Raw genomic sequence first — 70430 nt, forward strand, 5'->3', positions numbered from 1 at the left:
TTTTGATTTTCCGTTAGAGGAGCTGCATGAAAGATATTTGTATATTATGCAATAGGATATTCAGCACCTTATTTAAAAGGTGAGTATAGCTAAAAAATATCTGCAAATCGATCGACAAACCGACATTTATGTGAAAGATATGGATGCATTTTTTTTAAAGAAATATAAAAGCCTAGCACAGTAATATTTAGGTACAAGCTGTAGTAATATTTAGTTACAGTGATACAAGCTTTATTTATTTGATCCACATAAATGATAGTTATTTAAGCAGCTCGACCCAATATTTCACAATCATTTACAGTTTATCTTTCTCTTTTGATCGCAAAACTGGAATTGAATCAGATCTAGCCATATGTGGAGACAAATGGTGCATAATGCACTATTTTATTGCTGACCTTTCATGGCACGTACGGTGTAAGCATACATGTTCCTTGAGTTGCCGAAGCCATTTCTAGTGGCATGTGTTAAGTCAACGCTTGCAGTGTGCTGATGGTAACGCAGTAAACAGACCGAAACCAGTAATATGTAGGATGTATGCTTTGCACGACACTGTCGAATTATGTTGAACGTGGGCAGCGGAAGAACGGAAAAAGGCTGAAACGCACAAGTTAATATGATGGTAGGGTCCATTTGTTGACGATCATTGATGAATCGTGATGAAAAATCATGTTTTTAGCATCAATTGGCTACAAATCACTATTTTGGCTACATATCATATTTTTGATGTCAAATGCTAGTAGTTCTAGGTCGATAATAATGTATGTCGATAATAATGTAGGCGAAAACAATAGACTTCTTGTACGCGCCAGTATCAAAATGACGGCGTTTGTAGTTAAGTGGATGACAAAAGCCGTCTTTACAGTGTGGAACGCCATTTTTTATGAAATTATCAATAATGGTTTTGAATTCACAGAAGAATCGCAACAGTTCTCATGTGTTTATTGTTATTGAAATAAGTTTCCATTATATGAGAGTTTACCACTCATCAGAATCCCCCAGTGTACCAGGTCTGTGTGCAATGCACGTTGGGCATTTACCGGGATAAAAGTCTGAAAACCAAAATCGGATTTTCGATAAACTTTAAATGGTTTCTCAATCTACAGGATTGAACTAAGAAAAATGTGTAATTTTATATTTGTAAGTCTTTTAGTTTTCGAAATACAAGCCCGCAAAATTAGATTTTGCACAAAATGAAGCACAAAATAACAAAAAAACTAACATTTTAAAACTACAATAACTTGATAAATAATTGGTCGATTGTAAAAGTTAATAGCATTTTGGAAAGAAAAAAAGTTATGTTTTACTCAAAACATTTTACATTGAGTTTTTAATGCTCAAAACTTATTAAAAAAATAATTATTTTCGAAATGACAGTGAAAAACCATACAAATTCTGTATTTGACATAGTGCCAAAAAAAGTCCTGCTAGATTCTAAGGTTTCATCTTTCACAAACTGTTCTGTAACGTTAAATAGTTTCAATTTTATGAATGATTTAGGTGCGATCACCCGCGACGAAGAAAAATATTCAAACTTGCATTGCTCTGATGTCAATGACTGGGCGACTCCACAGGTGATTCAATTAAAGCTGTAGTATTGCTGCCTCGACAGTTACTGATCTAAGATATTGCTGCCACGCAATTTACTAATGGAACATTATGGTACTGATCGCTTCACAAATTCCTATATTTAATCTTTTGGTAACTGAAACTTAGCAGATGAACACGAAGGAAGAATAACCATTACTTGATTTGCATCTGTCATATCTACCTTAATGCATTATTGGGCATACAGTTTTTGTTTGATTAGGTTTTACTATAATTAGTTATGCGTATTTTAATTCATCAATCAATAAGAAACCTACTGTTAAGATCTTACATGTTGAGCTGTTCGATCTTATATAAAGCTCAATTTCCGAGGGGCTGATGAATATTCCTAAAATGATGTATTTCATGTCCTTTGTACTCTTTATTCCAAAATAATTTAAAATCTATATGATACAATAATAATTTTGTAATATTGAAACAATGCTTTATATTTCTGCTTAACTCATAATAGCAGAAAACGATAGAAACGCGAAAAGGAAAGAAACAGAATCACGAAAGGGCTTTCCAAAATCCTTAAAAAATGTTTAGTATTAAAAATATATTAGCCACTTTGTTATGTATTATTACAAGACTATAACAATGTAGGTATTACTATATGCAATACAAATTACTCTGCTTCAAAAATTATTCCAATTTCGAAATACATTACAATTGCATATATTCAGGCTGAAATTTACATATAAAACAAAATTATGCAGATTAAGTGTAAAATAGAGAAGTTATTAACGTAAATTTATCAAATTTAAGCTTCTAGAACATCATGCTGTACATTTCAAATGAAAATCTCAGAAAATTCAGGCGCTAGACTTTTATCCCGGTGTTTGTATGGGAGCAAATTACCCGGTTTTATCCCGGTGTTAAATTACCCGTGGCATGTGTATCCCCAGAAACCTTATAAAAAGACAAACAAATTTTAACTTCTCTTTATATTATTACTAAGTCCCATAAAATACATATTTCTACAAGAAGAAGCAGCTGTTGTCCAAGTAGTACAACATAATTCGGTTGCGCGTACATTTAGGTCATTCCGTATCTGAGCTTAAAATTTACTTATTTACTTATCCATCTACTGAGGTATGGGATTGTCAATCAGCACCTTTTGATTGGAATCATTGGCATTATCTGTCCCATATACAACAAGGGAAATAGGCTATGAAGTAACTACTGGGGTATTACGATGTTGAAAACCGTCTGTTTAGTATTCTCCTTGTCTTGCAAGAATGATTTGTCCCCTTCGTAGAAGAACTAGTTGGAAACTATCAGAAAGTATTTTGAAACGAAAAACAAACTGCTGGGCAGATTTTGGAGAAGATGGCCGAGCAACATCTCCACTCTTTCCATCTCTTCATAGACTACAAAGCCGTATACAATAGCATAGCATAGCAGCCTAGCTTACCAGGCCTGGAAAAATCATCACGATCAGCGCCACATGCCAAGTGATGATGGAACACTATCAAGGTCCTTTGCTGCCAACAAGTGACTGCGCCAAATCGATGGAGATATCTGCCTGCCTTTCAACTTGGCTCTAGAGAGGGCTCCAGACTTAGAAGTGAAAACCTCGGGGATCATCTTCAACATATCAATCCAGATCCTGAAATACGCTGAAGTAAAAGACATCTTTGTTTTGCGGCTCTCCTATGTAGCAGAACATAACACAACATAAAATATTGAGCATGTAGCAGAGAACCTGTGATTGGAAATAAACGAAGCAAGACACAAAAATGATGGTGGTACCTTCAGCGGCCCAGCGAATAAATGCGTATCTACACAGGAATGATGTACAGATAGGTGAGTGCACTTTCGAAGTCGTCCAAAACTTCACCTATCTTTGGTCGAAATTCAGCACTAACAATAGCTTTGGAGTAGAATTACGTACAAGGGTGCTGGTAGTCAATCACTCATACTGCAGCCTGAAGAAACTCCTCAAGGAAACGCAAATGCTGAAGCTATACAAAAACAATTAAAGTTCCAATGCTCACAAACGCCTCTGAGACAGGGACTCTGTTCTAAACTGACGAAACCCAGTTAGTCGCGATCGAGAGGAAGATGTCCAAAAAGAGTTCCTGAATGTGTGGAAGGACAATGAAGGAGTCTATACAATGACGAACTCTATGAACTGTACGATAGCTTTACTCTGGTGCAACGAAATAGACTCGCGTCCAGCAATTTGCGATTGAAAGACGATGGAGCTCGACCGCAAGCGATTCCGGCTTTCCTTATAGCAGGCTAAACGGCTGTAGTGGCTGATAAGGAAGTAAGTAGATACTGATCTACCACTTAGGGATCTTTGCTGCAGAAATTGAAGTCACTAGCTTCCAAATGACATCGCCGGCTAGTCCCGGGCTATATGGCAGGCGCATCAGGACTATCCTTCTATTTCAATTTAGAATTTAAAATTTAGAAACAGAGCTTTAAGGGTTGATCCGTTCAGTGTCTCTACAATCATCAGTCCATTTGGAATTAGACCTGTTTGAGTCTTATTTGCATCAGGACAGCACAACTTTCGTACAACGTGTACATTGTGCGACTCCTTTATTGTCAAATCCGGGAAAAAGACGTATCTCAGAGACGGATTGAGGTACTGCAACTACAAATGTGTTCAGTGCTTGTGGCTGGTAGTTTGAGTGGAGAAATAATTTCAGACTCTAGTATGATCGATTAGCAGCTGGCGCCCCAGTGAGTATCTCAATCTCCGCACTACAGGTGACTTTTGAACAAAACTTTAATTAAAGCATTGGACGACTTCAAAGAAATGGTATCCTATCTGTACATGTGTTCTAAATCCAGTTTTGTGTTTTTTAAGTTCGTGAACCTTAACCACAGAGGTAAGGACAGAGGGAGCGGTAAACATTGGTAGAGTATTTATTATCAATTCTGGAAATGCTGTTTTCAGGAAGGAGAATTGTTATTAAGAAATGAGGCAAGCTAATTAACAGTTACGAAGAATTGAATGAAAACGGGAAGCTGCGAACTTATGATTGAACAGATCATTCAAGGTGTTAAATACTTTTTAACTGCTTAATACGTGAACTGTCGCGGTTTTTTTTTGGTCGTGCTTCCCAGCAGACCATGCCGTTTTGTCATACAATTTTGATACCTGCCAAGAAGTCTGTATAAAGAAAATTTGGTAAAAACATGAAACAAGTAAATATTATTCATTTCAATGATAACGCAAAAATAGATCCTAATAACATAGTTTTCAGAACAAAACATCTTATTCTAACGCTGCACGAAATGTTTTAACCTGATGGATCCATCTAGGACATGATTTTTGTAATAGATGAAAGTCTAGTGCCATGGGAGAAGCTGCTTGGTTTTTAAGTTATATATTCTCAGCAAGGCTCATCGCTATAGAGTGAAATTGTTCCAACTGTGGTAACGTGAGGGTTATACTTGAAATATAAAAGAATACTATGGAAAGTCACCTACCTCAAAACTTAAAGTGCGTCCATTATACAACAAATGTATAGAGCTTTCTGAATTGTTAGTCAAATAGACCAAATTAACCAAAACATACATTTGCGATACAAATAGCCTCAAATATGAGTCTCTTCATAAAATTCACTGAGGTTTTTGGGATATGGTAGTGGCATGGCGTTCAAGTGGATAAGACTTTGCTAACGATGAAATTATAGTTTATCTATATAACTCAAAACGTACCCTCAACAAACTTACCCAATATAACGAGACAAAACCTAAAACGTGGTTGCATTATGCAATTGATTCAAAATATTTCATTGCAATAAACAGATAACCGATGCAGAAAATAATGTTATGCAATTTTGATTTAAAAACACTGCCAACCATATATATAAACAAACAAGGTTATAACAAATCATTCGATATTTAAGTATAAATAAAACCAGTTAAACTAAACTACGAGACAGACAGAAGATTGTCTGTTTTGCAAACTAAATGTTAAATTAATTTAGAAGGCTATGTGTATCCCCAAAAAGGTAAGATTCCAAAGTCTCTAACAATCTGTTGAATTCTACGTATCAGTAGAATCACACTGACTAGGTATCGTTTGTTTGACCAAATTACTAACACGTACTTTCATGTTTATTTCAGACAAAACGAAACATCAAAAATAATATTAGCGATCGTGAAGCCTATTACAAAATTTTCCAGAGATCGTATAAGAATCTGCAATTTAGTGCATAATTCCCATTTAGATCAGTCGGACTTCTGAACTTGCTTAGGGTTGTAGACAATATTCAACTGAAACCTGCTGTAAAAGATGGTATCCTGGACTCCGCCAGGTAAAACAGTAATATCATGGAACAAATAAGGAATTCCTAAAACATCAAAAACATGGAAGTCAACTTACCGATGAATATACGGAGAGCTATGGCATTCCCGTTACATCCTATGCGATTGTAGTACGCTATGTAGTATGGTATGGTTGGTATGGATGTTTAAATGCTTGCCTCTATCTCAAGTAAGTCAAGGCCCGATTGAACCAGATGAATTTCACCTATTTTTTAAATTGTAATTTAATCATTTTTAATCAAATCTAGAAATAATATTTTACATTGAAATTTTGTTCCTGGGACATTTTTTTTGTATTGAACACAGAACTGAACGATCGGCCGATCAAACTAGTGCTACGCTATATTTTAAATAAGTCAAAATGTGTAAAAAGACCCGTACCCTCCCGTATTGGAAGCATAAGCAGAGTAAAAGAAATTATCCACGATCCAAAATCGATTTTTGCGCTAAGAACAGTACGACATTTTTCGCTGCGTAAAACAGTAATATCATGGAACAAATAAGGAATTCCTAAAACATCAAAAACTTGGAAGTCAACTTACCGATGAATATACGGAGAGCTATGGCATTCCCGTTACATCCTATGCGATTGTAGTACGCTATGTAGTATGGTATGGTTGGTATGGATGTTTAAATGCTTGCCTCTATCTCAAGTAAGTCAAGGCCCGATTCAACCAGATGAATTTCACCTATTTTTTAAATTGTAATTTAATCATTTTTAATCAAATCTAGAAATAATATTTTACATTGAAATTTTGCTCCTGGGACATTTTTTTTGTATTGAACACAGAACTGAACGATCGGCCGATCAAACTAGTGCTACGCTATATTTTAAATAAGTCAAAATGTGTAAAAAGACCCGTACCCTCCCGTATTGGAAGCATAAGCAGAGTAAAAGAAATTATCCACGATCCAAAATCGATTTTTGCGCTAAGAACAGTACGACATTTTTCGCTGCGTAAAACAGTAATATCATGGAACAAATAAGGAATTCCTAAAACATCAAAAACATGGAAGTCAACTTACCGATGAATATACGGAGAGCTATGGCATTCCCGTTACATCCTATGCGATTGTAGTACGCTATGTAGTATGGTATGGTTGGTATGGATGTTTAAATGCTTGCCTCTATCTCAAGTAAGTCAAGGCCCGATTCAACCAGATGAATTTCACCTATTTTTTAAATTGTAATTTAATCATTTTTAATCAAATCTAGAAATAATATTTTACATTGAAATTTTGCTCCTGGGACATTTTTTTTGTATTGAACACAGAACTGAACGATCGGCCGATCAAACTAGTGCTACGCTATATTTTAAATAAGTCAAAATGTATAAAAAGACCCGTACCCTCCCGTATTGGAAGCATAAGCAGAGTAAAAGAAATTATCCACGATCCAAAATCGATTTTTGCGCTAAGAACAGTACGACATTTTTCGCTGCGTAAAATAACGGATAATACAGTTGAAACATTCTATCGGGAGAATTTATACAGTTGCGAGAACACCACACAATTCTAAGGTGGATCATTACACCAAACAGTCATATGAACCGGCATGGTCGAAACTTTTTATTGTATTTGAAAGTGAGGATGTAAAATTCACAACTAAACTTCTACTAAAAAAAGTCCGGACCGGGCTGTGGAAGAAATAGTTGATGGTGCTCGAGTTGTACATTCCAGTGTTTCGCAAGTAGAAGCAGCTTGTGTGAGATATATTGCTGATGGGTTCTGTTGTAGTGTTGAAGTTATCGGATTCTATGGTTTTTCTAAGATGTCGAGGAAATGACTGTCCATCATAAGTCTATTATGGAGCGTCTGTTCTTCATTAAAGGAGCTCCTTCGTAAGTTTACTGGTTGCTCTCGTATCGGCTCACTGCAGCACCCTAAAAGGCTAGTGACGCGACAGGAAGTTTAGGGAGAGGCCTTGCAAGTGATTCCTGTACCACTGAGCACTGAGATTCAGACCCTGCAAAGAAAAGAAACTTACGATATTAAGTTCGGAACATGGAATGGCAAATACCTCACATCTCACGTGGAAACACTCGAACACTGTTGGACTAGTTAGCATCCGTGACTAGTTTGCTGGCTAAGAATCCATGGCAGATTCTTTAACCTGCGTATCATAAATGAGCACAGTCCGCACCTTCTAAGCTCCGATGATGAACAGAAGCTCTACTATAAGCAGAAGGTATATGCAAAAACACGACGTTAAGATCGTCATCGGAGACCATAATGGTCAGGTCGCACAGGAGGATTACTTTCTTCCAGCAGGCACCTCACTTCTGCTACACCTGTAGTTTATCATAGTAGATTTATTCCCAAATCGACTACGTTGTCATTGACGGGAGGATCTTCTCGGATCTAACCGACGCTAAAACATGCAGAGGCGTAAACGATGACTCGGGCCAATTTATAATTATGGCAAAGGTATCTCAGAAACTTTCCGGGGACAAACAATCGTGTAGCTAGACATAGCTTGCTCACCCTAATACACAGCCTAGACCGGTTGAAGTGCGCAGAAGTTACGGATTGATTCGCCATCATCGCCAAGAAGCTTCTGACAGACCACTGGAACTGAAGGCAGCAACACTTCAGCGGAGCTGTTGATTTACCGAGTAGAACGTAGCCCAAGGTAGGATTAGCCCGACCAAGAGTGCACTTGTTTACAGGCGTCATTTGACAGAGTCGGATGAACACCTGCTTGAGCAACTTTATCAGTTAAGAGAGACATGCTCGTCCTACAGTAATAAATAAGGCACAATCCACGAAAGATCGTTTTGAACGCGTATTTTTTAGCAAATCCCTGACTCGTAATGATCGTTAAAATATCGATATGCATATTAGATATTGATTCTTGTAAAAAGATATGTGTTAATTTCATTTTCTAGAAGCTTTATAACTATGCTGGGAGAAAGAGAGAGCGGAAGAGATGTTAAGTAACTTTCACCAAACCCGATAAAATAATAGAGAGTGTGTTGTTTTATCTTATAGAGGACATAGGTCATTTATAGCAGGGAACGAGTAAAATTGTGATGAATGAGAATGCAAAAAAGATATACGTGTCGCAGTATAATGTTTTACGACTAACGGTGGTGTATTTCAGAATGCATTCTATTTAGTCTTATTTCTATTCTATTTATGTTGTCGGGTTTGAATCGGTTTAATCCGTTTGGTAAATGATTTGTTGTTTTTGCATGTCAAAGATAAAATTTAAATCTCGTTTCTTCGAAGTTGATGAAGAAATGTCCATATTATAGGCGGTGTTTATTTTTGATCTAATATAAGTGAAGTTTTGGATGACTTGTGCATCACCCCTGCATAGAATCGCTTCATCGACTCGTTTGATAGCAGGGTATTTATATGGCATGTACATGAACATGTTTTTCACAATAGTGCCATCTATTGAGTTTTCCAAGACACAAACCATTGAGTCTTGATGGTTCCATGAGAATAATTTCGATGTGTAACAATTTCGTTCAAAATTAAATCTAGACAATAAAAATCAACAGATGGCGCTACAATAGCTTAAAATTGTATGTGCTCCACCTCTGTTGCGATTATTTCAAATAACTTGAATTCAATAAATAGTACAGATCATGTTTTAGCAGACTGAAAAATGCATTATTTTAATTTGGAAAACTGAAGTATATTTGGAACTGAAACTGAAACTGATTTTGGGATTGAAATGTAACTCTCTACAAGTTAATCGAAATATTTTTTCTGGAAATGTTGCTTATATATAAACTCATTTTATTGGAGAATCAAATTAGGATTGTTGTAACGAAGTGTTAACGAAATTTCGAAACACCGCATGCTTGAGCAGTGCACATCAAATTCAATTCTATAATAATGATGTCCACTTTGACGTCTTTGTCTTTATCAACTCAGTTCCAAGGAGCTAACCTTCTATTGCATTCATAACAAATAGAGCCTGTTACCTTTGCAAATATTCTCTTAAGCTAATTTTCACTTTCCAATACAAAACTCTTTGCTGTGTCTCAATTCTTTTAACGAAACATCTTTAAAAGTAAAAAATACTTTAATGTGCCTAACATTTACTCAAAATGGAAAATTTCATGGAACTTTGTCGGTTATGCATGAATCGAAATAATCGTGTTAATAAAAAGCTGGATATGAATCTTGCCGACAAAATTTACCAGTGCATCGGACTCAAAGTACAATGCGAAGTATGTTTGATTATGGCTGCTATCTAACTTTAAAAAAATAACCTTGTAGCTCAACCCGAATGAAAAGATGTACCCGTCAGCGATATGCCTGTTTTGCTGTTTGAAGGTAGACGATATGAATGAGTTTCGAGATAAATGTTTTAAAGTACAAGACATGCTGTGGGCATTGGTGAACGAAACATCTGTTGAATACCTAGAAAATCAATCTGAAGATGAATTAACAACAAAAGAGGAAAATTTGTCTACTCTGGCAAACGAAATGGAAGGAACAGTAAATGCTTTAAAAGTTGCTGCTTTTAATTCAGATACGTCTAATGGGTCAAGATGCGAAGCTGAATATCTTGAAGGGATCGAGGAAACTTTGTTAGAGTATGAGGCTACTACCGAGCCTGCCCAGGATAAAACAAATGCACAAGTGTTTCTCAACGGGGAAGTAGCAAATAAGAATGGGTTGTATCGCTCACTTCTGGTAGCCTGCTCTACATGTGGTCAAAAAATATACAAACAGCGACTAGAAGGACATCAAAACCGACATCTTGGCATTAGACCATACGAGTGCGTTGAATCGAACTGTGTCTCAAAGTTCTACTGCAAAATCTCGCTTCGCTCGCATGTTCATAACACTCATAGCAAAGATCGACAATTATGTGTGCTGTGTGAAAAGACGTTCAAATGTAAAAAAAATCTCTATTTGCACAAACAAGCATGCCACAATGAACGAATATTTCAATGTACCGACTGTACTGCAAGTTTTCCAACTAAGTAAGTGAATCAACTCCACAACATGGTTGTAAAAGCAATAATATCGTTTTTGATTCCGTTTTAGTAATCAACTCAAACGACATTTTGTAATTCACGAAGATAACTGGAAGTATCCATGCACGATGTGCTCGAAAAAATTTTATCGAAAAATAAACTTGACCGTTCACATGCGCTCTCATACGAAGGAAAAACCGTTTTCCTGCCAGATCTGTTGCAAATCATTTGGATACAAAAGGGTATTAAAGGAACATCTGACGCGCATCCACCGTAGAGCAAATTAAATATGATCTGTACAACTATTTTATATATTAGTGATAAAAATGAATATAATCCTACATGGGCATATAATTTATATAAATTCCCTTACACAAACGTCTACGAAAAAAATTGAGAAAACTAACCTTTTTAGCATTGTTTGATTATACGAATATTTAGATGTGATTTGATTTGTGATAGCATAAGCAAGTAGTATTATATGACGTAAGTAGCATCATTTGCAAGATGATTAAACTAAAAGAAAACTAATCTTATTAAAACCATAGACATAGCTTAGAAATGGTTGCTATAAGTTGTGGATGCCATTAGGCATTAATGATATTACCATCTGTTTGAAACTGAAACCGAGCAGGGTTCTATATAGTCGAATGGTTCTTTCGCAATGAAATTTTATTACTGTTTAGTAGTAACGGTGTTTCTATGTACGATTTTTTTTTATTTTTCAAAGTTAGGAATCACAACTAAATAGTTAAATTCCATCAAAAGCTTCCAGTTTAGTATCAGTAAGGCTAATACATACATTATTTACTCGTTTTAAGATAAATGTTTTACGGCATTGCAGAAGTGTTGAAAGTAATATAGAAGACTAAAATACAAAACAATCGTTTTAAAAGTCCTTCAATTGTTTCCTTTTTTTGGAACGAAAAGTGGCGAAATCAAAAAAACAGCATGTAAAATTAACGAAGAAGGCCTTTAGTTTGTTTGGCATTGTACCTGCTACTATCATTAGCGCAAAAATGCTCCATTTCCATCTTCTTCTAATGGACAGCGTGAAAGTAGACTGATAATAAACCTTACCAAATATTATTTAGCTCTGGCGTATCTAGAAATAAAGATGCAAAACATGCAACCAATACAATGTTTCCGTTAAGCATGATTGCATTCATGTTCAGAACGTTTTTATAAGGAAAAGTAACCTTTTTAAAAGCTAATGTGAAACAAACCTAATTATGCGTAGACATATCAGATAAGACTGTAGTTACGTGAATCTTTACAATATGTGAGGAAACATTTCATTCGATTGATTTACGGCACATGCATTGTATGGTAAACAATTGTGCATTTTTTTTTTGTCAAAACTAACCGATTCCGTACCACTATCACTTAGTGGAAATAGATGAAATTACTTTTTTGTGTAAAAAACCAATGGCTATGAATTTTTCTGTCGTTTTCAGTTATCCGATATTTATTGAATGCATCTTTTGTAGGCTAACCTTCCTCACTGTATGTTTAGGTTCGATTGATCATTCATTTATTTTGTTTGCGATCTCGACCAACAAAATTCTTTTCTAGGCTTAGAAATACACAAATACACAAAGAGCGGGAAGAGAGTAGCGCGAGGTATGCTACATAACGGAATCCGTAAAGAATTAATCGTAATAATTAATAAGGATATAAAATATTTTTGAAGTCGCGCAAACGTTTCATGAATTCTCTCTTGAGGCTCTAATGTTATATGTTTGTTTCTCTGAAATATGTGCGACTACAAAGCACACATATCGACTATGCTATCGCAAATGCTCCAGCGAATAATTCGTATGGTGGATGTATTGTTAGACATTTTCGCACAAGGGATCGCTTTTCTCTCCGTACTTCCATGCATTTTCGCAGTTTCTTTTGCAATGCTTTGGCGGCCAGAAGAACTTACGCTGGCAGTTGAAGCTTCTTGCCCTTAAGAACCTTGGTAATGTAGAGATAGAAGAAGTCGCAGTACAGAATCGTCTGAAGAGCGCCCGCGAAGATTGCAATCAGATCGTAATGTCCTTCAGCGTAGTATCGGTAGATCCAGTTCAGCAGGTATAGTGCACGGTAGGAGCCAAGAGCGAACAAGTAGTGGCTGGTGATGCTTTCCGCTTCGCCCGTTTTGCTAACCAGGAACAGCTGGGGCAGAATAGCAACTGCTTCCAAGTAAATGGAGAACGTCCATAGAATCTCAAGCGCGGTAAATGCGTTATTGATCAATAGAGCCAGCAAAAAGCAAGGAGCAATCAGAAATTCGATGCGGAAGGAGTCGTGATTGTGGTCGTACGTTGCTTTGAACTTAACATACATCAAGTAAATTGTGGCTACAGACGTACTAATGAAGACCAGCTTCATGAACGTATTGTAAACACTGATGAACGTTGTCACTAAATCCAGGTAACGGCTGATATAAACGATGGCGAATAGTATCTGCGATTTGCCGGAAATCCCTGCGCAGGATCTAGTCTTCCATATTTTTATCAACAAAAGAATGATTGCTAGCAAGTGTGACAGGTCACCGGCCAATCTGAAGATATTCATTTTTGCAATTCGCAAATCCGCACTACGGCTCGCCTAAGAGGGAGGAACGGTTGGCTTTGGTATGTGTACTGCAAGGATTGCTCCTCGCCTAAATTCTTCGGAATTCAAACAGATACGAAACAGTGAATGACGTTTGCGTTTGTTTCCCACGAGACGGTGGAATATGGTTCTTGGTTTGCTGCTCCACACAATGGGTCGTACTGCTGGCAAAGGCAGAATGACACGAAAATACACACGGCGCAAGAGTAGGGGTTGTTCTGCACACGTAGTCGCTTTGCCGGTAGCCTATGTCCAAAGCAGCTTTTTGGTATTTCTACCTATCACCAACCGTCAATCCACACATGAATTGAGGTGAAAATCTCCAAATAATGGATTTTTCCACTTTAATCACTGTTTTTCGATTGGAAATCTAAGCAAAAACCGGACACCGACCGACTGACGTGTAAACACTTCTTCTTCTTCTTTTTCCTCTCCGAAAGATGGCGTTGACGTTAAACTGCATATGACGTATTTTGACAATCGAAGTTACTGCCAAGGTGTATACAGATTTTGGATACAGTTTTTAGTGTATACAGTTTTGATAGAGATGTTTTATCTTTATTTCATTATTTCATATTATCGTTATTTGGAGAAATTTTCAAGAAGTATAGTACCACACATGAATGCATCAATTACATATTATTTGTACATACGGAAAAGATTGGGGCAAATAAATGACAATTAAAGCCGCAGATAATGCTTCGGATTAGTGCTGCAAGGTTTTCAACATTCTATCTTTTAAAATTTAAATCATAAGTTGTATTTATCAAAAATATGGTATCATTAGATTGTATGTTGATATACATTTCATGTGCAATGGCAGCTATTGAGAAATTAATGAACGGAACATCCCAGCGGATTCCGAAGTGAATAGACAAACATTCTGTTCAATAATCTACGGGGACAATTATTTGCTCTAGCTATAACTACCTACAACTTATTTACCCAGATGCATTTATCTTCATTCTTCCTTAAACATAAGAGCATTCTATAAAGTATAACATGCTGAATTACGTTTCCACGAACATTCCACAACTCAATGTATATGCCCTTCTGGTAAAAATACGTTATTAGAATGAGTGTAGATATACTATCGGCCAAAAAGAAGGTCGTAATCACAAGGATTGTTGCAAATAAATTCAAGGGCTGTAATTCCTATGCCATGTGTTGAGTTCAATGTACGTAGAGTATTTTCGTCGAAAATCTAACAGATTGTGCTAACCGTAACAATACGATTTCGATGCTTTAGAGTTGCGATTCGCAAAGCAAGTAAGACAAAGAGTACGGTTTGGATTCCACCCGAAACAAAAGCAACCGGGTCATACAACCCATATTGCCTGTAGCGGTCAATCCAATGAATTATATAGAGAGCGCGGTATGAACCAAGAAGAAGCAGATAACACTTGAACCAGGGTTCTACATGGAAAGTTTTACAGATTAACTCCATCTGCGGCAGGATAGCAACCGCCTCGAGAAAGATCGAAAATGACCATAAAATTTCAAAAGCTTCCATGCGATAGTTAATAAATAGGGCAATTACAAAACATGGAAGTATCAAAAACTCATTGTAGAATGTATCGTTTTCGCGATCGTATGTTTTTCGGTATACACTGTGCATCAACAATACAGTGATTAATGTAACACTCACGAAGAGAATCTTCATAAGCACATTGTACAGGCTGTAGGTTGCGGGAAAAGTCACGAGATCCGCATAACGCGTTGCAAATACCGTAACGTATAAAATTTGTGTTTTCCCCGATACGCCGAAACAAGATTTGGTGCGCCATATGTTGAAGAGTAGGTACAGTATAGCGAACGCGTGAAATGAGTCGGCTAGTAACCGGTATCCAGTAAGCTGAGAAAACAAAAAAATCACAAAACATCACTGCTCACAGCATCTCTGTTGATTCACAATTATATAGATATTAGTTTCAAATTACCATTATGCTGCGGCTCACGCTGCCTCAAACTATCGTTGTGATGTAAATCCTTTCGTCTACAACCCCAATCGAATATTGGTCATAAAATACCAACAGCCCGAATGATACAAATTTCGTACAAAATAACACTACTATCAGCAGCTCGCAGATCAAGGCGGTCCAGCAGATAAACCTGGAATGAATTCACGTTGTAATGGCGTGTCGAATATTCTCCCAAAACGCAGCCGCATCTGCAGTTGGATGCATGCATGCACGGTTTTTTTCCAAGTGGGGATTTACATTTGCGCAAATGCTTGTGCATGAGATGATTTTGCGATGCACGTTTATGATAGTGTTAGTTTCAATCCGGTAGTTTCGCGATACTCTCATGAGTAAAAGAAGAGCGAGCCAAAAAGTGGGAAAAACCCGAGCAACAAGTTATACTTGTACGACGTTTATACGCTAATGTATGTGAATGATAACGTGTATGCGGTGTAGCGCGTTTGTTTTATTTGATTCTAGAGAGTGGGATGGCGATCAGATGGTGCTGAGATGTCAGCATTACGGTCTTCAACTACGGTCAGCGTCTAGGTTAATTGAGGAGTCGTTCGGTTTGTTTACGATTCGAATGTGTAATGTACCATGGTGCCTTGACGCGCTATCTACAGCATCATGCAATAGCGTATACGTGTGTAAGGCGCTTTGGTGTATTTGATAGGTTTGGAGCACGTTGCATGAGATGCACTGTCGGTTGCCGTGGAGCATGTGAAGGAAGCATGAATGGGTTGAGAGGATAATGAACACATAGATGAATGAATCAGCGCATGAATGTGTGGGAATGAGCGGGCAAAATGAATCGAATGATAAAAAGAATGGGTTCCAGAGATTGGATGAAATTGAAATCAAGGAATGGATCTGTCGGTATGCCATTAATGGTGGGCTCCAGAGTGCGGTTTATTATTCTCGATAATTCAAGAAATTTGTTTGCAGCATTTCATTTGTTGAAATGTGTACAGGGGACGGTGTTGGGTGGCGTGACGAAGGATAGGTGAGGAAAATGGGTAATTAAAAACAATTTAATAGTCACATAAAAGTACATATTCAGTCTTAGATGACCGTCGAAAACCCAATATATACGTTTCATATCATACATTACGAAGTACGTCGCGCTTAGTTAGTTAGTTTAATATATCGCCCTCATGATTTGTACTCAAACCAAGGGAACCGGTACAAAATGAGGAGTAGCCATGCAAACTGTATGGGATATTTTTTGATCCTTCGGTTACGTGCAGCAAACCAAAACTTCTTCCGACAAGGGTGCAAAACACCTACTATACTGTTTGTATCATAGCGCCTCGCTTAGTACCGGATTTATGACACACGTTTAAGATTGACCTTACTTGTCATCTTGTTATTTATTTAAGGACGGCCTGGCCGTATTAAAAGGTCAGCCTTACAGAACACTTAAAACAAATAGCCATATCGCAGTTATTCTTGCTGTAAGTTTGGAAATATTTTATTATTTTCATCTATCTATCGATCCACATACATCGTTCTTTTCATATTACAGTACGCTTACCTTACAGTCACAGCAAATTATGATGGTAAAATTTATTTGTTTGGTAGCCGTGTTGGTTCGGCCTATTATAATAGATATGCTATGAATTGATTAGATATTCATCCTCTTTGAAGCACATGCTATGTAATGAAAGTACTTCATTGCAATCTCTGAAAACTTTATGCTCCCAGCAATGCATATTATTGCACGACTGTGATTTTTGTTTTAGCATGAACAATTTATGCATGTATCCGTTTATGCTGAAAAACATTCAGCAACATTGTAACAAACAAATTAAAGACGACGGTACTAAATTAGCATCATATCGTTCAGTCCATGCAAATACACATACCGCGCATTAATATCTTAGGAATGGCATACATTAAATAAACCGATATACATTTACCTTCACTGAAGAGACTTTTCAGTTCTATTCCCATTTGGTACCAAACAGCATCGCCTTTCATGCGGATCTTATTGTTAAAACACAAACACAAAATTGCTTGCTTTTAAAGCCACAAGGCCGAACATTTCTTGAAATTGTAATACTATGAATAGTTCTCATTGGTGACGCATCAGAAGTGATTTTGCATTAACTAGGAAGTAATTTTCTGTTGTTTAGAACTCCGATAATAACGCACAAGACCAAAGTTGCAACATCAGTCTCTAGCCAACCGTCTAGCCTATCGAATGTAATCTAACAGAACGCGATCGATAGCAAACTTGAAAACAACATTTTGTCAGTAAAGAAATATAGGGACAAGTAGTAAGGTAAATGTTCTAGCAAATAGACGCCTATTGAAAACAGTTTAGAATTTCGTTTTAGCCGGTTTCGCAAGCATTTGTTTCATACTGAACGAAGATAGTCCAATACCGAGGGCTGCTAGAAGTGCCGCAGATCTGGTAGTATTGCGATCCGTGGATTTTCCTGCTACTTGGTTAACCTGCAAAAACAATTAAGAAAAACAAATAAGTGTTTGCTTTGTGAAGCACGTTTCGGAATTATTATTGCGTAGTTAGCAACTGTTTCTATATTTATCATATTACAAAAATATGTTCACATAAACGTGGATAGACGAAATAAACATAATACAAAAATACCACATACTCCAGTTTTCCCACTGCCGTTTCATGCTTGCTCGTTCTAACTTTCAAAATGAAAGAATATCTGTTCAAAACATCAAATGCTTTTGGGCGGCATTTTAAAAATCTTTACAATGTTTCTTGCTATATGTATTGTATGTATTTCATGTGGAATGGCAATTGATAAAATATTTGATGTAAATTCATTTGTATGAGTTTTGATTTATATTACATATTACATCTTAGATCAAAATAAAATATATTAATCCTTTTTCAAAGTCTCGATCAACAATTATACTTATGACTTATGTGAGAAGAGAAAAATTGAGTTCTTCAAATCCAATTAATTGATTCTAAACTTTGTTCTATGAAAAACGACAGCAACAATGAATTCGCACACCGTTAACATTTACCTACATTCACACATTTACTATACATTCTTGTGAATATATCTAAATCCAAGAAAATCGAATAATAGATGCAAAAAAAATACAAGACAAGACTTTAAAATAATCTAACAGTAACAATATAAAGCCGAACAAAATCCCCTAGATGAAATAATCATTACTTCGTGGGTTTACACTTTGACCTTATGCTATCAGGAAAACCATTCTGAGCATATTTTTAAACACGAGTTTATCAAGTATTGCATCCATTAAACTTACAAATGTGAAATAATAGTATTGGAAAAAAATCGCAAGTACACTAATTTTGATTATGATTGATGGGTTTTCAAGCAACGTCAAACGTGTTGTGCTTGTCAGTGTTTTACTGCCGCATCACATGATAGGAAAGGTGAAGCTTTGCAAAACTCGTAACAGTGTGCCCATTTGAATCCAAAGCGCTCGTAAAAGATAAGAAAATTTGCATCGATTGCTTGAAATTCTCGAATAATAGCAAGACTATACAGTTTAACAAATGATAACTATTTTATCATTATGTTGCTATTTTCTAATATACCTGTCCATAGTTCAGACGAACTGCGTATCGGATGGCCTGTGTCGTTCTCATGGTTTATCTTCCCGTACTGTTGCTGATGTTACGGCAAAAATAGTGCCTGAATGTGTTTGCACGGCACCTAGAATCATCAAAAGAGGATTTAGCAAGTGTATTAAAAAAAAACAAAATAAAAAAGAAGGAAAGAATAAAAGTTCTACAATCATCGTCCAAATTTTCTGACGGCAGCAGTATTTCTTAAAGAAAATGTCTAACAAACGGGTTAATTACTGCTGTTGTAGATGTTTACATTCAAAATGTGAAATAATTTCTAATACTAAGGCCGCCACAGCCTAATGCAGTATTCTTTCACTGTTACGAAATTTATGTAATAAAAAATCTGGCCTTGTGCACTGCATGTAAAGAACAAGTCTCAATCCAAAACTGCCAAACTACGCAAATCTTTTTCAAACTTTATACTTTTCTCAACATTAAACTGCTAGAACTTCCTTATCAGTAACCAATTCACTAAAATATATATACATGTTTAGCCGAAATACTAACTTTTTGCAACGCGCAACCTTCACGGGGTCGTCTCTTCTTTCACAAAAATGAGAATGGAAGTGACAGTTTTACATGCGGAAGCAAACACTTCTTTGTAAGCCACTGTCTACAGAATGACAGATTCTCTTGTTAAATGTGCCATCTATGATGAATGAAATAATAATCATCCTTTGAAATTTAATGCCAGTATTTTTTTGTCTGTTATCATTTTACTTGCATTTTAATTCATCTTACTTTCACAACTGATGTTTGATTTCGTGTTTAAATTAAAAATTTCGTTAAAAGTTTAAATTTCGTGTTTAAATTTGTGAGTATTTAAAAACATGCTTTACAACTGTTTAACCGTTTTACGTCATGTGCAATATATTTAAGGTTGAAAAGTGAGACGCCCCATATTTTCAGTATACCACAGAATCAACAATAACTTTCAAACTAATTGGAATTTTTGAAATTTTCTGTCTATTGATTACCTTACGTTGTGAAATGTTGTTCAACTGTCTCCTTTTTATGGACTAGAATACCCCCTGGATCGTTTCCTCGCTGTCAACTCTGCTGTCAGTAACACACCACCTTGTTTTTGTGCTGGATTGCCGTTTGCGTGTTTCGTAAGTTCCTCAAAATGCTCTCCCCGGGTGTTAAAGAACGAATTGGCATCGTGTTTGAGGTGGTAAAAACCTCTTTTCATTGGGGATTCATTCCAACGCTCTTATACTTAGGTAATTAGAAGCATATGCTTCCCCAAACGCATGGGCCAATGTTTTGAGCTTTCATTGAGTGGTTTATGTATGTTCTTTTTTGTTGGCGATTTGGTAATTAATAATGGCATGTTTATTGCAGGATTTCGTAAAGGATCAGAGGCAGGAATGCCGCCACTAACAGTAGCGAATTTGTTATGGTAAAGCACTCGTAAGGATGGTGCTCAGCTGCGTAACATAATCCCGAATGTATATATTATGTGGGAATAAACTTCGTTTGCTGTGCAAAATGTAATGTGTTATTTTGTTCAAACTTAGCATCTGAAGTGTAAGGATTGCCTATGTATTCGATGTGAAAAGAAAAAGTCTACGGCCAGGCCGTTTTTAAAAGAATAATAATAACAAAAAGAAAAAGCACAGATAAAATTCAACATAAATTAAATTTCATTGAATTTCAATTGTCTACTAGTTATGACATAATTATAACAGCGATTGAATATACAATAACAAACTATAAGCAACAGAAGTCTACAACAGAAATGCAGTAATCAGAATATAAAAAACAGTACCGTAGTTGTGCTTCCGACTTAAATTGAAAAGCCAAAATAATATAATAAATGATTTTCAAACTACTTTTCAAAAACAAGAATCATTTTAATATGGTTTTTAATAAAATAAGACACACTGGTTTCACATTAGTAGAATTCACATTTTACGCAATGTACAACCGCTAGGCACCTTGACAAAGTGACTTAAGAAGCGTGACAGCATTGATAAGCCGTATGAAGTGCGTGTTATGTGCAAATTTATTTCACATTCCATGTGTGCAATTCCAGGCGAAATTTGAATCTATTATAAACATCATACGTAAAGTCCGAATTTTGTCAAACAAAATGTTCCATAAGTTACAAACTGCTGCAATATGGTAAGGAGCATGGTATTCATTAAAATATACCTATGATTCGTGTTGTTTGCCTTTGTTTGCTGTCTGAAGCCAACATATTCTAGAAGTTAACTTGAAAGAAACATCGCACTATTTCCATGATCATTATGTAATCATATAGTCGTAATGATATGAACCATTACAAGAGTTAATAGTAACGGATGCGTTTGTGATGTTTCAGTTCCAGACATTTCGCCACGTCTTGCAGCAACAGCGGCAAATCTGTTGCACGCCGTCAAATCAGCAAGTTGTTGATAGCTAACCGCGGAGAAATTGCATGTCGAGTGATGCGAACAGCAAACCGGCTCGGTATAAGAACGGTGGCTGTATTCTCAGACGCTGATGAAAAGTCTTTACATGTCAAGCAGGCTTGTGAAGCTTACAACATTGGTCCCGCAGCTTCCCAGCAATCGTACCTACGAGGCGATAAAATTCTAGAAGTTGCCAAAAGGGCAGGATGCCAAGCAATTCATCCTGGGTACGGGTTTTTATCAGAAAATGTGGAGTTTGCTGAACTTTGTCAACGGGAGGGCGTAACGTTTATCGGACCACCAGCAAGCGCCATACGAGACATGGGTATAAAGAGCACATCCAAGCACATAATGTCCGCAGCCGGGGTGCCTATCATCAACGGGTACCACGGAGAGGATCAATCCGATCAACGGTTAATGAGCGAGGCACAAAAAATCGGATTTCCGCTGATGATAAAAGCGGTTCGTGGGGGTGGAGGCAAAGGTATGCGTATTGCTGAAACTGAAAGCGATTTTATGCCAATGCTCCAATCTGCTCGAACTGAATCGGAGAAAGCATTCGGCGATTCGGCAATGTTGTTAGAACGTTACGTACGGTCGCCTCGTCATGTTGAAGTTCAGGTGTTTGCCGATCACTACGGAAATGCGGTGTATCTATACGAGCGAGATTGTTCTGTACAAAGGAGGCATCAAAAGATAATCGAAGAAGCGCCGGCGCCTGGTCTATCGGAGGATTTGCGAAAACAACTGGGAGAGGCAGCGGTGCGGGCAGCTAAAGCAGTAAATTACGTCGGTGCCGGTACAGTGGAATTCATATTGGACAAGGAAGATTTGTCCTTCCACTTTATGGAAATGAACACCAGGCTTCAAGTGGAGCATCCTATCACGGAAATGATCACCGGAACGGATTTAGTTGAATGGCAGATAAAGGTAGCCTCAGGGGAGCCCCTGCCGGTGACGCAGAAAGATGTTGTTAAACGTGGACATGCGTTCGAAGCTCGTATCTATGCTGAAGATCCAGCAGGTGGTTTTCTACCAGGTGCGGGTCCACTAGAGTATTTGTCGACGCCAGAACCGACCAATACCACGCGTGTTGAGACCGGAGTGCGTCAGGGTGACGAGGTGTCGATTCACTACGATCCCATGATTGCAAAACTGGTAGTCTGGGGTGAAAACCGCGCAAGCAGTTTGCAGTTGTTAATCGAGCAATTGACTAACTATCAAATTGCTGGGTTGCAAACCAATATAAACTTCCTAATCGATCTCGCACGCCATGACCACTTTCAATCGGCAGACGTTCATACAGGTTTTATAGAGCAACATATGTCCACACTGTTTCCTAAAAAGATAGTTTCTTCAACAAAGGTAGCTCAAATGGCAATAGCTCACATACTGAATGAACGCACTCAGTCTGGTGCTGGCTTAGGAGTAAAAACATGCAGCCCGTTTGATGCGGAGTACAACTTCCGACCGAACTATAATTTAACTCGATCTCTCAAATTAAAACTGGGAGAAACAGAGTACACCGTAGAGATAAGTGGAACTTCTGATAATTTATTGGTTCGTGTAAATGGTGCCGAATGGATGCAGGCATCAGTACGTCGTAAACCATATACAGATCGCTTTCAGCTTGAAACCAACCTCGATGGGCATGTTTCCACTTTTAATGCTGTGATTTCAGGGAAGAATGTGACTCTTTTCGATGAGGTACTTAATTATACAAACAATGGAGAACTTGTTGGAAATAATAATTTTTGGTTTCTTATAGAACGGTATGCTTGGCGGCGAAATAGCTCAACCCAATTTTCTGGGCACCGAGAGTTCCATGGGCGGTTTGGATGCTTCGAGTGTGACTGCTCCAATGCCCGGCGTGCTGGATAAACTGCTCGTGAAGCCTGGAGACAACGTAAAAGCAGGTACTCCTGTTGCTGTTTTAATTGCTATGAAAATGGAGCACGTCCTAAAGGCTGCCAAGGATGGTGTTGTTAAGGCTATTCCAAATGCGGAAGGAGCCAGTGTACGCAAGGGTGCAGTTCTGATTTCATTCGAATGACTTCGGAGTACAGTAAAGAGCAAATGTTTTGAACAGAGTGACACAAAGTGCATTTATTAGCTGGTAAATAGTTTCTAGGTGTTTTAAAACATGAAAAATGATAAAAGACATTAAGCGGAAATGCGTTTAACGCTATGCTGATGGTTAAAATCTTCCGATTGAATTCAATACATTCGCACCATTAATCAATACTGAAACAAGGGCATTTATTACCGTATATAATACAGGTAAAACATTCGAAAAAAGTTGTTAGGGCGTCTAACGCAATCATATATTGTTTCATAATTGAAATTATAAAAGCAAGTAGAGACATTAACGGATCTAAGTGAAATAAAATCTTGTTTACAAAATATTTCAAGAATAAATTTTGTTCTGGTAATGTAAATGAAGGATAATCTAATCGGCATAAGGGGAATAGATACTAAAAGTTGCCTAAACAGAGTGGGTAGCGCAGCAAGGAGACGTTCTTAAGGATACCCTAGCGAGTCGTTTTGAGACAAATAGTCCCTGACGAAACCCTGAGTCATTGTTAAAGGATTCAATGAGTTCGTTTCTCGCCCTATTAACATAATTGTAGAGGTTTTTATGAGGTAATTATAATCCGTTAACGCGTGACAACGAAAAGCCGGATAGCATAATAACCAAAACAATAAATTATTGGTAAAAGTAAATTTCACATCCGCAACCATTTTCCCGATCCTAAAGCCTGTTCTAATTTTTGATCCGCCATTCTCCCTTTGCATTACTACAGAGGGGATATTCACTTAAGATCTTAAAAAATTCACATACTAAATGCAAAATATTGCAAATATTACATATAATTAGTAACAAGAAATCGATACCACTATACCTCGTTTACCAAATGAGAAGTTGCCATAAAAAGTTTTATGGAAGATAGTTCATTCAATCGGTTCCGGGCATCTAACAAGGAACCGCTGAGACGAATAATGATACGTATAATGTAAGCTTCCCGGCAGCGTTATTTCTTGCGCCCATCGTGTAATCTTTTGCATGAGCGAAAAAACAAGAAATGTTTGCTCTATTCATATCAATCTTTAAAATTATAGTTGTGATTTAAGAGAGCTAGTACCGAAAACAGTATTATCTTGTGACTCCATGAAGACATTCTTTTATGGCTAAAGAGAAAATACGATTTTGAATATGTTTTTTCTCTTTCTCGCTTATGTTGATTGAGTAGATAGCACTTAAGACAAACGAGCTGGTTCTGGAACCATGGAAGACATTTAAGAGTGTCTTATATTTATTCGTAAAAATTTCATTTTTTCGTGGGCTACGTGAAAATTTCAATATTATAAATGGCCGTAACTAGATAGGGCTAGATCGTACAAAGGTTGAAGCGTTACTTAATAAGAAGAAGAAGCGTAACGCATAGCTTTCTGCGCGTGACCAACCCAGTCACAAGTAGGTTGACGTTTTCCAATGGCTCCTGCAAATGCCAAGAAGAGTAGCTTTACAGAGGTAGAAAGGGGCTGATTTACTTTCTTTCTTGTTCCCTTCTTTTCTTATATCTAGAACCATCCCGATCACGTTCTTTCACAAATTATTGATTTTGAGTATGTTATAATCGTTTCTAGACACAAATGCTTAGATTAAGTATTGAATACATATTGAATTCAATATTTAGCGAAAGCTAATAATTCATTTGGGAGAAGATAGCCGATGTTTGAGTGTAACACATTATAACATAGTTCTGCTCAAACAACGTAATATGACCGTTGTATGTGATGCGGTTGCCTCATAGTGCGCTGCACTCCTATCTTGCGCAGTCGGGTGCTGAATGGAATGATTGCGCAAGCTCGTTTTACTTTCGGTTAGAAAATAGTTACATCGCGTACGGAATAGCTCGAAACGGGTGTAACGCTACTCTTCAAGGGTGTGCTACTTTTCAATAACCAATGCTCGTTCCATTCGTTTGTTTACATGCCGAATCGGATTCATAATTCTCGCTTATCTGTGAACTATTATTGATTATCAAAGTGATTTGAATGGTTTTTCGATACGATCCGCTCATTTATGAAAAAAAAAACCACATAGGAGTGCACCGAATGCAGAAGAATAATAACTTGTGTCCAAACTAATCAACATCTGTTTAAGGTTTCAAGCAAGTGCAAAATGTCTGAGTTAAATTTCAAAAGTTTAGAAGACACCCTCAACAAGTACATTCCGTCGGAAGAGTTACGAGAAGTTAAGCGTGTGCTATATGGCAGGGCAGATGAGTGAGTAGAATCAGCTTGAGACACATCTTTTGTAATGATCACGTTATTTTGTAACACTGAGATGATACCACCGAGTCTTCACTTCGTTTTACGATTTGGTAGATAACGCCTGTTTTTATCTGAACCAACGTGACCATTTTTCATAATGGATACCGTATATATATAACTCTATGAAGATTTCATTTATTCATGATTGGTGTGCTAACATATGGTATGGGAAACAGCTAAAAATAGATAATTTGAATATTTTCTCCGTTTCGAGTGAACCTGAACTTGAGGATGTATTTTGATGCTTAAGTTTTAATAAGCATAAACGACATTGTATGCATGAAAGTATTTGCAGATAGCATTCAACGCTAAGCCATCAATTGTGCTATTCTAATTAGCACAGTTTGGTGATAAGAATTGATAACGATCCCCAATGGATGTGTCTCTGAAAAAGAACGATAGGTTATCTACCGGAAAGATAAGAAGAACGTACTTTGTCAGTCGAACAATAATCTAGCGACTCGAAAATTGTGAATTCTAACAGTATACGAGTATAATGATCATAGATAGCAATAAGAAGTTGATTACTGCAGACCTACAATTTTAGTATAAAGCTAAGACGTAGAACGCAGAGGAGCTTTGTTGTGTTATTGTTGTTTGGAATGATGTTAATAGAAACAAAGTCTCCAATCCAATAATCAAAATTTATACGTCAGTCCTTACATGTGGAATAATTATTTTTTTATTGCGATTGAGATACTGTATGAATTATTTATTGAAGTGCCCTGAATTTTTGAGCACATATTTGTAATGAGAAGTGAAGTTTTTTGAACTTAGCATGTTACGAGTAAATGGCTTTTTGAAAACTGGTTTATTGGTTTTGTTTATCATTAGTGCTATGGGATTAGCAACAATAAATGTAACCAAGAAGTAAAGAGAAATAAATATTTCTTATCCTTTTCAGCAATGAACTTTCATTTTCAGACGAAACCATTTCTTTGGCGAAAGACGTCGATATCGAATTAAAGGGATACGTTTTTACCGCCCGGAAAGAGGATCTTCGACGGCCAAGGATTGTACGTGTAGCAGCTGTTCAAAATTCGGTCGATATACCTACTACTGCACCGATCCACGTCCAACGAGATGCGTTACATGAGAAAATCTCAAACATTTTACGTGTCGCCGTCACCGCCGGAGTTAATATTGTATGCCTTCAGGAAGCTTGGAGTAAGTTTGCAAAACCGAGTATGATGATGAAAATTAGTCCGATTTTAATACCATGCTTGCTTGTTCATGTTGATTGCAGCCATGCCGTTTGCATTCTGCACGCGTGAGAAATTCCCCTGGTGTGAGTTTGCAGAAGATGTCGAAAATGGCCCAACGACAAAGATATTGAAAGAGTTGTCCAAACAATATAACATGGTCATCATTTCGCCCATTCTTGAGCGTGACTTGAATCATCACGACACGATCTGGAATACGGCAGTGGTCATTTCAAACAACGGCACTGTTATTGGGAAGCATCGCAAGAACCATATTCCCCGGGTGGGGGATTTTAACGAGTCTACGTATTATTTCGAGGGTGATACGGGCCACCCAGTGTTCGAAACGCAGTTTGGTCGGATCGGCATTAATATTTGTTATGGACGCCATCATCCGCAAAACTGGATGATGTTTGGTGTAAATGGAGCGGAAATTGTGTTCAATCCGTCGGCAACGGTGCGATCCGAGAGGTTTTGTCACTTCAGTTATTTCAACATCTGATTTCATTCCTTTTTTCAGGTAGGAGGACTCAGTGAACCTCTATGGGGAATAGAAGCCAGGAATGCGGCAATAGCCAATAGTTACTTCACTGTAGCAATAAATCGCGTGGGAACGGAAGTGTTTCCGAATGAGTTTACCTCCGGCAATGGACTTCCGGCTCACAAGGATTTTGGACCATTCTATGGATCATCCTATGTAGCTGCACCTGACGGTTCCCGTACACCTGGTTTGTGCCGGGATAAGGATGGTTTGCTCGTGGTAGAGATGGACTTGAATCTCTGCCGTCAGATAAAGGACTTTTGGGGATTCCAAATGACCCAGCGTCTCCCATTGTACGCTGAAAGCTTGGCTAAAGTCATCAAACCCGACTACAAACCACAAACAATAAGAGAAAACTGAGCCATGATTCAATGAAGCGTGTTAAAGGGGAGATACAGAGTATGTCATTCATAAACTGCATTGTTGGGGCTCGCGAAAGAAATTACAAAAAATAAATCAAACATTGTATGCTACCAAATCGTATCCTGCACAAGGCATCTGCATTTTTAAAAAGGTTTAATTTCTAAAAAATAAATCACTTTTTTGATTTTCAACTTTTATTTCGCATATTTTGTTCGCGTGGTTTTCAATTTAGTGTACATTGTTTTTTTTTTCTCTGGAATTCTTTACTGCTTATCTATATCTGAGTGGTTACGTCCGTAAATTGCACCCACTTAGGTATCTAAAACTAATTAACAAACAACATTAGTCTGGCATGTAACTACATGTAATATATATACAGAATATATGTAATATATATTCATGTAATACATATATACATGAGATGAGAAAATATAATGCAATAGTTTCAATGTATTATAAATTCTCATTTTTTGAATTATATTTCTGATTCATTCCATAACGTCTGGAAAGGTTAAGTTGAACGCACACCTTTCAAAAAAAACTATTAAGTACAATTCTATTCATGAAAATCTGTGCCAGCGCTTAAAGTTGCCATAAATTTAGCAGATTTGTAGGTGGTTTAAATATTGGATGTTATTGTTTGGCAATTATTTCAGTTAGCAAAACAGCTTCGTCAGGATGTAGTTTACCGCATGTGTTGTTGGCATGTTTTATCTCTTTTCTTTCCATCATTCATCCTACATTTTTTTACCGACATGCTTTTTAAAAATTCCGTTGAGTTATTGATACTTGTCGACCATTACAAGCTATTAGTTATATTGCGATTTCTTTCCTGTGGTGCATGTTACAGCATCAACTTGCTCATCATCACACTTTTGCACATTAGCTATCCATCCCTCAAGTATGCCTTGAGTATCTGTTTTGCTGTCTTTACATATTGTCCATATTTGTTTACATAAATGTGGCTTCTGATAGTGTAATCATAGTTGAATTTATCGTGCGGCTTCGAGGTGTAAATTTGTACCACATCTGTGTGACGTTGTATCCTGGATAAATTTAGTTTTAGTTTGATCAAGCCGTATGGTTAAGCAAACATTTTTATATATATTAGTAATGTACGGGGTCTCAAGATGCCAAGAATCTCGTAATTAATCAGTTAACTTATCTTCATGCACACTGTAGTGCATCATTAGCTGACAAAATAACTACTACATAATATTGACTAACCGAATGATTGGCGTGGTGCATATATGCATTAATAAAATCTATTAGCAATTTAGTCGGTTGAGTCATGTGTAAATTGCTATTTTTTTCTAGCAGCATGCTCCTTAATCTACTCCTATTGAATACCCCAGTAGTAGCGCTTAAGGTATGGCTTCTTTTGTTTGCTTACAATAGCTTATGTACAGATTATTAGACAGAGCTGGTGAAATGCTTATTTGAACGGTTTAGGGTTGGAGGTTATATCAAATCGGTAGAGAAAGACACCATCTTTTTACACCAATTTCTAACTTATTGTTTGGGTGCTATGGTTGCATTAATTGTTAAAGTTAGATGAAAGTAACCATGAAGGGCAAGTTGCTGCATTTTATGTAACTACAACATTAAGTAGTAAAGTTTCTTTTCATACATTGTGACGTCAACCATTCGGGTATTGATTGGAGTATAAAAAGTTTCGGAAAATATGAAGCCAGTTAGTTATTGGAAAATTGTTACATTTGTGAATTTTCATAACATCGTTTACGCTCTGCTTCCATTTCCATTGCTCCGTTTTCCGGTTGATTTTGTTTTGGTTTGCTTGTGTTGATTATAGTTTTCCTTTACAAATATTATTTTTGGATTTTGTGTTTTGTCGAAGGTACAGATGTTGAACACAGCACATTTTTATCCGTTATCTATTTTCAGATGGTGAACCAATAAGTACGGGTTTGCTCAAATTCATGACTATTGAATCTATTAGCAAACACTAACTGTCCTTAATAGAATTTTTCACAAAGAAACTTGTAATAAAATTTCGATCATTTCGGCTTTTGGCGTTTTTTGTCGATATTTGTTGTTGTCCTGAGTGATAACGGCTACGACAACTTATAACTATAAATTTTTGTATTTTATTCTTTCATGTACCAGCGATACTCTTTTAAATAAATCAATTTGGAACCTTTAAGGAAGGTTTATGTTGTGATTGTTATTTTATTCGTTTGAAAGAAAATTAAAGTGTGACATAACATAAAGAGAATGTTGCCCAATATATTTATTAAACCATAACTGCTAATAAAAAACACATTTTGGATTGTGCGACACATTTGTTGCGTATGTCGGCTAGTTTGATTAATGATTTGGGCAGTGATTTGCTTGAAGGAAACATATCAATACTTGAAAATAAATAAACGCATTATTAAATAACCATTGTAAGATAAGCTTATTCATTACCGATCTACTTCTCCTTCCCAAAGTATGTGGCCATTGTAATTATAAGTTATAATGTTTGATATAAATTTTTCAAACGAATAAAATATGGTACAACCATGCCATGTGTGCAGAAATTCTTCTATCTCTATCAACAAATGTTTATTAATTGGCTACATGCAATTCCTGACGCTATTGCACTATCTTCGAAATTCTAGCGTTGTGGTTGTTTCCGCAGAATATTTCACGTTATAAAACAATGTGGTATAATAGTACTGTTTGATTGCTGAACCTCCACTGGACCATCCTTTGGCCATCATATGAATATATACCTCTCTCTAAGTAAAGCACATTATAGTAATATTATTTTGGTACGATATTTCGAACAAAATTAGAGTTTTAAAAATAAATGACATATGGTGAGTTAAGAGAAGAGTGGAAAGAGTATAAACCAGTAAATTAAAACAGGTAATAATGTGCGAGCGCACGTTGCAAGGATCACTTGTTTTTTGGGTGGATGTTTATTCAACTATATCCGATGAATTCGTAAACGATACAAGAATCGAAAAAATAATCTAATTTTTTTCTAACAAACTAAAACTCAACAGAACAATCTACTGTGACATATTTCAACATTCAAACAACACTGGTATATATAACATAATGTTCATTACTGCCAAGAAGCTTTTCGCTCGAGCCTTTGTTCATGTGTGCAGGATTCACTCACTACTGCACCCAACTGGCTGGAGCCCAAAGCGGCTCTGATTCACACTTGTTGGCTAAGTTTACAAGCTTTTCGAATGCTTCGGAGAGATCATCGTTGACGATCTCATCGTCGCAAAAGTGTCCGTAGAGCAAAGTGATGCGTTCGTCGGACTTGATCATTTCCATGAACTCTTCATCCTGTAAGCAAATAACAGTTTTTATGAGTATTTTTGATCCTTGTTGAGACGTGTTGTGACCGTTGAGCATGTGTTTGGGTCCTACCGTGAATCCTCTCGAATTAATTTCATCGAATGTCGAGCGCGCTCGGGCTTTCGTACGAGTTTTTTTCAGTTCCTCGAAAGCCGGAGGTCTGATATGAACGACGTATGGCTTTAGCTGAGCCGTTCGTAGCGATTTAATAGCCTGGTAGTGTGGCCCAAGAATACACACGCATCCTGCGTTCACGAAGCTTTTTACACTATCCGCAGCAGTACCATACAAGTGGCCTTTATATTCACCATGCTCGATGAACTTACCGGCCGCGATGTCAGCTTCCATTTTTTCGCGCGTGACAAACAGGTACTCCCGTCCGGCCACTTCACCGGATCGCATAGGGCGCGTGGTGACTGTAAGATTGGTAAACATAATCCTCCAAATGTTATTGCTAGCGTTCATTTGCCTTACTACAATTACAACATTGGGCTGCACTTACATGGAACCGGACTTTTGTATTTTTCCGGATCTCTTGCCACCAGCCGACGCTTCAGCTCGTTGCGACCTACACCAGGAGCTCCGATCAAGACGATCGGACGGAAAATACCGGGTCGTGGGTACAGTTTGGCCACCTCCTCGTAAGTGGCAATCATTTCCCGATCAAAGTCATCATTCTCAGCTGTATCGTACATAATTTTTTTAGTCTTTGGTCCCCCACATGGATGGTTGGGATTTGGTGAACCGGGTGGAGTAGAGCAGATGGAGGCACATGATCCTTCTATGGTAACACAGAGCATAGGCAGATGGGATGGTTGTGGCAGGACAGCAAAGATGCACAAACAATGAGAAAGGTATGATATAGCAATGTGAGAAAACGAGAAAGGAGTGGAATCGCATATGAGTATGACTATTGATTAGTGTTACATAGGATAGCGTGAAGCATGCACATGTATCAACTAATCGCAATTTTAGAAAGATCTTTTTAAAAGCTTGTCGATTTGATTGCTCACTTTTAGCATCACCGTTTGATTCCTTTTGCGTTCTTTCGTGCAGTATGCGACGCTCTTGCAGTGCTCGGCTGGGTATTAGTCCGGCTCGGGTCGTTTTTTCGCCTTCTTTCCGGGCTTGCCACCAATACGAATCGTCCTGCGAAACACCGATCGTAAAAATTAGTACGTAAATATGTAAATCTCATTTTACACAACCATTTATATTACCTACCTGCGATACAATATGCAGGATATCGCCGCGTTGGAACCCTAACCCGGCTTCTTTACAAGGGATATAAGGATCGCTTTCAGGTTCATACTCAAAATATGCCTTAACACGGACTTTACTTTCCCGCTGGTCCAATTTTCCATCAGATGGAACAAGTTTAAACGTAATTGTACCCTCTGAATTTTGCTACATAATACATATAGAACATCCAAATATTTGTTATAATTGAAATTTGAGAATTGTAAATAAACCCATGTGATTTTTCCATACTGATGAAGGCGATAACTTAATGAGCTTATTCTGATGGCTTAACTGGAAGCAATACTTACTAAAATAGACAGAACATCACTGGGAGTTTTGCCTTCCACGTTAATGTTGTTTACTTCAATCACTTCATCGCCAACATGAATAAGCCCGGAACGATCCGCTGCGCCGCCATGCATGATTCTTGCGATAATAATTTTACCAGTTTCTTCGTCTGTTTTAATAGTTGCACCCTAGAAAAATGTGAACACAAAACCGATAATGATTACTACTTGCCGGTTTAGAGCGAATGCTGTTTACTCTCTCCGCGCTTAAATACTGGATTTCACTGAATACAATTATCAAATCATTTTAGCACACAAGACAACTTATGTAGAAAAAGCTAAATGATATTAATAGACTAGCTGGGGGCTAGCACACATGTTTCATAATCGAAAAGTCAATTGTTCTCATAAAAATTTTCTTTAACGTCTACCTCCATCTCAACCTTAAAATTAAAAAAAAGACAACATAATTTGCAACGTAACATTAACACAAAATTAAAGAAACATTAGTTTCATACTATGTTTCGGTAAATCGTTCTTAAGCATTATTTTGAATGGCACACATAGAGACGCGAAGACGATCATATATTTAATTCATCTTTAACGTGTTGGTTTGCTAGTCACCAAAACTTTCAACAGTTATGGAAACTCAAAAGCAACAGATACTTACAACGATTGGTTCCGCGCTTTGTGCTCCAGCACACTGGATGCAGTAAAAATGAGTATTGAACGTATGTTATGAAATTGTGGTTAATTCAGTTTTCTTTTACTAAATATTACAGTGCTGCCATAAAGGACTCGTTTGTTAATTTGTATCTGTATAAAATGACACTGACTCTTAATAACTGACTTTTAGTTTCATGTACTATTTGGGAGTGCTTTCACATGGATGAACAAGTTTGATATAAATGAGTTACACAGTCACACATAAGGCCTTGCGCTACAAAGCAAACGAAAGAGTAATGACTTAAATGAAACGTAACATTTAAATGATCATAACTGAAACAGACAAAACCTGTAAATACAATTGTAGATTGATTTGTCGGATGGAGGTATGATATATGTTCTACGAATTAACAGCCATGCGATGAAATAGTTTACAGCTTATGTAAAATATGATAAACAACATGCGAAACATGAACAACAGCATGGTTTGGCTTGTAGTTTCAAACACAAATTATACTTCTACTATGGTTTTTGGATGTATAACTTCTGTAAGAAATAATCGATCTAAATAGATGGCTGAAACCTGAAATAGAACGGTGATAGATTCTAATACAGTTGATGTAGGTTAACATCAAAATGTCCCGATGCAAGCATTAGTTTCATAATAGTTCTCGTCTGGTAATAATTATGTGGTTTGTATCGCAAATGAAACACATGTGTCATTCGTCATCGGAAAGAGACACTGCGGTACACAGTCGTTAAAACCAGATTTAAGCAAATTATTAGGTCTGGATGAAACATAACTCATGGATAACACAATCCACAAAAATTTTCAATTATCAAAGTTCTAACGCTGAATAATCAAACTAAAAGTTTAAAGCAGGATACATTGAACTATTAACACTGAATAAATTTTTTTCACGCTCCATGGGAATGAGTTTGAACGTTGAATTAAGGCTCAAGTTCAATTATTAAATATTAATAGCACAATTTAAATGGAACAAACAAGTAACATAGGTCGATTGAATTAATCAAAAAAAATTATTGTACCACTTTTTGTGATTGTTCGAATTGATGAAATAAAAAAAAAAGCATTTTTGGCTGAGACTGCAACACGATAATATATTGATAACCCTTCAATGAAGATAGAGCTTAAAAGTGGCTAGATTATGTGAAATGTACCTGAATGAATAGTAAAATAGTTTGTATTTCGACGACTCAGAGAAATAATATCATGCATAATTGTAGAAACTATTTTTTTAAATATCGTTAATATAAGCAAAAACAAATTGGGAAAATTTACATGAAAATATGGATAAATAAATAAATTACGGAGTCTAAGTAATGAATTTTAAAACTACTATTTTAGGCAAATTTTCGTTACTAAATATTTACAGTAACATACAACATCGATATCAATAAGCAAAGTAATGTAAATTTTGTACCGCATTTTTTTCATGAATATTTGGACTTTTATTAAGAACTATTTAAAAATGAATTCGTTTTGTAGCTCTTCTCATGTTTTGGGTTTTTTTATTGATTGATGCAACTATTCTTTATAAACATAGCACTATGTGTATGCAACAACAAAAAAGTCGATCACATCGTATATGAGCCGAAAACTGTTAAATTATTGATTACTCACCAAAGGCTCATTACTTTTAACAAGCTGTACAATTTTGATGGTTTCCTCGTCTTCGTCGACCTCCACTGGGATATCCGGAAGGTGAGGATAGAAGTCTTTTTGCGCAATTGCATCGTGAGCGAAGAGGATGCTCTTTAAAATAAAAGAAATAGATTGTTAAAAAAACTGAATTAGATTTATAACCGAAAACAGGAAGCATGATCATAACATTCATCGTCCCCTCGACGGAAGTTTAATCCTATGCTAAAACCTATTGTAAGGAGTATTAGACTTGAGACTACGGAAGTCAATTTCCAGCTTACGGAAACGATCGTTAGCTTCAACCCCTTGACATCTGATTCACCCGTTGCCAGATTACCCTTTACCGTAAATTATTTAGACTGGTTTGAAATTCAGCACACATGTTTTGTACTCATTCAGCACAAACAGTGGCGAAGTGTTCCTCTATGGGCAGCAAATGAGAGCTCCTATTTCAGTCCATTTAGAATTTAGGATGTGCGATGGTACAATAGTAGAAACGACATTACCGATGTGACTGCTGCATTTGCCTGATATTTGCTAGACATCTGTTATTAAACTGTACTTAACGTGTAGTTTGAATGCAATCATTCCGTTGGATGATAAAGAAAGATTTCCATCCAGAATAAATTGATCTGTTAGATGCGATAAATGCTAAAGCAATCGTTATGCATGGGGTCATCATTACTTCTCCTTATGATAACGTAAGGAAATTAAGATATCGATAAAAAAGTTTTAGTCGAAAAATAATATATTTGCCAGTAATTTAAAAGGAATATAAAACAGAATAATTAGTTTAAAAAATAACGAGTCGATAAAACGCGAAGGGTGTGATAAAAAAGGGACAGAAAACATACATAGTATTGAGATGGATACGAGACAAAGTGCAAAATATTCGGGGAAGCAGGGGTTTAGAGAAAATTATCGATAATGTTAAAAGCGAGTAAAAAAGAGAGCGAGAGAGAGAGTGTGAGAGAGAGACATTGAGCGATTGATAAATAACATTGATAAATATAGTATTTATGATATAGTTGTCTGCAACAGAGAGCGAATCAGGAAAGACCCAAGTGTATGAAATAGAAGTAGAATTAGCTATAGTTATGTGTCCAAATGATAATCAGAGGAGCAAACTAGTCTAGGCTAGGAATGCATGTATTACGATGAATATTATGAATATAGACCGTATTTTGAAAATATGTTCATAATAACAACAAATTAGATTACAATTTGTTGAATAAAATCTGAAAAATTGCAACCTTGACCCAGCCATAATATTTCTTAGGATGGACACGTAGATGTGTCTGCTAGAAAGGCTGTGTTTAACGATTGGAAAACGATGGCTTTCAGTTGTCAATGACCGCGACTCTTCCTGGAATAGATCAACACCACTAAGCAGTTGTAGCGCCTGCTAAGAAAGTAAGTGATATTACCATGTAGTAGTATTACTACTGTTACTATTACTATTATTAGTATTAGTACCAAGGAAAATTACTTTTTTAAGAAATTTCCCGCCAAACCAGTGTGGGACAGTCGAAATCGCGCATGTTTGTCCTTGAAACTTATTTAATTTTTAGTATTTTTCATTCATCATCATGTACAAAGAACGTTTAGAAAAATATGCTTTTATTGTCTCAAACCCAGCTTAGAGTAGTAGACTATTACAATCACAGATACCTAATGTCGAATTGATTTTGTAGACCAAATGATAACTAATGCAACAACGATATGGATAGGAATTAAATTCAATCGTGTACTTGTTGTTGAACTTCTGTTGTGTTTGACCATGTACTTCATAAAATAGCAACAAACGAAATGTGCAACAAAATCATACACAGATAATCAACTACTGACAAGTTATCAGGAAAACATCGTGAACCGAATAACCGAAGCCAGTGAATAATTCCAAAGTATCAAAGAATCTCTTGATATTGAATATTCCACTTGAGAAATTCAGTTGCTCATCATATTATCATGCCAAAAGCTATCTAAAGCTTTCAGACTTATATAATAAAGTAAACCGATCCATGCCTATGTCATTTGCAACCGTTCTACTGCTAATCGATCGAATCTCATTTATTGTTCAGACAGGTATCGTGAAATCCGATACGAATCGCGTGATAAAAATGACCATCAATTTGTTAGTGATGTGTAGTCCTCGGTTTCGCAGCGATTATAAATTAACAAATTGGATAGTGAAACATCGATGTGGTGTGTATCTATTTGTCAGGGTTAGTACGGTCGATTTCAAATCATGGTCAATATGGTCCAGCCAATAATGGAAAGCAGTTTGGTTACGTTGTTGCTACCGTTATTATCTGGAGTAAATTTTGGAAGTTGATCGTAATTAATGACCATACAAAAACAAATCTAAATTCTAAACCTAGAAGGAAGCAGTGTATTGATTTTTCGAAAAAAAAAGTTTTAAGACGTAATGATATGGAACTGACTAATATATCTTTTAGGAGCTGTGATATAATTGTAAATGCCACATATATGCAATATGTTTTTGTAAAATGATTGAAGTTTTCACGTTTCTCAACAAACCTCAGCTTTTTTTGTAATTTTTAATCGATTGCGCTTACCTGTAAATGTGGCGTTTGAAGTAGATGGAAAATCTCTTTACACAACGGAGAAATGTGACATCTTGGTGCCAGTAGCTCTAAAACTTCCATTAAAATCTATTTTTGATGAAGGGTAGATTAAATAAAACAGTTGTTAAAAAATATATTCAAAAATTAGATAGCATGTAAGGCAAGACTTACTTGCATTGAAGCAGATAGCAATGGTGCTATCCTATCATCTTTGTTAATTTTGGCCACCTTGCTATGTACATTAACGAGGGCATTCAGTTCCTTTGATTGCAGAAGGTTTTGAAGGAAGCCGAGGTCCTTCTCATCGTTTAAACTTTCAGCTTCTTTAAGCGACGTAATCAATTTAGAGATAACTAAAGTAAAGCAGAAAAAATTGTTGCAACTTTTGTTTTGTTTTTGTATGCACACAAATAATTTATTATCATCTTATGAACATGCAAAGAAAACCATAGTGACCATGATGAAGGGTGTTCTTTTTAAATAATTATTTCAATAGACTTTCGTTACTGACTTGACAAGCAAATCTAAAAGACAAACAATTAGATTTGCGTATGAAATTTCGAGTTTGAACTAGGGTTTGAACAACATAAAGCATTGACTTATGTTTTTATTAAATTCTCATAATATTCATGTTATTTGAATTGTTTTCTATTAGACAGGAACACTTTATCATGCATATTACTAATTCTTTATCTGACAGAAATATTGTAGATCCTTTATTTCCCCTGGTGCTGCTGCATACAAAAACAAGAATTTTGAATACTTCACTATGACTTGATAATGTTTTGTCTGTAGTATCATCCTTGATATATTATACATATTTCGATATACTTCATAGTATTTTGGTATTTATTCAACATGATCTGATATCAGAGCTATTTCATTTATGTTTCACCATGTTTCTTCGTCTCTTTCTTCTTATATAATGAACGATTGACAAAACACGTGCGAAATAGACGATCCCAAATGTTTACTATCATTTGAGCAACAATTAATTTTGTTAAGTATATTTACCTGGATCGTAGCTTCCATCAGACGCCATGGCAACTGCTGTCATTATTTACAAAGCCTCTACTCTACGAACAATAAAATATGTACACCCAAAACACGGATTGACAAAACAATTTTCTGCGTAAATAGTTGGCTGGATGAGAGCACACTCATTCACTTAATCTCAGTACGTTTTCGCTTTACTTATAAACGCTCAATCCATTTTTATACATCACTGTAAGAAGAAAAACGATTAAATTTTGAAAATCATTTCATAACTACCGTTTTGCTGCTATATCATAACAACATTCAAATTTGTAACGTTTCATTGCAATCAACAAATTTTTATGCCTACATTGTTTATTATTTAACAATAAATAAACTGCGATAAAATCCGAGCAATAATATTGTTGTCAAAGTAAATCAATACTTTGAACAGGACTGTTCATCATCAAGGACATTAATGTATTGATGAATTGCGAATGAAAAGCATAATTACCATGCAAAATATGAATGAGCATGAGTAGTTTGAAAAATATCAACATATGCATAATCAAAACATGATATGGAAGTAATCTTTTACTGTAAACAAAATAGGTTATTGTAAGTTTTTAATTAAGAGCAACAAAAAATCAAGTATTTTTGATAATCAACACGTTTAACCGAATGCAAAAAACGAAGGCTATATACATCTGAGCCATTAAATTTCAAAGGTTCATGATATGTTGGCCCGTATATTGCAATAGAAGATCCCATATGAAAGAACACATTTTATTTTTATACCATAAACATTTAGCTTCTCTAAATATAGTACCTCATCAGTGTCTTCACCTACGATTGGTTCTCTGTGCATGGTGGCAAAATCATGGGAAGCAGAAATTATTGTGGCATGTTCTTGAGAGAAAGAGTCGGATGAGTTTGTCCATCAATCCGACTTGTGGACCGTACGTGAGCCGATACAAGATCTCAAGATCATCAAACATGGCTATTATTTTCTTTTAAAATATTTTCAACCATACAAAGGAAGATTGTTGAAGAAACAATGTTCCGTAATTCACTGCTAGAACGTCATAGAGACCCAAATTATGACATATGGAACGCAGTTTTGTACAATATATTACGGTACATAGTTCATAAAGCATTTTCAGAATAGTTCTACATAAATAGAAATCATTTTTTTTTTCATATTTCCTGCGCGTATGCTCATTGATGTTACAATATTCTCTAACAAGCTTTCCTTTTATCAAACCATTGACAAAATTGACGAATTAATGATATATGGAATACTTGTGTTTGTAGCTAAGATATCGAATTATTCAATAAAACCCTAGAAACATACCGTGTATAACTAAGGTGAAAACTAGTTTTATCTGATTGAAAAGTTTACATAAGCGCGGTAATAGGAAATAATGTATTCAGATATAGGGAAAAGTACTTATGTGTAATTTGTGAACAGCAGTGTTGTTTTAAGGTTGCTAATCTTGAAAGTACAAATCCCTATAGCAGCTATATTTTCGTTATGGATTAGAATGAAAAATCATCATTATTCATTTCAATGCCGATGCTGAACGGAATTATACTTGGATGGTCTTATTCTACCCACTTTTTGTATCTTTTTAGCTGAAAAAGTCTAGCTATATCCTAACCGGAACTATGTACAACCGTATCCATTTCACAGTTTTTTTGTCTTTAATGTAGTTAAAACGGGGACACTTCGAACACGGATAAAACCGACCGAAAAAGCCGACGGCGGCATTCAGGTTTGAAAATAAATCACCAACACATGCGTACCCGAGGAAATCAATTTGAAGTGGATTGATGCTCGGTGGTAAATGTAAAACTATACAATTTTCCTGCGTGGTTTGAAGTTTATCTGTACTAGTGTGCGTGCAGTGTTTTTCCTTTCAGTTTTCCCGTCTGTCAGTGCGTTATTGATGAAATTTCCTCCGTTGTCCCATCAGAATGCCTACCATCGGGTATCGCTTTATTCACATTTTCCTCATTATTAATCCTTAATTTGCATCGCACAACTGTGTGGTTTACACGTCATTTTCATCTGTGTGGCCATTTACAGGAGCCTCATTTTAAACCGCTGGGTTTACAATAAATGACACACTGCATATTAATATACATTTGATGGTCCGCAACTATGAAAAATCAATTAGTTTTAATTTTTTACCATGAATCGATATTCGAGTAACAAGCACTCCGATACACTTGATATATTTATAAGTGAGGAGTCGACGAACGGAACCATGTGGCAATTCTCAGATTGTGCGACGAAATGCGTATTATTATTACATTCAACAGATTAGTGAAGAAATCACACCCAGCGTGCTATTTTTGTGTTGGGCCTAAATATAAAGTCCATACATCCAGAAAAGATTCCCACTTTCGGGACTGGTACGTCACTAGTACGAAACTCTAGTACGAAAATTTATCCACACAATATGACTTCATGAATATATGGTACAGTATCATGAGAATCCTGCACTGTCGGGAATTTGTCAGTCACTTTTTTCTTATCATACATCACATCACATCACTAAATTCGAACGAAAGGAGTTTGGATACATATACTCTTTAAAAAAAAGCATACCACGGTCGTCGCACATTCGTACCTAAACATTTACGAATCACTTCTGATGATACGCAACCCTCGACAGAGCCGACCCGATTTATTCGCTGTGAACGAGTTTTGACAGAACACTCTCGTATCGTGCGTTTCCGTTCGTTCGCGAGCTAGAGAGAATGCATCAAAACTGCTTAGTGGACTAAAAAAGGTCAACTGCGGGGTATTCTGAAGAACGCCGCATCCACAATATGAAAACAACGCGGTTCAGTGTCTTCTTGCTATACATGCTTCTGCGCAAGAGCACCGATGATAGCACAGTGGTACAAAACGTTATGAATTGAAATGTAAAATGAATGGAAGGTAACATATATGATGTTTTAGTTGTTGATCGTTGTTAATAATACAAACGGTTCAATTCCATTTAGCGAATAACCCTTTTGATTCACTAGTAAAATAAACAATCCATAAAAGTTGTTAACTTATTGTGGCACAAATTCAGTCGTTTTTAATTTTTTTAACTACAGCTTATGCAAATCTCAGCAAATATGAATTATTTTTCGTAACGTTGCTTAAGGTTTGAAGCGTATGTTATGAAATACTACTATGCAATAATAAAGGACTGTAAGCATTAACGAAATAAAATATTCGAATTTTTGTTTTCGGTGCTTCACTAACAATGCATTGTGGTTCACTTATAATGCACAACAAACGTAATAAACCTATCTACCCTCTATCATCTAGGCAAAGATGATTAAAGCGACAAAAGTTAGTATTTTATACATTGTATAGTATTTAACTAACTAACTATAGTATTTAAATAAAGGTAATTACCAACCGAACGTTAATTAACTGAATGTTAACAAAATAAACTCTCAGTTTTTAGCTTATTTCCATGTTAGAAACTGTGAGTTTGTATGTAAATATAAAAACTTGAGGTTAAATTTTTTGTAATTTCTTGTTGACTAATTTATAAACTGCCAATAATATCTTTAAAAAAAAGTGGTTCAAAATTTTTAGTACGAACCCCAACGCACTTGTATATTTGCACATATATGAAGCTTCTGCTATTGTGACACAGAGGGAGCTTCGCTATTCCAGACAGGTACAGTGCATGACATTTTTATACAATATCTTTAAAATTTCATATACGAATTGTTTGGGGATCAATAAGTTAGATGAGTTTGAACATGTAAACATGATTAATACAAACTATATTGTTTGATAGGAATATTGTTTATTCGTCTATTTGAATGGATTTGTATATTCGCATTTTCTGTGGCTCATCAGCCCATTGGGCCATTTGAGTGAATTTTGTTTCAACCGCAAAGAAACCATGCGAAAGCAGCAAAATACCGCAAAGAAAACAATTTCTTTGCAGTAAATACCTGTCTAACCAGTCTAGGTGCATAAGGAATTTCTTTCTAATTGCTTTCTTTCTTATTTTCTGTTACCTGCATTTCACTGAAGTTCCAAATTATTTCCCTACAACTATTTCCGTTTCCTCAGTTTTATTCTGTCGTTGAAAGTGTTAACATTCAAGTTGTAAAGGCTGAACTGAATCTCTTTGCCAAATGGTATCTATCTGTTGTACCCCAGCAATCGGTTGAATACGTTCGTCAATAATTATTGTCATTTTACATACGTTTTTAGCATCTGAGTACATTCGTTGTTGCTGCCAGCGTAATGTTGGTGTTATTCGTTCCCTGTTCGAATTGCCTTCCCATTTGGGATTATTTTAGTGGTACAGAGAGCCCCGGTAAAGGAACGCTGGCGGATGGAACCGAGATCGAATTAATCGAATCCCGACAAGACAGCTCCAAACCATTGCTACGCTACGATACGATGGTACCAGTGCTGCAGGTTATACTAACCCCGATTGGACGCATGGTTTGGCCCCGTATTGAGCAATGGTTTTCTGGGTTGTTTGGTGCATATCTCAATAGTGCAAATCGAGCTATTGATACTATCGCTCAGTATGCAACGGAAAACATTTCCTTTCGGACTGGGTAAGAGTTTAAAACATTGGAAAGGTGACTGATATGATCAATGATCAATTGCTACTAATTTCGTTTCCCTTCGGTGCTCTTTTAGCGATGTTTATTATACCAAAAATGATCTGATTGATGGCCATGGACATCAGTCCCTGATTATTACGCTTCCATCGGGAAGAACTTTCACGGTGCTTACGTTTAAAACCAAGAGTAAATTCAACGTTTTGGATGAATTTCCACAATTAAACGAAGCGCACAATGAAGTTAGATCACTAGATTAGTATACATTCATGATAACCGATCCTATCCCATAAGTATTTATTTGCCTTCTTCAATGATTTAATAAATTAACAACAATAAACAAATAAAATTATACTTTAAAATAAAGATAGACGAAGCGTATTATCGGATGCAACATTTTGGTATTGTTCTACAAATGAATTGATATCCATTTGCTTTAGTGGATTGTGTGTTTTCTTACGTCGAAGGGATAATGAACCGCTTTTTTTTATTTCATGCAGTTTGATTAGCGTTTGGTTATTTTTAATTTATCAATTTAAAAATGAGTGTCCCATTTGAGGATCAAGTAGCGGGATAAGCTCTCGATTTCGATAGCGTATGGATTCTTCCGGAACCACCAATAAGAAAACCGTGCTTGTTAGCTGGCTCACTGACGCTGGCATCGTAAGAAATGCGCGAGGAATCGTTTATGGTGAAGCTCCGTAGATAGTTACCACCGAACAAAGGCATCGATCATCAAAGCATTAGAAAAAAACACACGTACTCGAAGTGAGCTTCGTGTGAGGTAAGAAAGAAGGTTACCGCATTTGGCAACTGCAATTATGATTCGTAATGATTAGTCGAACAATTTAGATGTATCTTCACGTCGCTCGTGTCGGCCACTCCCCGTTCAACTACAGCCGCACCGGCGCCACTATGTGCGTTTGAAGACGTTGCACCAACACGAATCTACGTCCTACCTCAGCCAGCGGCTTGTACCTGGCACCGCAACGCAGTCATAATGAAATTGACCTCCTTTCCCTAATGGTGATTCTCGTGCAGGTGCGTTTTCTGCATGCCTGTGTGGCTGCTGGCGCGAGTGGTCGTGTATGATCGTTGCCTGGCGAGTGTTGAGAGATTACTTGAGCTAAGAGTGGAATTTGAATGACGAGTGACCGCAACCCAGAGCGCCATCCGAGAGGACTATGCCTTTTCGATCGTAATGGAGAAACACCGTACAACCGTCTAGAAAGATTGCAGCTTACCGCAATGGTTTTTTGAGCATACTCCCGCCATTCGACTTATTTGAGGTGAACATCGACACAGGAACTTTCAATGTCGCCGCAGATCAATGTCATTTGAATTGTGTGACCATACAATGGAAATTACCTGGGTGAGTAGAGACGGGCGTTATGAAAATCGCATGACGACTGCTCAAATAAGACAGGATTGGCAAACAGCTACCTTCCGTCCGTACATGTTCCGATTGTAATGTTCAGGGCCAATAGCCGCTGTAACCAAGCTGGAAAGAAACGGAGAGAGATGGAGAAGAAGATGCGTCGATTTGACATCCAAGTGTGCTATCGACAGAATATCCTTTTCACTGGAGACATGCGCAGTACGATTCGAACAGTCAAACGGGAAGTTTGTGTGTGTTTTGATACGTACTAGACCGTTCGTTGCGTACGTCGGTGACGACATGCTAACGGTACCGTACCGGCATCGTTAGCATTGTCGTGAAACGCATCCAACGTGGCACCTAAACAATGTGCGAAAAAGTGAGTTTATAGAATTCGCTTTTTTCTGTGCTTTTTTTGCGAAACTCACTTAACAAACAAGATCGTTGCTCAATTTGACTGACGTAACTGCTGTACGCCGATGCTGGGTTCAAGGTTAAGCCCAAATCATCGGTTTCGTATAGCGCTGCAATGAGGTGAGAGCTTTGAGCAGGTACAAGCCGGTAAATATGACGATTGAGAACAGCTTCTTAGAGCGTGTTAGGCAATTATTGGTAGGTTGGTATGTTGCGACTGAAGTGAATATGAAATCAAAGTGTTGAAAATTAATTCAAATACACCAGTGTGCTGAATATACCCGTGTCTGAGCAGAAAATTGATGAGAAGTGTGCGAACGATTTATTGTGCATAAATATTGTGTGTGTAACCTGCAGTATTCTCTTTATTGTAGCCACCATAAATCATGGGCAGTAGCGAAGAAAAAATGTAGGCATGGATAATCTGTAGCTTCTTGAGAACGAAAACAGTAATACATAACAATGTGTAGAAGTAATGCGTCAAAATGCACCTTATGCAATATTGCAGAAAAGAAAAAAACCAAAAAAATCTATACAGCTGCATAGTTTGATAGTGTTACACTAACCAAACCACTAATTCGTTGAATAGTATTATGACGATTCAACACGAACGGTTTAATTAATCCTAAGTCTTACGTCTTAAGTGAGACAATGATTGGAATGAAGCTAAGTAACAAAGTTCCTCATAAATGAATTAAGAAACGGATAAAAAATGAACTTAAAACTATGTTAAATGAACGGATACAAAATCAACTTAAAAGCAAATGAAATTGTACAGTTTTTACTGTTATTTAGCAGTATATGAAAGCCTTTTTTATGACTATTAAAATTTAAAAATTATAATAAAAAGCTTGATACACAAACCTAACATAATGTTTAAATCTTTCTGTCTGTACCAAATTATGGACAATTTGTTTGGCACTGAAAAAGAAATTTAAAAAATGTGAACACATCTACGACTTAACCCTAATATGGAGTACATGAAATATGAAGAGTAGTATTATAGAAATTGCGTGGATTCGAACCGCTGTACATTGTCTAAGAAAAACAAAAACAACAGATAGTTATAGGAACAAAGGTTAGCCACTCAGCTTTTTCGTTCTGGTTTATGAACTTTGTAAGTAGAAAGAAAAAGTCACAACAGATGAAGAGCATCCGCCCAAAAATATTATATGGTACAATAAAGCTTAAAATAACTACATTCGATTCGATTTACCACGTCCTTTCACGGCCGCGTTGACCATGACAAGTACTTGTTGCCATTGCATTGATGGAAGCGGCTCAATGAAGTGACTTTAACTTGAAAGCACTGCCAAGGATGTACAGATTTCATAAACGAAAGGCCAGCTCAATGGTTGACATGTTTTTAGCCGTCCTATGCAAGATTTTCGAGCGCATTCCTTTGATTCGTGGATATTTGCATTAATTTTTCGTAACTATCATATATTATTAGTTTCAAGTTGCATGATTAGTAACATATTCATCTTGATTTTCTATAACGTGTTCGCACCATAAAAAAAAACATAACTAAATGAGACGTTACTAATCGAAAAAGAATGGACTTGAAGCCTTCTCTTGTCCTTGCCAGCACACGACCAGGTAATCGAAATGCCGTGAATGCTCATCAGCCGGTCGGTCGGTGACAAACTGGCAAAAGAGCGTACGGAGAGATGATTGTGCGACTGAAAATGGAAATGGCACATTATACCAACAACAAGGGAAAGAAGCCACACTCGCTTGGATATACATTAAGCTGAGAGTGATGAAAAACGACCGGGATATGAAGTAAAAAAGGGATGGAGGGATATGGCTAGTGCGGTAGAAGCCACAGCAGACTGGCCAGGCGTGGAGCGTGTGTTTGTACCCAGCTGGAAGGTACGGAACGACTCGCTCGAACTGAGGGCGTTGAAATAACACGAAAGGCTTCAGCTTAAAGTACGCAGGCCGAGGCAGCGGCAACAGTTATTACAAACTTCAATTACAACCGCGCGCGCGGGACCACCAGATGCTTGCTAGTCGGATGAGGTCCCAGACGTTGGCCGACCGTAGTGTTGAGTGGTAGTGCACGTTTGGTCGTCCGCTGATCGCGATCACACCGCACGTTTGGTGAGCTTGGCAAACCATAGTAGAGTTGGTGCTCAATGCGTGTGCAGAGCGCGTGTTCGTTGCTTGTCTGACTGACAAATTTTTTGTTCTAGTTGATCCCCTGAAACAAGTGTGTGATCGTTGGGTATTTTAGTGCTTTGCATTTATAATCCAAGGAATATACAATTATCATCGTTAGTTTATGGATCATAAAAATGAAATTTACACGGTTGCTGTTTTAAATTTTGACATTTGCTTCAGTTTGGAGGATTAAATCTTTTTTTATTTATTTAAGATGAAATTTTTCCCGCAAATGTAACATGACGGTAGTGTTCATGGAGATGTGCAGTATTCGAAGTCACGAGGAGATTGAGTGGGGTGGGCATTAAAGTGAAATGTGATGAAATAAGTGCTTGCGTTTTAGCATAACCAAGCTAGGCGGTACCTTAGACATTAGGCACCATCGGTGTATGTGAATGCCTGGCAACGGAATAATGCCACCTCGTGCAACTACAGCATTGTTCAAGCGCCGCAAACCATATGTTGGCAAGCTAACATCGAAAGAAATAAAGCATGTGTAACAGAAAGAAAAAAACGTTTCATTCTCATGTACAAGCATTAATGGTATAAAAAATAACTGGACCGATTGTACCGCAAAAGTATATTGATAGATTTTTAAAACCATGCGACCTGTGAAAAATTGCTTAGTACCCCTTTCTTACGTTGCTAGAATAACAGTGATTTACCATTTTTATCGAAAAATTGTAATACCTTTGCAAACAAATTAAGAATTAATTATAAATTTTAATCAAAAATCAGCATGTTTTTATCATCTATTTCATGTACTCATCGTTATTTGCTTATATATTTCTAGCAAATTGAAAGCGAACCATCGATTTCTGCATTGTTTGTATGCGAGTAGTTTGATTCGGTTGTGCATAAAAGATCGCGTATGTGAAAGAAGAAGGAAGTAAAAGTGATAAAGTGAAATTGCTAGTGCAACAGCGGCACCTAAAACTAGTTTGCTTTCCTTACTGCGGTATTATTAGACACAGACACACGAACGAGCCGTTGCATTTTCAACTTGCGCCTGTAAAGCAGCTCCAGCGGAAGTTGAGAGTGGAAAAGTGCAGTTACCTCCGAACCTGTGGCATAGAAATAACAGCAACACCTACCACAGCTACCGCTGCAAAGTAGAAAATAATGTTAGCCTCCAAAGGGAAACCCTTTTCGTTCGATCAGACGGAGTTGAATCCATCGCGCAGCAAGCCGTCAATTCAACAAACGATAATGGAGGTGATAGTGTTCCTGCTGACATCGTTAGGGTACATACTGCAGGTAAAAAAACATCAAAAAAATCCAAAAACGTTGAACACTACTATAAACAGAATCGTAACATATTACTCATGACCATTGTTTTGTTAGGTATAAAATAGCAATCCTTTAAACACCAGCAGCATAAGTCGTTAAAACTTCTGCAGACAGCATAGACCGGGTAGCATAATTTCATATTTGTACATTTGTTATTTGTATATGTTTAAACCAGTGGTTGTACATTTAGTATCATTCAGAATACAAACATCAACTCCCCCAGGCGGCCGGCGACTAGGTGAATACATCTAACGTTGCTTAGAGGTGTTTCCTACAATTACGCAATCCCTTCGTTACATAGCCATAGTTGAACGATAGAGCAAACGCAATGCACTACCTCGTTCAACTATATTTTTTCCCCCTGAAGCAACTGCATTTTACCATCTCTCTGCAGCACTGGATACAGTAACGGTGAGATTGTGCAAACAAGCTCTTGCCATACTATGAAATGGACGAACATAGCGATGCCCATGGTCGTATCGACCGAATTGCAGTGCGCGATCGTACTTGTTAAGCCGCAATGTTTTTTGTTGTTGTTGTTGGAATTGGCTGAGGTGAGGTAATCTGAAATCGACAATAAGTTCTTTGCGCTATTGCTTATGTGCAGTATGTGTTCAACATAGCTCTTGCGTTCGACATAAAGCAGGCATGGATTTAGAATGTATACATGCATTTTAGTGAGCAATTTTATCATCACAAACATTTGATGTAAACAAAAAAAAAACGCTACTTCACAACATTAAATCACCATTATTTTTAGCTAGAATGTTTTAAGTGCATTTCTTTAAGCATCTACAAAATGGTTCTCTGGCATTTATTGTACTGCGTTACGTCATGCTGTGAAGCGTAATAGGAAGAACGCAAGCATTGAATTATTTTCAACCTGGACTCGAAACAGCTGGCTATTTTTTCTCACATCCTCGTAAGATTGCTAATCATGGGCCCAGCGGGCCAACACACGGGATAATGATATTATGCGAGAATCGAAGCAATCATCGCCATGCATAGGCCATGGCGATCTGTTTGTGTCCAGGTGGCGTATATACTCTCCACGAGCTCATTTACAGCCAGTGATTATCAAAACGACTTCTTCCTTCAATTAAATGGGAGGAGTACTGAAGGCCGACAATGGATATTTTGTGCGTTGAGATGGAAGGGGCACATGAAGGTGAAATAGAATGAACAGGCGTCATTTGCGAATGGTGTTTCACACTACTAAAAAAACCCCTAACTGGGAGTCAAAACTGCGAGCTAAACAAATGTACTTGCTGTTCGTCTTGAATAATTGTAGACAAAATAAGACAATCCAATTTGTTTGAAAAATAAAGTTGTTGTTAACACGTTGCTGTAAAGCATACGTTGCTTTTAAATCGATATCCTCTATCAAAACCTGTGATTTGTTGTGCGCAAGATTTAATAGTGAGTAAAGTAATTTTGATCGTTGTGGCAAATCTCACGTTCGAAGAGCAATGGGAGACCTTTTTTTGGAGGATGCCACTGGTTCGTTTGCCAGAGCAAACAATACACTGGACTGACACAGGGTAGTAATTGGTAAGCAAATAATGTCACGACCATGGTCACTGAGCGGCTGTAGCGTTATGCATCCCCACAAACATTTTACTTTCAGGGTTTTTGTTTACTTTCCTCGCTCGGTGACAATTGGCCGTGAATGGCCGAGGTCGGTTGTGTTTGTTTTGATCGATTTTTTTGTTTGTGTAAATTTGCAGCACATGTGTTATGAGTTAAGATGTGTTCATGAAATTTTTGCATTTCAATTTATTTTCAGGCAATTTACTATCAAATATTCGGTGTTTCAAAGAAAGACCTGAATGGAGAAATAGCACTTGTGACTGGTGGTGGTGGTGGGCTCGGAAGGTTGCTGGCCCTTCGGCTCATAAAGCTCGGAGCCAAGGTTGTGCTGTGGGATATTAATCAGGAAGGTAAGTGCAGGTCATTAGGTACGGCGATGTGGAGAGCATTTGAAAAACTTGCTTTGGTCGGTTGTGCAGGTAGATCGTCATTACACCACGTGTATCGTTTCTAATACCAGAAACTACTTTTCTTTACTTTAGCGATAATGCAAATCGTTGAAAAATCACTAGTGTTTTTTTGTAATGCAAACCTATGTAAAAAACCCAACATTTTTAATAATATGCTTAATAAATGAGTGCATGAGTGCACTTTATTCTCTATGGAACAACATTATCTAAAAGAATTAAGCATAATAAAATTGATCATATATCATTGGTTAGTTGAACAGTGGTAGACGACGCAAAAAATACTACCGGTCATTGAAGTGAGTGAGGCTAAAAATAAATTGTATAAGATTACCTTTTGACAACAGCCAATTCCATCAATTCTCGATAGTACGTTTTTATGTGCTATATATAGATATATATATATATATATATATATATATATATATATATATATATATATATATATATATATATATATATATATATATATATACACATATATATATATATATATATATATATATATATATATATATATATATATATATATATATATATATATATATATATATATATATATATATATATATATATATATATATATATATATATATATTGAAATAAAAAATATTATTTCTAATTATCTCATATTTTGTTGGTTCGTCAATCGGAGGCTTTATTTCGATGCTTTTAGTACCACCACTACAAATTGGGTTTGCATAAATTTTTATTGGCAAATGTACGATGTTTGAAGCACACACTCCACCTCTCTCGTAATTGAAGGTTAAATTTAAATTGTATACATAACAAGACCGATTCACTAGGTCAGTCCAGGTTAATATGAATGAGTCTTCTATTCTCCATGATTGTTTCCACGATTTATTCATCCTCACTTGTTTGACTAATCGCCTAATATATCGTTACGGATATGTTTGAATAAATATGCATCAAGTTATTACTAAAGCTTATATAATAGATGTATAGATGTATGCTTATTGCGATAGAGCTACATAGCAAAACCATGTATAATATAATCAACCTCGTGGTGATTGTCACTTAATTGTTTTATACATCATGATGCGATATATTTACGATATAGTTGAACAATGTCTTGCAAGTGATTGTTCTGTTTTTTGCTGTAGCTATGTTACCTGGTACTATTATCAAAGCAATTTAATGGGCATTATACTCCTCGAAAACGAAACATGAATACGTCGGAATGAACCAAATGTGAGTGATTTGACATACGAACTCGAGTTTACACGAAGAATTCTACGAAAGATGATGAATGTTGATGAGTAATGGTGTAAAACTCTTGCTTCAACCATGTTATTTTTTGCATATCTTTAAATGTTCTATTGTTTTGTTGTCTAACATTTCTTACACCTTTTATCCACCAAAGGCTCTCTTTTTTTTCTTTGGTTTCTAAATGCTATGAACTGCGTTGAGCTCTGTATACAAAAAATGCTCTTCAGTGTTATTTTGGTATTTATACACAGAAAGCAATGGAAAATAAAGCTTATCAAATAGTAGAATGCTATGGACAGAAAACATAACCTGCCGACCACGGACACATTAAAGTCTTAGTCTCGTTTATATGCACTATGGAGAGCATAAAATTCAAGGTCATCCAACAGCAGATAGACACACTGTTGTGCTCACTGCAACTTTTTTAGCCTTCTCGTTCATGTCGTTATGCGGCAATCGTGAATGCAGTTTTGATCAGGATGAGAAAGATTAAAACTTTTGGAAATTATTCAGCAGCGGCACAAAGCCATTGATGATGATGAACCTTTGCAACGGATGAAATAATAATGGCAGTATAACAGGTTTGCAGAAAAGGTATGCTGGGACAAATAAAATCATAAAACCGGATCGAGGCTGTCTGGCGTGCGAATGTGCAGATATGTTCGAGGACCATCGGAAGAGGAGGGTACTATGAACTGGGTCAAGATCATCGGGATTGATAATATTTTAAATGATGGAACCCGTGACAATGAATTGAAACAAGGCTTCGATGCTGTTTTATTTTGCCTTAAAACCAAGTACGATAGTAACCGTGAAGAAAGTAGAAAAGAGTTCACCACGCTTAAAATTTCAATCTAAAGATGAGAAGATGAGAACACTTTGTAAAAAGAGAACCAGTAGTTTAAGCGAAAGACTAATTTCTTTGGACAATATTGCTTTCATTGGCAAGAGAAAGTATTTTCATTCTGCCAAACTATTAGTAAAAATATTTCCAAAAAAGTTTCATTCAAATTGTGAATAATATAATACCGAACTGTTTACACCAACAGTAATATGTCTACTGTTTTTTTGATCATTTATTGATATTGTATCAGTGCTCATACAGTTCGTTCGATAAATTTGCTCATTATATTTCTATTTACTCTTGCTGTCCTCTGGCCAGTTTACAAAATGGGTTATTTTAATCCTCATTTCTTCGTTAATCAATCAAAATCAGAAATCAGTAAGCTCTGTATTTAGTATTTTAAAATTTTATATTATTGTATTTTTCTACAACTATGGAACAGGACTAGACGAGTCGGTAAAACTGATTCAATCCCTAGGAGGGCTTTGTAAAGGTTATAAAGTGGACATCTCCAATAAAGATGAAGTGTATAACTATGCCAAAATACTGCAGGAAGATGTTGGTGATGTAAGTATACATATGAAACTGGTTTCGTAATATTACATATTTCATTATTTATGTACTTTCAATCGATTAAATAAAAAATAGCATTTTGCTCCCGAATACAACGAAGATTGTTTAGAAATTTATAAAATTGATCGTTTCCAATGGCAAGCTATTAAACATTGTTTTCATTAGATGCATTGTTAAAATAACAGGGATACGTGAATGTAAATTTGTACCATAGAAAATGCATCAAAGAACTTTGTCGTTCAGGCATTGCACGGGTCATTTAGTTGTTTGATTAATAGGAAGTGGATCTATTAATGGATGGTACTGATTACCGCCTTGATGATTAATTAGACACAGTATCACATTAGGGAAGTTTGATTCCACAAAATAGACTCCACCAAATGATATGTAGATAGTGAAGATTAAATTACTTATCCTCAGTATAATGTGAGTTTAAAATTGACTAGAAGCGTTGATAAATATAAATATATATATATATAAATATATATATTTATATATATATATATATATATATATATATATATATATATATATATATATATATATATATATATATATATACATATATATATCTATCTATATATATATATATATATATATATATATATATATATATATATATATATATATATATATATATATATATATATATATATATATATATAAGGCATTTGAAATAGCTCTGCTATTTTGTAACTATGTTTATCATTTTCCAATATTTAAATATTGATCAAAAAGTGCGATTGTCTTTAAAACCTCAACTATATGTGTATTTGCAGGTTACGTTATTATTCAATAACGCAGGGGTTGTTTCTGGACGTGCGCTTCTAGACACTCCCGACCACTTGATAGAACGTTCTTTCAGCGTTAATGTGCTTGCACATTTCTGGGTAAGTGGGAAACAAACATAGAATAGACTGTAACATACACTTTAAATGCAATATAAAATACTAAAGCTTTTACTGAAATATATATTTATATATACGGTGCTTTTATGCCGCAATGACAATATGATTGAAAATATTCATCGACAGTCATGTGAATGATACTTTTTATTCTTTGCGTACTATTCCCGCGATCGATGACATATGCTAGACGACGAAAGCTTTCCTCCCGGCAATGTTGAAACACGACCATGGGCACATCATAACCATTGCTTCTTTGGCTGGTCATGTCGGTATATCGAAGCTGGTGGACTATTGTTCTAGTAAATTTGCTGCAGTAAGTATTTATGCTGTAATGTGATTTTTGTCACAAATAGCTGCTTAACTGAATAATGTACATTCTTCAAACTTTTTTCATATAATCATACAAAGGTTGGTTTCGACGAAGCATTACGATTGGAACTTGAACATCTGCGCGCGCAAGGTGTATTTACGACAGTAATTTGTCCGTATTTTATTCAATCGACAGGAATGTTTGATGATGTAAACTCGAGGTATGTTAAAAGTAGATGTAACTATTGCAAATACTGTATTTTATCGAGTATAGTGCGCTTGTTTTTTTTTTACAAAAAAATGCTAATTAAGATATTACATGCGCGCACTACATTCTAAAGTTACTAAATCAGCATGGGAGATTAGCTGAATAATTTAATTTGATAAAAAATTTCGAAATTTCCTCAAAATTGGGTTGTAAAATTTTGTAATTGGTGAATGAAATGTTTCAGCTAGAATATAGAGAAAGCATGTGATAAAACTAAGATTGCAATGTGATTTTAACTACAGCTAGTTCTGATGAATAATAATACTATTTAAAATCTACTGTGTGTGGTTCAGGTTTGCTGAAGTCAAATGATTTTGCTAAGAAGGAATTTCATCTGATACTTTGTTTCTGAACTAATTGCTTTATTAATATCATGGATAACTTCCCATACAAAGACCGAACCAAATATGAACTAGTTAATAAAAGTGTCAATGATAGTGATATTTTAATTCTCTGTCCAACTGATTATACACATCAAATTGTGGTATCCATGTTACAATGCTTCAAAAATGAAAGTTATATTTAGACACAAATACAAAAAAATTAACCCCCCACAATGCATGCAATTCTAATGTCTATATAAGTATACTTTAAATGTATATATTTGCTATCATACATCAAGCATTATATATGTGTATATCATATTTATATTAAACTTAGATGGGTTCCAACGCTTGACTCGAATGATGTGGCGGATAGAATCATCGAAGGTGTGCAGAAAAACGAAAAATACGTCATAATTCCTGGTTACTTGCGCCTAATGTTGGCCATCAAATGGTAAGTATGACGAGCAGCAACGGTTCGAAATGAAAGTTCTGTCGAAATGAAGATAAAACCGGTGGTGTTGTGTTTTTGTACAGGATATTTCCCTGGGGTTGCAATTCTGGATTCCTTCGGCGCCTAGTGCCAGATGCTGCACCACAGCATACTATGACGCCATTATGCAGCTCGGATTGTGACACGGCAAGTGACATTGCTACTTCATTTACCAGTGATAATAATAATTCTTCAAAATCGGCCCCACTACTTGTGCACAGACAGTGCACTGGCGAGCGTGTACTATAACTAAATAAAACAAAGAATCTTCTGTTTGCGATTGATGTTTGATTGCGAGAAATCATATTTCTGCCCGTATCAGGAGCACCATAGCCATTGCAAAATAGATTTAACTATTCAAAAATGTTGCCAGAATCTTGAAACGAGTAAGTGATTTCGAACATTGAAAAGCAGTAAGGAGGAAAAAAAGATTGTATTAGGTTTGTGAACGTAAGATGCTAGAGGCAAATTACGGAAGAGGTGAAATAGTAGAAATAAGTATTGCGTAAGAGGTGTAGCATTGGGATGCAAGATTTATCGACATACATTACAATCAAGCGTGTCGTGCTTTAGTTGAATACGGGTATGCATCACTACTTGCCCAGTTATTAAGAATAGAGTATCTCTTACCCGCGATCAATTCGTTGTGTGCAAGATATGCTAGAACTTTGTTATTCTTTATATTGTAATGAATAATGGGTAACAATATTGTTGTACAAAACCTGTTCAACAGTTTAAACAACCGTTCATCAAAATGTGATCAAAATATGTGTAAACGATGTCAATAAATACACAACAACTGAACTTAACTGAATTTGTATAAGCGGAAATGAAATGATGACTGACTCAATTAAAAGTATGGGCTGTTCGAGTCATATGCGATATTACTGAAATTGAAACCCCCTCCCATCACATTCCTTTATTACCTTTCCAATCACTTTATTTTAAAATAGTAACGATTATCGCAATGGTGTGTGAGCGTGCATAAAATTGAAATATATTTACTCATTTCAATAACGTTGAGAACTCTTGTTCGCCTGTCACTGTGAATGCTAAACTAACACGCCAGAATGCTGTTGAATCCCGCGCCACACCCACACGTATCACACATTTTTCGACTGCGTTGCATGTATTGCAGGTATTTCAGATGGTCCACCACGTGTAAAGCAAGCATGCACGTCGCATAGCCTAAATGGAAAACGATGAAGTAAACAAAACACACCGGTACCTGAGGCTACGGCTTTCGTGGTATTTTACCAGTTTAGTTAGATAAAGTTCATTGGACGGTTCATAGCTCTTAGACAGTTTTATATTACAAGCCGTTGCAAGCAACGCGTTCATCGACTATGATGAAAAAAGAAGAAATTTCTCCGTTCTCCAGTGAATGTTTATTTTGGCTGCAGCGTTATCTTATCAGCGTTTGCCATTATCGATAATAAGATATGTCACCCGGTACAGGCAAATATCGTGAAGTAAAACGATAGTTCGTGAAATGTGCTCGGGTACAGATGACTGTTTCTTATTCAACTCCAAAGATTTGTAGATAAATCAACTATAAAATTTGTGTAGCAGACGAACAGAAATTCAATATTCTATAACAACTTAGCCTATTGATTTAAAAAAAGAAATGAAAGCCGTGGGTGTCTCAAGAGTGGCAACAATACTAGGGATAGTGAATGCTCTGTGTGGTATTACGTTTGCGCAAAGTAAGAAATTGTTTCGTAATGAAACGTGCAAAACGCCGTGTTAATGATAGTTGTTCTAAACGTCTACTAGTGCGTTGGGACTGACATGCAAAATTATATCCATTTCAGCACCTAATCTCATCGCGCAATCAAAATGTTTTTTTCAAAAGAATTGTCTCGAATGCCTTGACGCCGACAAGGATTGTGCATGGTGCACGGATGAGGTAGGTTCGAACTGTATTTCTATTTCGTTTTCAATGAATTCTTGACACCATTGAAACCATTATCGAAGAGCTAATGCATGTGTACAATATGTGTTTCGTTTGCGTTAATAATTTATCAAAGTCGGAACCTCGAAAACTATAGCGTGTATGTGTAATATTCGTGAAGAAAAGAGAACATTTGAAATAAATGGCTTATCTAAGAAGGTTTAAAACAGGCTTAGCTTACTAGCCTTTGTCTTGTACAGAAACTTATACTGAAACATGGCACATGCGATATAGGCGCGGTAACGAGAAAAGCATAGAACTGGAGAATGATCCACATATTCAAAAATCAGCAACGCGAAAGGATTAAAACGTCCAAAATCGTCTTGCTTCATTTATTCTTTGCTCGCAAAGTGATAGACCTGTGTTAAACATGACTAATTAACGTTTACAAATAAGAATACTTTATTTTATCCTCGGTCGTGTATTGTATGTCATTTAACACCTTGCGTGCCATGTCAGTCATTAAGTGACTATTGATAGAGCGATAAGTCATATGGACGAATTGGTCATTATATCGTTCATTATAAAATAAAGAAATCGATCTTGGTCAATAATGACTCAAAAACATGTGAATTTCAACCCAAAAAAGCAATTGACATACTATTTGCTCTATTTCAGTTATTTTGGGATGTAAAATATTGATCTTAAATTTACTATAAAAAAAACACTGCGTACCACTTTTTTTAAATAGCTAAAGCATCAAAATGTAAATTATTATAGGATTCCCATGAAATGCAATACATATGAAATTCAATATTATTATTCAATGTTTTTCTCATTTCAGTTGTACGAAATGCGAAAATCCCGTTGCATGCCCATGCAGGATTTGTTAGAATCGAACTGTAATGCATCGAAAATCGAAACAAATGATAATTTTTCATTTCTCGAAATAACAAAAAATGATGTCCAACGGGATTTTGATTCCCAGAACCTGGAAGCGGTTCAAATAACACCACAGAAAATACGAATGCGCTTAGCAAAATGTAAGTATAACTATCAGATGATGCGTATGTTTTGTACGTTGATTTAAAGATTACATCTTCTTCGTTTTCTCCAGTGGCATCTAGAACCGTATCGTTTGAATACAAACCAGCCAAAAACTATCCTTTGGATATGTACTATTTGATGGATCTTACCTGGTCGATGCGCGATGATAAAGCTACATTGGAGAGCATGGGTAGTCAGTTAGCAGTGGCGCTAGCTAATTTAACAGCGAACTATCGTCTTGGGTTTGGAAGCTTCGCAGACAAGCCAGCATTCCCATTCGTCCAATCCGAGCCGCATCGCCTGGAGAACCCGTGTTATTCCGAAAATGATCAGTGCGAACCAACGTACGGTTTTCGGCATCGGTTGCAAATCACTCGTGACATTAACAGCTTCATTGCACAGGTAAAGGAGAGCAATGTTACAGGAAACGTGGACAATCTGGAGGCGGGTCTCGATGCACTGATGCAGGTGCTTGTGTGCGAGAAACAGATCGGATGGGGCACGAACACACGCAAGATTGTTGTTATAGCCACGGATGGTTGGCTTCACATGGCCGGAGATGGACTGCTGGCCGGCATTGTTCCAGAGAATGACAAACAGTGCCATCTAGATGAGAATGGAAACTACGTAGATGCATTGAAATACGATTATCCTTCGCTGGAACAAATTTGGCGCGTGTTGTTGCGATCTAAAACGGCGGTCATATTTGCCGTTACCGAAGCACAGGAAGAGTATTACAAACGTTTGAGTGAACTAATGCCCGAGTTTACGAGTGTTGGTCAACTACAGGACGATTCCTCTAATATTATTCAGCTGGTGAACGACGGATATCGGGAGTTCATTAAAAGGGTGGAGTTTACCGACAATGCTCCTGACTACCTACAGCTGCGCTATACCACCAATTGTGGAGGCCTATACAAAGAACCGCAACCTATTCATAGATGTGAAAATATTGAAATAGGTAAAACGTATGAATTCAAAGTTGAGCTGCGATTATTGGAATATCCCAAAGACAAATCGGTGACGGTAAGTACTTCATGACCCTTGATTCGATTCGAACAGGGCGGCGACTGCTGACGGTACCGATGAGTTCATTTCCAGAATATAACCGTTCGGATTGAAGAAACACTGATAAGCAATGAGGCCGTTGATCTGCATATCGATTTGCGAACCGCTTGTAGTTGTGAGCAAAATGAGAAAGGCATGGAGCTTAGCAAACTGTGCAATTTCAATGGAGACTACGTGTGTGGATTGTGCAACTGTTACGCTGGATGGTATGAAAAACGCCTTACTGACAAGACGTTCTGCGATTGCCAGAACAAGCTGTCTAACAGTTCGTATTATTCGTAGGATCGGAAAAACATGCGAATGCAACCTCCAAAACACTCAAAATATGAAGGAGCTGTTTGAGCAGTGCGTTGCACCTAGTGCAGAGGACGATCTGAGATCCGGTCCTGTTTGTTCTGATCAAGGAGAGTGTGTTTGTGGACAATGCTACTGTAATCCCGGCTATGAGGGCGAACATTGTGAATGTAATGAATGCACAATGTATGTATGCAGCTCTTGTGACACCGTAATCGCGATTTATTTGCCTTATCATATCAACACACTATGCTTATGTTTTCTCACTCCAGCATCGAAGGAAAAATATGTGGTGGTTTGGATCATGGAATATGCTCGTGTGGGACGTGCAGCTGTTTCGACTCATGGTCTGGCGATAATTGCGACTGCTCAACGGACACGAGCGGATGTAAAGCCCCATTGAATAATGAAATTTGTTCCGGTCATGGCGAATGCAGCTGTGGTCGATGTAACTGCGATGAATCGTATTTTGGACCTTTTTGTGAGACAAAGGACGGAGAACAACCTGCACTGTGCTCATCGTACGAAGATTGCGTACGTTGCGCGGTTAACGAGATGAATGATCTTCCATGTCAAGATTTAGACAACAGATGTCGTGAAAAGATTGGTCTCTATACAATAGAGTTGGTTACTTCCAACGATGGTGAGTACTAGTTTGTAGAACAAGCATCGGAGTATTCAGTATAAACATTAGACTATTTGCAGCTTCCCTCAATTGCACTTTCCGGTTCAGTAACGATGAGAACACATGCGACTACAAATATTCATATGAGCTTGCTCAAAACCATCAAACGGTGCTAAAAATACAACGATTTGAATGTAAAGCGATCAATTTCTTAACCGCCGGGATATCCATAGCAGTATCCATTATATTAGGTGGATTGGTATTGCTTATGTCTTACAGAGTGAAGATTATGTACGATGACCGAAAAATGTTCGCCAAGTTCGAACAGGAAAGACAAGATACAGTGTATCAAATGGAAAGTCCGCTTTACAAATCGCCTATCACTAAATTTCAAGTTCCTGCTGAGATGGAAACGAGTGTAATGTAACGAAGAATCCCATGTGCAGAAAGATAAAACCACGATGGACGTACATAATACCAAAAGAATATATATATTTCGATCTATGCAGTATATCCTATGCAATTTTGGCAGCAGCTTACTTTATAAAACACGGATACTTGGAAGACTGAAAAGAAGCTGATACGGTTGTTATGGGCCAAAATGGAGTGTCGCACATGCCATAGCATAGACTCGGATTTCATCGATAGCTGAGAGAACACGAAATACACAGCAGACCGTTATTCAACATATCTCTGGAAAATATTATACAAAGATGACAATGCTACACATCGTAAAGTTATTAGTTTTGGATTGATGATAAATGCGACAAATTTTGAGTTAGCAGAAGAGTTTTGGCTTCGTGGTACGCGTTGTAGTAAAATTGGTGATGTGGCCATTTCAAAATAACATGCTCAACTATCAACATGTTTATCTAACGTGGGGCCAATATTGGTATGGTTTGTACTATAGGTTCAATCGGTGGCCATAACTTTTAAGAAACAACATGAACAACAATTAAATACGCAACAATATAAACAATTAATTGCCTCAATCTCTTTTGTTTGTTCTGCGTTCATCCAGTTGATGTAATGATGCATTGTTCTATCCGTTGCGCTTTTGTTTCAATTTCTCCCGGCATCTATTCTATTTCATCCATTCCTAGCTTACACTCTATAGGTATTCCTAAAACCATAAACTCCCTGCTGTTTCTTGCTGTCCTACTTTTATCCTTGACCACTATGTTATTTCAACTATACTGATCGTGTTACGGAGATCAGAGATAAGAGTGGTGAGTCAATGCGTGACGGGATAAGTAGCCTGTAAATTACAAGGAAAAAAATCCAAATCCAAAGAATGTAACCAAAATGTTGACATATAACTATTTACGAGGAACGAATGTTGGGATAAGAGTAGGCGCTATTGGTTTTACTTCGTCTATACCTTCTACTATGATATTCGGCATTATGTCTATAAATACTCTTCTTTTATCGCCTATCCTGAAGTCGATCACTTTTGAGTGACGGTAAAAACCCTAGATTTCAAAAATGCAATTTTGGAATATTTAGATCAGCTTATTATTTACAAGAATAGAATTTATGAACAAACAGGAATACGAATAAGCGCAAAGAATGCTAAGAGTTTCTCACAATCCCAGAACATGAAATTTGAAGAACAGGATAACCGTTACTAACACAAGAGCAAGTGACGCTTATTCATGGCGTTCTGTGGAATTTTGCCTAAAAACACTTGTCACTCTAGGTGATAACGCCATTTCGTATTCCTAATCATTACTCTCTGCAATCTAAATCTCAATTTTTAACTCAAAAAACTAAATGAATTCTCTTCTTTTGTATCAAGAAATACTATTTTGCAGCCCTTTGAATTTTATTGAAACCACATTTTTGACGGCAAATTTTCCAGAAAGCCATGTTACCCATTTTTGAGTGACGGCAAAAACGCTCAATTCTACAATGCAATTTTTGAATATTTAAAACAGCTATTATTCACAAGTATCAAATTTATGACTAAACAGGAATACGAATGATCGTAAACAAAACCAAAAGTTTATCGCAAACCTAGAACGTGAAGAATTAGTGGCGGTGGGACTGTGGGAGTCTTTAAAAAATTGAATAAATAAATTTCCATTTCCGGGACCTCATAAACCCATGTGCTAAATTTTGTGCAAATCGGTGATGGTGGTATAGAATTCCGTAAACATTGAGAGATCGCTTAAAAGATCCCTTTGGAGAGGCGAGAGTGTGGGATTACTTTATATAGTTTTTATTCTACCAGCTTTTTAATGTATGCCGAAGCCATTAAACTGAAAGCATGTAACAATGACTATTCAAAACTATATATAGCTCTAGATCTATTCAGCTAATAGTGCAAACCGTGCTATTCTCAACTACACAATTCAAGGACAATTGCTGCAATGAATAAAATAAATATGGACATTGACGATCCAATATGCATAACAATTTTATATTGTGTACTGGTTAGACTTATCCAAGATTGTGACAATCTTGTGTGTAGTGCATATACGGAATCATGGAGTAACAGAACCGAAAGAATAGATCGAAAATTCGATTATTGTGAGCTAGACAAGCTCCCATGGATCGGTCGCAATTCATTACCTCCGTGCCGATCACGTCAACTTCGAGAGTTGCTCTCAGAGAGGTGGAGAAATGCACAAGCATTTGGATTGAAGCCTGCATTTAGAAATACACAATGACACTCTAAATGCAATGAGAAATAACTGTAAGTTCTATGTAAGTTCATCGTCTTCAACAACAATATGATCAATTTTAGAATAAGCTTTGATTTGCCGGAATAAATTTCAATGTTAAATGAGGTCGCTGATATGATGATTTTCTACACGATCAGTGCAATGAGCAACTAAAGCCATTACTAACAGCTGATATCATGTTTTGACGTAAGCTGCGCCATCTAGAATTGACGAAACCCGAAAAGGAATCCGTCGGCTAACAAGAAATTTATCAACAACAAATTCTTTCAATAGCTACTGCGGTATGGGGTATCGGAGCGATGCATTGTGATTGGAATCTCGACATCATCTTTTCTATATGCAAGAAGGGAAAGAGGCTACAGTGCAGGAACTACAACGGCATTACGATATTGTATACTGCCTCTAAGACCCTCCTTAATTTTCCAAGAAGGAGTTGTCCCATTCGTAGTAGAGATAGTTGAAAACTATCCGAGAGAATTTTGAAACAAAAAATCAACCGCTTACCAGATTTTCACCTTGTGGTAGATCTAAGTACTTACTTACTTACTTATCAGGCGCTACAACCGCTTGGCGGTCTTGGCCTGCTCCAGGAGAAACCGGAACCGCTCGCGGTCGAGCGCCGTCGTCTGCCAATCGTTGATCCCGGCCTTTTTGGCGGACGCATCTACGCCATCACTCCATCTCAGTTTGGGCCTACCACGCCTCCTCTGTCCATGTAGGCAGCCTAAAAGGACTTTACGGGCTGGGTCGTCCGGTGCCATTCTAATGACATGACCAGCCCACCGGAGCCCGGCGAGTCTAATTCGCTGCACGACAGTGAGGCTATCGTACAGTTCGTAGAGCTCGTCGTTGTATCGGCTCCTCCATTGTCCTTCCACACATACGGGGCCAAAAATCCTTCTGAGCATCTTCCTCTCGAACGCGGCTAAGAGGGTTTCGTCAGCATTGGACAAGGTCCATGTCTCAGAGGCGTATGTGAGTACTGGAACTATGAGTGTTTTACATAGTTTCAGTTTCAACCGTCGCGACAGGTATTTTGAGTGAAGAAGTTTCCTCAGGCTGTAGTATGTAGATCTAAGACCATCTTTTAAAATCAATTTGTATTAGTGTGGTATACGCTGATGACATAGACATCAATAGTTTGCAGTTCTTCTTTGCAGCACAAACATGCAAAAGAATTTAACCGAGGTGTTCGAATACCTATAATCGGAGATAAAAGAAAGTAAAATCAAAATGATGGCGACAAACGTTAATGTGAATCTTTTTAGGAGTCTTGTACAAATATATAGTTGAATCTTTGAAGACGTCCAGAATTTCTTCTATCTTGGGTATTGTGTCAAAAGCCATCAACGACATACATATAGATGTTAATTTATGTACTAGGATCTGGAAAACCAACGGTTCATACTATAAATAAAACTATCGGCTGAAAACTGTCGGCTGAAACTGATACTGCTAGTAGTACAACTACACATATTTCATTAAAATAAACGCTGGCGGGCACAAGTCGCCGTACGTACGGCCGATCACAAAAATGCTGTTAGTGTAAGTTTTTTTTTCCAGTTCATAATGTAGGTCGATTAAACGACGAAACCCACTTAGCCGCCCACTTAATCAAAAGGAAGAGGATCGGAAAAAACTGACTCTGTTTGTATAGAAAGACAATCGACGAGCCGACATTCGACATGACGAGAACTAAGGCCGATCTGTAACGTTTTACATGAAACCGGTACCAAATGTAAAATTGCTATTCAAACTGAATGTTTATTTCAACGGTTACGAAATCCTAACCAAGAATGAGCGACTCATGTTTGTCTCAGAACTCCAGTTGAAGCCACTTTCCATTCGCTTTCTCGCATACACTATTCACTTTGACTTCCGCGTCATCCAAAATATAGATGACGCCAAATTTTCCAGAAGGCCATGTCACCCATTTTTGAGTGACTTCAAAAACGCTTAATTTTATAATGCAATTTTTGAATATTAAAAACAACTACCATTCCTAAATTTTTAAAATTACGACCAAACAGAAATACGAATGAACGTAAAGAAAACCAAATATTCATCACAAACGTAGAATGTGAAGAATTAGAGCCGAAGCAACCGTGACTATGACGCATGAGCAAGAAACGCTTGAATCGTGGCATTTTGTGCATTTTCCTAAAAAACGCTTGGCATGCAAGGTGTTAAAAGGTAGTATTATAAGTATACGATTCGGTGCTAACACATGGAGCCTTGCGACACATGAAGCTTTAGCGATTATGTTGTTAAACAAATAGGCAGCATTTGAGCGTTTTTTCTCGTTGCGTGCATTGAAATTTCCTCACGATACTAGGAAGCAAAAGCTTAAAAACGCTTCGATTAGAGTGGTGGTGCGATCGTGTTTGATGCCACCCATAAATGAAATTTAACAATACTGTCAAATGTTACGATCAGTGATCCTCAATGTCCAACCTGTACACTTTAGTTAGTTTCAATGTTTGAACTTATTAGAGCGCCGCGGAAGTCACGTCGTGAATTAGTTGTGCTTAAAGTAAATGAACGAGTTGGTTCCTTTGCTAGATAGCTCGTTACGTACAGGAATTCAATCTCGGATTAAAATTGCAGTACGTTGCACATTAGGTTAAAATATTGATGGAAACTTAATTGAGCTTTGAAGAAAAAATAAAGTTCGCCTCTAAGTGTTGTGGATTGTTTCAGTTTATTAATAATCATATAGAACGAAGTTAAAACAGCAGTTGGAAATATAAGTTATAAGATAAATTGGAGCTACTCTACAATTGAGTTCCAGTAAAAACCGTTGGTTCTAATTGTATGGTATATGCGTATATTGGTTTCGGTATATGCGTTACATTAGTTTACACGCGATTGTGTTCCTGTTGATGGTATTCTGTCGTTAACTACGCAAGGGTTGAATGACCACAACGATGAAGTTGTGTATATATCTGTCTTGCCTGCTGTCTCTATTCGGTAAGCATTAAATGCAGTTGCCATAAGGTAACGTAGCAACGAGAGTAGGAGCTAGCTGATAAGATAACCTTTCACCTTGATCTTGAACAAACTCGATCGCGTGCATAGTGCAGAGAGAATCGTATAGAAGTGATCTGAGAGAGTAAGTAAGAGAGAGAAAGTAAAGTACATAAACGGCACTTCAAATATTTAAACCTAATCAGTAAGCTTCTAGCATACCAAAGAAATATAAACTATAAACTATCGAAGGATTTTTCACATACACGCACAATTATCTGCGTAAAGAGCAGTGAACGTAAAGCAACCAAAAAAATTAGATGTTGCTACGAAAAGGAGACAAAGAATGGAACATAAAAACCAAAGCTAGATAGAACCTGCTCATCATGACGTGTCCAACGATCAGCTGATTGCAATGCCATATATTTTCGTTTCGTGTCGACTGTTATAAACAAACAGAATTTCATGTTAATAATCAATCTTTATAATCTCTTTCATTCCAGATTTTGGATGCATGGCTCCATGTAATTACAGTTTTAAACATTATGTCGATACGGTAGAATAGATAAGAGTATATAACTAGCTGCCCGTAGTAGCTGGTCAAACAATTATCTGATGAAAAAATGTGGCAATAATTACCGAATAAGCTTTCAATACAGCTTTTTTAATTTGTATATTATAGCGTTTGGCGATGTTTTTCGTGTTGGCACCGAGGAGCAGTTTGATTTTTCCAACGTAGTACAAGTTGGAAATATGAAAAATGCATCCGCTCAATTTGGATACCAACTGCATGCCACTGTAATCGTTGGATCTGTATGGGGCAATGATGAATCTAAATTGCTTAAAATTGAGGTAACATCGTTACACACCTTGAGCACGCATCATCATGTAGTTTTAAACGTAAATGTACTTTTTATTGCAGGTTCAATATCCAACTGTTGTCAGCATTCCCGATGATAGTGCAGGAAGGATTGATGCAACAGATAATCCTTTTTATGCATGGTGGAATTCGGGACGTATAAACGAAGTCTACTTTACACCCACGGATTCAGTGGCAGTGCGCAATTTAAAGAAAGCGATTAGTGCAATGTTTCAGTACCAGTTGATGGATGGAACGTACTACGAAGAGGATCCATCGGGACAGTGCGAGGTAAAATATATATCGCACTCGTCAACTAGATACCACAAATCCAAAGGAAACTGTCAATATGATGCGAAACGAACTCAAAGAGCGGAATATCCGTTACGTAGCAGTCTTAAAACCTCTCGTTCTACTGATTTCACTGTGTCTACCGAAGGTGCTCTGCAAAAAGTGACTAGTCAAGATTATTTGAAATATTTATTGAATGCAAATAATCAATTTGGAGTCTACTACGAATCAATCATGCAGCTCAATTTGAAAGGAAGCTCTAAAAAAACGGAAACACTGAAAGGTGCTAGTTTGGAAGATGTAACAAAGCTGCTGTCTCTTGAAAAAGACACTCTGCTGACGAAGGAGTATAACTCGCCGTGTGAAAGTAATAATTGCGATAGCATTATCAATAGCTTCAAGCAGTACAAGAAATCGCTAGTGAGTGAAAAAATTGGAACAGAAGTTGCCTCTACTGCTCTTGTCGAATTGATTGAAACAGGTCGTGAAGCGTCATCAGAAGATTTGATTCGTATTCTTAAGGCCAAGTCGTCTCAAGAGTTGAAGGGACAACTGCTAGATCTATTCGGAGCTATTCAAACAGAAGCGTCACATGAGGCTGCAAAGTCGGAATTGATTCACGATTCTAATGAACCAGATTCGTTTTTTGGAGAACGTTACCTACAAGCGCTTGCGATTGGCAGTCGACCACGAAAGGAAATAATACAAGACTTATACGAGTTGGTGCAAAACGAACATAGGAACATAAAATTCACAGACAGCCTTATTCAAAGTCTTGCTTCTGTTGCAAGAAAGTATGCTCACGACAAAGGAAATTCTTATGAAACTGAAATAATTAAAAAAATTGAGAATTTCCTAATTGAACGAATCAATGGTTGTACAAAAGATGGCTGCAAAATTAGGTACATACGAGGTTTACAGAATTTGAAGTGTCCCGGATCTGCGGCACTGCTTGTAAAACTGGCACAGGGACCTTCAAGAGCCGTTAGTGTAGCAGCTATGAAAGCATTACGATCGTTTTCCGTGTACATGTGGAACGATGAATTCAAAGCTGTATTTGAGGATATATTCTACCAGGTATCCAAACGATATGATTCTAGTGCACGAACCCTCGCACTAGATGTTTTGTTAGATCTAAAGCCAGACTATGACGAGCTATTGCATCTTGTTCAGTTTTTAAAGTCGAATGATAGAGCGTATGAGGTGAAACAATACCTGTTGCAAAAGCTTCGAATGATTTCCGAGCAGTGCCCCGATTTTGCAGAGTTGCTCCAGAAAGTTATCCAAAGTAATCCAACGTTAAACAATTATCATGTGCTAAGCCCTAAAGGACTTTCCACGGCTTTGAGTCGAAAGTTTTCAACAGTGCCATCTTTCAATGCTTCACTTACCAGCTTGCAAGAGATGAACGCAGGTGTTTTAAAAAGGGGCATTGTCGATCTTACACTCGAGATGGAAGACGAAAAGATTAGTTTATTTACTCTTGGTCTTTACGCTGGAGGAATGTCTTCATTTGTTAGCAATACAGAGGAAGACCTTTCAGAAAATGAGGAAGAGGAAGAAACGACAGCTGGTATGGAGTTATCGGTACAGGGCATGGTCATGAGACCTTTGGAGTTTTTCAAAGGAAAAGGTGAACTCATGGGACATGTTTGGAGTGGCACTGCATCTGAATCGACACCAGCATATCAGGCCACTACTTTGCTACAGGACAACGAGGAACGCTTCCCGTCCCATAACGGTGTGACGCTAAAATTGAGTGCGACTGGTGCTATATCCATTGATCTGAATGGACAAGTAACCATGAGTCTATGGGGCCGAAATGCGCAATCGACAGTAAAACAAAAGTAAATTAAAATTCCATAATTTTTTTTTAATTCGATAAAAAATTTAATGAATTGTATTAATGTATGTATTTTCTTGTACTCGTTTTCAGTATTGGCATTACCATGATGGGAAAGCTGTTGTTGGAAACAGCTTTTGCTACAATGGATGTGCAATTTAAAGCCGTACACGAACCACAGCTCCATCTTTCTTCGGCTCTAGATTTTTCGGCAGATCCTACTTTATGTATGCAATTAATGCAACCGACAAGTACGCTAAAACAATATTTTGTGAAAACGATTTCTCTAGTAGGTACCAAACAGCAAATTGTTCGTAAAACATCTAAGCGATTTACAATGAATGGTTTAACTCACTCACTCAATCGGAAAAATAATGACATGTGTAATTTAATTTCAAAAAGCTGATCCTATACATACCAGAATTGTTTGTGAATAAGGTAATAAATAAGGAAATTTCTTAGGTTTTTTTTTATTCTGACTAATGTCGCTCTTCCATAATGACCACAAAATTTTGAAATGTTAATCGTTAACCCTTATTGTTATGAACGATGGTGAATAAAGGAAAAATTTAATTAAAAAAAGTTTGAGTTCTTCGAAGAAGCTATGAAATAGTTTCAATGCTAAGATTTGTAGTTGGGAGGAAATGCCTTTCAGCTCACTAATAATTATTCAAATCTAAATACGGCCAGGGCGTTCTTATATAAATAACAAGATTTGTGGTTACCGGTATGTTTTGCATATTTATTTTTACGTTTCTACGTTACGTTAGAGTTCAAGGTGTTTAACGTTGATCATGAGGCTCGTGTTGGGTAGTACGTAGTTCTGAAACACATATTTAAATTTTGAATGTTTATTTTTGGTAGATAGTCATTTCTTACGAATATGTGCGAACAACGCCGCGCCTCTTATGAGTGGTAAATGAGAAAACATGTACATTTTATTTAAAAAATTATCCGTAATGTCTGTTACTGTCAGCTGGGCAATTGACAGGAATATCTGACAGCTCCTTGATAGGTGTGCATATGTGTGCGTGCCAGTAGTGTACAGGGAAGAAACGTAGAGTGCGCAAGATTTATGTACAAACTTCTTCGTAATTTCGTGAATTCGTAGCCTAATGGTTATACTCAGTGTTTTTGCATTGATCACCAGTAGTCAAATGAATGATTCTTTTATCTTTCTCGCGGTGCAGAAACGTGAATGAAGTGAACCATCGTCCGTTTGATTGCAGAATTTTCAGACCAGATTTCAGAAGGAGGAAGCAAAATTTCCTTGTCTGATAAAGGTGAAAAGTGATTTGTTCATGTTTGCGTTTTTTCACTGCGCAGGCAACATGTGTTTTTTTACGCTGGTGATAGGAGTTTAGGGTAACACATTTTTCAATGTTGACTGATAGTTTTCATAAACAAGAGCAACAACATTAAAACATTGCTTTGAAAAAAGCAAATAAGTCAGCAGTGTACTATAGTCAACTTCAGCTAGCTGTCAAGTTTCGCAGCA

General features: G+C 36.8%; 10 protein-coding genes across 13 annotated transcripts; 7 read left to right on the forward strand and 3 right to left on the reverse strand.

The window, feature by feature from the left end:
• Positions 1-11517: 11517 nt before the first annotated feature.
• LOC128727191 (ER lumen protein-retaining receptor) lies at positions 11518-13841 on the reverse strand. The gene has a single exon (XM_053821071.1). It carries the CDS (start codon positions 13383-13385, stop codon positions 12747-12749), a length of 639 nt encoding a protein of 212 aa, XP_053677046.1. The 5' UTR covers positions 13386-13841; the 3' UTR covers positions 11518-12746.
• Positions 13842-14197: 356 nt separating this feature from the next.
• On the reverse strand, positions 14198-17712 carry LOC128727791 (ER lumen protein-retaining receptor-like). The gene is made up of 3 exons (XM_053821734.1): positions 17308-17712; positions 15365-15536; positions 14198-15279 (listed from the first exon to the last, which is right to left on the reverse strand). Exons 2-3 carry the CDS (start codon positions 15365-15367, stop codon positions 14629-14631), a joined length of 654 nt encoding a protein of 217 aa, XP_053677709.1. The 5' UTR covers positions 15368-15536; positions 17308-17712; the 3' UTR covers positions 14198-14628.
• A 2342-nt stretch (positions 17713-20054) lies between these two features.
• On the forward strand, positions 20055-20688 carry LOC128725893 (mitochondrial import receptor subunit TOM7 homolog). The gene is made up of 2 exons (XM_053819667.1): positions 20055-20200; positions 20322-20688. The coding sequence occupies exons 1-2, from the start codon at positions 20104-20106 to the stop codon at positions 20381-20383; spliced, it is 159 nt and encodes a 52-aa protein (XP_053675642.1). The 5' UTR covers positions 20055-20103; the 3' UTR covers positions 20384-20688.
• Positions 20689-21015: 327 nt separating this feature from the next.
• Positions 21016-23676, forward strand: LOC128725702 (methylcrotonoyl-CoA carboxylase subunit alpha, mitochondrial). The gene is made up of 3 exons (XM_053819467.1): positions 21016-21104; positions 21304-23080; positions 23142-23676. The coding sequence occupies exons 1-3, from the start codon at positions 21073-21075 to the stop codon at positions 23424-23426; spliced, it is 2094 nt and encodes a 697-aa protein (XP_053675442.1). The 5' UTR covers positions 21016-21072; the 3' UTR covers positions 23427-23676.
• Positions 23677-25510: 1834 nt separating this feature from the next.
• On the forward strand, positions 25511-27955 carry LOC128723402 (beta-ureidopropionase). Its single transcript, XM_053817136.1, has 4 exons — positions 25511-25663; positions 26616-26878; positions 26958-27370; positions 27434-27955. Exons 1-4 carry the CDS (start codon positions 25560-25562, stop codon positions 27812-27814), a joined length of 1161 nt encoding a protein of 386 aa, XP_053673111.1. The 5' UTR covers positions 25511-25559; the 3' UTR covers positions 27815-27955.
• A 2994-nt stretch (positions 27956-30949) lies between these two features.
• Positions 30950-38669, reverse strand: LOC128723423 (MAGUK p55 subfamily member 7). 4 transcript variants are annotated; one of them, XM_053817164.1, is made up of 11 exons: positions 38602-38669; positions 37759-37940; positions 37579-37674; positions 34979-35110; positions 33338-33370; positions 32689-32856; positions 32363-32545; positions 32152-32287; positions 31641-31820; positions 31211-31554; positions 30950-31126 (listed from the first exon to the last, which is right to left on the reverse strand). In XM_053817164.1, exons 1-11 carry the CDS (start codon positions 38642-38644, stop codon positions 30950-30952), a joined length of 1674 nt encoding a protein of 557 aa, XP_053673139.1. In that variant the 5' UTR covers positions 38645-38669. The 4 variants fall into 4 exon arrangements, with proteins under 4 accessions (XP_053673139.1, XP_053673137.1, XP_053673138.1 ...); XM_053817162.1 differs by having other exon boundaries at positions 31641-31919; XM_053817163.1 differs by lacking the exon at positions 33338-33370.
• A 3230-nt stretch (positions 38670-41899) lies between these two features.
• On the forward strand, positions 41900-43424 carry LOC128724174 (uncharacterized). Its single transcript, XM_053817939.1, has 3 exons — positions 41900-41917; positions 42803-43158; positions 43244-43424. The coding sequence occupies exons 1-3, from the start codon at positions 41900-41902 to the stop codon at positions 43422-43424; spliced, it is 555 nt and encodes a 184-aa protein (XP_053673914.1).
• Positions 43425-48060: 4636 nt separating this feature from the next.
• Positions 48061-56146, forward strand: LOC128723070 (short-chain dehydrogenase/reductase family 16C member 6). Its single transcript, XM_053816777.1, has 8 exons — positions 48061-48379; positions 50199-50352; positions 52926-53050; positions 53836-53946; positions 54152-54277; positions 54373-54494; positions 55202-55318; positions 55402-56146. Exons 1-8 carry the CDS (start codon positions 48245-48247, stop codon positions 55604-55606), a joined length of 1095 nt encoding a protein of 364 aa, XP_053672752.1. The 5' UTR covers positions 48061-48244; the 3' UTR covers positions 55607-56146.
• An 838-nt stretch (positions 56147-56984) lies between these two features.
• LOC128724175 (integrin beta-nu) lies at positions 56985-60712 on the forward strand. Its single transcript, XM_053817940.1, has 8 exons — positions 56985-57063; positions 57172-57266; positions 58096-58294; positions 58369-59324; positions 59400-59572; positions 59649-59846; positions 59933-60303; positions 60366-60712. Exons 1-8 carry the CDS (start codon positions 56985-56987, stop codon positions 60710-60712), a joined length of 2418 nt encoding a protein of 805 aa, XP_053673915.1.
• Positions 60713-65887: 5175 nt separating this feature from the next.
• Positions 65888-69338, forward strand: LOC128726481 (microsomal triacylglycerol transfer protein). The gene is made up of 5 exons (XM_053820293.1): positions 65888-65942; positions 66443-66463; positions 66622-66791; positions 66862-68936; positions 69026-69338. Exons 1-5 carry the CDS (start codon positions 65888-65890, stop codon positions 69336-69338), a joined length of 2634 nt encoding a protein of 877 aa, XP_053676268.1.
• The last annotated feature ends 1092 nt before the right edge of the window (positions 69339-70430 follow it).

Source organism: Anopheles nili, chromosome 3, assembly GCF_943737925.1.
Source record: "Anopheles nili chromosome 3, idAnoNiliSN_F5_01, whole genome shotgun sequence".
NCBI lineage: Eukaryota > Metazoa > Arthropoda > Insecta > Diptera > Culicidae > Anopheles > Anopheles nili.

Coding starts and splice junctions, on each gene's coding strand:
- LOC128727191 (XM_053821071.1), bottom strand. CDS start 13,385: ATGAATATCTTCAGATTGGCCGGTGACCTGTCACACTTGCTAGCAATC.
- LOC128725893 (XM_053819667.1), top strand. CDS start 20,104: ATGCTCTCCCCGGGTGTTAAAGAACGAATTGGCATCGTGTTTGAGGTG. Junction 20,201..20,321: donor TCCAACGCTCTTATACTTAG/GTAATTAGAAGC, acceptor TGTTTATTGCAG/GATTTCGTAAAGGATCAGAG.
- LOC128725702 (XM_053819467.1), top strand. CDS start 21,073: ATGTTCCATAAGTTACAAACTGCTGCAATATG. Junction 21,105..21,303: donor TTACAAACTGCTGCAATATG/GTAAGGAGCATG, acceptor GTGATGTTTCAG/TTCCAGACATTTCGCCACGT. Junction 23,081..23,141: donor ATGTGACTCTTTTCGATGAG/GTACTTAATTAT, acceptor GGTTTCTTATAG/AACGGTATGCTTGGCGGCGA.
- LOC128723402 (XM_053817136.1), top strand. CDS start 25,560: ATGTCTGAGTTAAATTTCAAAAGTTTAGAAGACACCCTCAACAAGTAC. Junction 25,664..26,615: donor CTATATGGCAGGGCAGATGA/GTGAGTAGAATC, acceptor TATCCTTTTCAG/CAATGAACTTTCATTTTCAG. Junction 27,371..27,433: donor TGTTCAATCCGTCGGCAACG/GTGCGATCCGAG, acceptor TCCTTTTTTCAG/GTAGGAGGACTCAGTGAACC.
- LOC128723423 (XM_053817162.1), bottom strand. CDS start 38,644: ATGACAGCAGTTGCCATGGCGTCTGATGGAAGCTACGATCCAG. Junction 37,941..38,601: donor TGATGGAAGCTACGATCCAG/GTAAATATACTT, acceptor GCTTTACTTTAG/TTATCTCTAAATTGATTACG. Junction 37,675..37,758: donor TGCTATCTGCTTCAATGCAA/GTAAGTCTTGCC, acceptor CATCAAAAATAG/ATTTTAATGGAAGTTTTAGA.
- LOC128724174 (XM_053817939.1), top strand. Junction 43,159..43,243: donor AACATTTCCTTTCGGACTGG/GTAAGAGTTTAA, acceptor GTGCTCTTTTAG/CGATGTTTATTATACCAAAA.
- LOC128723070 (XM_053816777.1), top strand. CDS start 48,245: ATGTTAGCCTCCAAAGGGAAACCCTTTTCGTTCGATCAGACGGAGTTG. Junction 53,051..53,835: donor TGCAGGAAGATGTTGGTGAT/GTAAGTATACAT, acceptor GTGTATTTGCAG/GTTACGTTATTATTCAATAA. Junction 53,947..54,151: donor ATGTGCTTGCACATTTCTGG/GTAAGTGGGAAA, acceptor GACATATGCTAG/ACGACGAAAGCTTTCCTCCC.
- LOC128724175 (XM_053817940.1), top strand. CDS start 56,985: ATGAAAGCCGTGGGTGTCTCAAGAGTGGCAACAATACTAGGGATAGTG. Junction 58,295..58,368: donor ACGAATGCGCTTAGCAAAAT/GTAAGTATAACT, acceptor CGTTTTCTCCAG/TGGCATCTAGAACCGTATCG. Junction 59,847..59,932: donor GAATGTAATGAATGCACAAT/GTATGTATGCAG, acceptor TTCTCACTCCAG/CATCGAAGGAAAAATATGTG.
- LOC128726481 (XM_053820293.1), top strand. CDS start 65,888: ATGACCACAACGATGAAGTTGTGTATATATCTGTCTTGCCTGCTGTCT. Junction 66,792..66,861: donor CTAAATTGCTTAAAATTGAG/GTAACATCGTTA, acceptor TTTTTATTGCAG/GTTCAATATCCAACTGTTGT. Junction 68,937..69,025: donor CAATCGACAGTAAAACAAAA/GTAAATTAAAAT, acceptor ACTCGTTTTCAG/TATTGGCATTACCATGATGG.